The 66545-nt window shown below is 42.1% G+C and overlaps 1 protein-coding gene across 1 annotated transcript; it reads left to right on the forward strand.

Moving 5' to 3' along the window:
* Positions 1-24025: 24025 nt before the first annotated feature.
* On the forward strand, positions 24026-60074 carry Ccdc80 (coiled-coil domain containing 80). Its single transcript, XM_075963536.1, has 8 exons — positions 24026-24860; positions 25268-27153; positions 35189-35345; positions 48609-48745; positions 50190-50338; positions 55209-55312; positions 57675-57755; positions 58697-60074. The coding sequence occupies exons 2-8, from the start codon at positions 25279-25281 to the stop codon at positions 59041-59043; spliced, it is 2850 nt and encodes a 949-aa protein (XP_075819651.1). The 5' UTR covers positions 24026-24860; positions 25268-25278; the 3' UTR covers positions 59044-60074.
* Positions 60075-66545: the final 6471 nt, after the last annotated feature.

A 66545-nucleotide genomic window follows, 5' to 3' on the forward strand; every position in this document is an offset into this window, starting at 1 on the left:
ATAGGAAGCTATTGAGCAGGCTCCACATCTCCACCCACTTGGGACCCCAGCGAGCATGGGGATTGGCCAGTGAAGCATGACCACTACCCATGCCTGGCTCTGACCATGGCAGAAGGAGGGAGAACCCAGAAACAGAATGGAGGAAAGGGGTCAGTTCTGAGACCAAATTTAGTATTTGTGAATTTTTAAAATTAAAATAGATGTTCACACACAAATTTCAAAGCTACAACCACAAATTTCAGATAACATGTCATCTGTACATTTTCACAATTGAAAAATCATATTATAATTGAAATGGATGATCACCCCTGTGCCACTTTCTTGTTTCCCATTAAATCCAGTTCAGCTGTGTCTCATTTTGGGTTTCTGTTGCTATGAAGAGACACTATGACCACAGGGACTCTTGTAAAAAGGAAAAGAGCTTCAGAGGTTTAGTTCGTTATCATCATGGTGGGGAGCATGATAGCGTTCAGCCAGACATGGTGTTGAAGAAGGAGCTGAGGGCTTTATTTCTTGATCCAAAGGCAACAGGAAGTGAACGGAGTTACTGGGTGTTGCTTGAACATATATGAGACCTCAAAGCCCACCACCACAGTGACACACCTCCTCCAACAAGGCCTCTTAATAGTGCTACTCCTTTGTGGGCCATTTTCTTTCAAGCTACCACAAGCTGCAACCTATGACAGCAAGACTGCATTGTTTGAAATTTGATGTTTACAAACATGTATGTCTGTAAACAGAAACTTGTCTTTTATACAAAATTGGGAGAGGTAGAGGATACAGATTGGATCTAGGATAAGTTAGGGGAAGAATGGGGAATGATCAAAATACATTGTATGCATGTGTGAAATTATAAAGGATGTAATAAAATATTGTATATTTTAAGAAAATGAAGATAAATTGTCTTAAAACTCATAGGTAAATGCCCTCCAAGTTAATACCTGCACTGAGAACACCAGGGTCTGGGGACATCTCTGTGTGTGTTTCTTCCCTTCCATTTTCACCTTCTGCCCATGTACATCCATGCCTGTCTCTGCTCTGTGCTGCTGCCCCTGCAGGAAGCCTTCCAGTTGTTCATGTGTTCTGAGATATTGAGAATTGAAGAGTTAACACCAACCACACACTGGTGGCAGAATTCTTGAGACTGTCATGGCTGTTCCTTATCTGTGTGGCTCTGGTTAAGTTTCTTACTCCAACATAAGGGATAATTAATACTCAAAAGAATATTGCAAAGAATGAAATAAATTAAGATGTACAACTTGCCTGGCTATGCTGACTACAGCTAGGTATCCTTATTTTCTAATGTTAGGGTTTGCACTACTCTTCTGGGGGCCTCTTCAGGGTTGTTCCTTGTGGTTCAGATGTGGCTTCAATGTGTCCCTCAAATGTGTTTTGAAAGTTTGTTCCCCAGTGGGACAGTTTTGATAGGTGGTGTTAAGCTTTTCAAGGTGGGACCTGTGGGGGGTGGTTAAGTCATTGAGGTTTCTGCTTTTCAAAGGAATCGAGGCAGCTTCCATGGGAACCTGGTTAGTTCTCACAAAAAAGGCTTCCTATGAAAGATTGATCATGACCTTTGAATTATTCCTTGACTTCCACTCTTAGTATATAAACTCTACGTCTCACTAATACTCCTAGACAATGCCATCTGTCACCAGGCATTCACCCGAGCTGAGGCAATGCCCTTGAGCCTTCAGAACTAACAGTCAAATTGACCTTTTGTCTTTATAAGAGATCTAGTTTCATTATAACAGAAAACAAGCTTATACATTCCTTTCTCTGATAATTTAATCTTTCCCTGTCCTTTCAATATCAGATAAATATCCTCTTTCCTATAAAACTGTTCTATACCACACACTCAACAGACAGTATATTCTAGTTTATTGTATTATCTCTTTCCCCTGCTTGCCCTTTATGTGTTTCTATCAGACTGACCTGTCAAAGACAGGATGTTCTTCTGCAGTTTATGAATAATATGGGCTCACAGAAACTAAAATGGCAATCATGGAGCTTGCATGGTTCTGTGCTGGGTCCTCTGCATATGTGCTTTGCTTGTTTAGTTTAAGGTTTTTAAGGCACTCCTAACAGCGAGGAATGGGGATGTCTTTGACTCTTTTGCCTTCTCTTGGGACCCTTTTCCTCCTACTGAGTTACCTCATCCAGCCTTAATATGAAGGTTTGTGTCAAGTTTTAGTGCATCTTGTTATCTATGTTCAATTGATATCGTGGGAGACCTGATTTTTTTCCTGAAGGGAAATGGAGAAGCAGGGGATCTGGGGAAGAGGGGAGGTGTGGGGCAGGACTTGAGGAGAGAAGGGAGGGGAAACTATGGTTGGGATGTAATCCAAGAAGGGATGCTGAAGTTGGAATGTATTACATGAGAGAATGATAAATAAAGGAAAAAAGAGGAAAAATAAAAATAAAACAAAAATCTACTACTCCAATTTAAAAATAAGTAAGTAAAAAAGAAAAGGGGGAAGAAAAAAGAATACATGTGTTGTGCAGTGCTTTGGCAACAATAATTCAGCAGGCATGGTTTTGCCATTCAGGATAATAAAGACAGAGGAAGAAATTTGAAAAGAACTTGGGAAAAAATAGGGAAGCCCTTTAGGAATAGAGAAGATGACTTAGCAAGTAAAAGGTGCTTATGAATAAGTGTGATGATCCAGGATCAATGCCCAGAACCCACATGGTAGAAGGACAAAGCCAACTCAAACAAGGTGTCCTCAGACCTACACATACATACAGTGGCACGTGTATCACACACACACACACACACACACACACACACACACACACACACACAAACACGATCAATGAATGTTTTAAAAAAAACTTTTAAGCTATGTTTATTCCTTTTCTGACATTGAGTTCCAGTCACTCTACATAAGCAGGAAGAAGAAATTTTACCCTCTAAGTTAGTGAGACCATATGTATTATGTGGATATTCTTTGAAATGTTACTACAAACCACAATGGAATTTTCATTTATCCTCAAATTTAACTGATAAGAAAAAAATTACATCCTTCAGCCAGTGGAATTCTGGCTGTACAGTTTGTACTTCTTCCAAAATAGTGGTGGTTTGAATGAGAATGGCCGTTTATAGGGCCATATATTTGAATGTTTGTTTCCTAAGTGATGGATTGTTTAGGAAGGATTAGGAGGTGTAGCCTTGTCAGAGGAAGTGTGTCACTGGGGGGCAGGCTTTGAGGTTTCAAAAGCCCACAACAAACTGGGCATTGCGGTACACACCTTTAATTATAAAGAAAAAATAAGACGAATATAGAAGCATGGATAGTAGGGGCAGAAAGATTGAAATAGGGTGAAATGGGAGGGTGAAGAGGAGAGTGTCTGAGCTTCATTCTGTTGATGTGATAAAGCTGTCTGAACAGAATCAATTTAGGGAAGAAAAGGGTTAATTTGGCTTGCAGGTCCAGGTCACAGCCCATCTTGAGGGAAATCAGGCATGAACTCAAGCAGGAACTGAAGCAGAAACCGTGGAGGAACAGCCACTGAGACCACAGCCAGTGAGTATTAACCATGCCCAGCTGATGGTGAGAACTAAAGGAAGATTAAAGTTATAAATATAAATAAAATGGTGCTAGAAACCATGCTGATGGAGAGACGGCTCCGTGTGTAAGAATGTTTGCTGTGCAAGCATGAAGACCTGACTTCAAATCATTAATATCCATACAAAAAGCTGGGTAGCAGTGCTTCCTATATCTCCAGCACTGGGGACAAAAGAGGCAGGAGTGTCAGTGGGGCTTACTGGCCACCAGCTCTGGGTTCAATACGAGACACAAAAAAAGAAAACAGAGAGAGATAGAGCAGGATATCCAGTGTCTTCTTTTGACCTGCTCATGGGCACTCCCACGTAAACACACACACATGCTCAGAAGGGAAAACCAAAAAGAAAAAGAAGTCATGTTCAGACCTGCTACCCCTCAAAAGCAGGACTTTTAGACTTGGTTTTCTAAGTTCAAGATGTGAAGTCAAAGACATATGTACATATACACTATACATGTTGTGCTTTACTTACTCGTGTGTGTTATGTTCGTGGGAATAAGTGTAGTGTGGTATGAGTGTGAAATTCAGAGAGCAACTTGTCAGTGGTGGGAGTTGGTTCTCTCCTGTCATCGTGTAGATCCTAAGGATCCAAACCTAGCAGTGAGCATCTTTACCCATTGAGCCATCCTGACAGCCTTCAAAAAAATACACTGTTAGCATGACCATAGAAAACAAGCACATTTAATTAAAATAACAAGTAGAAAATAGATGTTTAATTCTTGGGGTTTGGGGAATTCATGTTGGTTTGGTTTGGTTTGGTTTTTTGAGACTGGGTTTCTCTGTAGTTTTGGAGCCTGCCCTGGAACTAACTCTTGTAGACCAGGCTGACCTCAAACTCACAGAGATCCGCCTGTCTCTGCCTCCGGAGTGCTAGGATTAAAGGCGTGCGCCACCACCGCCTGACTTAATTCTTGGCTTTTGATTGGTTTATTAACCAAACACAAAATGTAAAGAATATAGATCTGCTATGTATATCTACAGCTCTCTACAAACTTCTATCACTGTCTTTATAAAAAAGCTTACCAAATGCATACTCTTTCGATGGGTCTAGGCAAAGTAGAAAGATGAACTAGACAGGCCCTGCCTGCCCATGATGGAAAGACAGGAAAAGGGGAAACTGTAAGTTGTTCTTCCGGGTGAAAACACCAGCGAGAGCTTTGAGAGAGTGGTGAGGAATGAATCTGAAATTTGGAGGAGGCCAGGAGTTCAAGGTGCTCAGGGAGGACTATTATGTAGCAGACACCTTGGCCTGGCTCTGGACAACCCGGGTGCATTTGGAATGAAACCAGTGAAGAGGAAGGTGATAGCGACAGTAAGAGAGTGTACTCTTGGCTTCTCCGCACCCGCTCACTCATAAACCGTAAACACAGAGCTCAGAGAACAAACAGCAGTGGCAAGCCACAAGTAGCTGCACTTGAGTCAGACCACAGGAGGCACTGACAGCCGAGCTGGCTAGCAAAGTCTGAGGACAAACTACAGAGGCTCCTCAGTGCTGGATAGTGGATGAGCTGCTTCCAGCAGCTGTGAGCTTTAGTGGTGACAGAGGATGACAAGGGTATAACAGAAACTGGAGGTCAGGAAAGGGACTCTACCGTGGTGTTGGAGGGCTGCTGTGCCTTTCCTACAACTCTTAGTGTTGTGCCCCACCCCCGTGCCTGTGCCAAGCCAGGGTCATAAACCGCCAGGATTGTGGTGGGCTTGGGATCTTGAAGGAGTTTTGAATTCAGGATGGCTGAGACTCGCAGAAGATAAAGGCCTTCTTCCAAATAGTATGGAACTCCTAAACTGGATCCACAGTTTATTTTCCTTGGTGAAAAGAAAGCATTTCATGGCTCTAGCACAGTCCAATTTATCTGTAGTTTCAGATCGCAGAAATGGGGAAGAAAGAAAAACAGTTTCTACCAGCACTAATCTGCCATGACTCAAAAGCCCAGGACGTGCAAGCCAGACCTTCTAACTGCTTCTCACCCACTCAGGGCTGGGCCTTTTGCATTTGGTAACAGCCGATCAGGACAAATTCATGTAACATTGTCACTCCGGGGACTCCCAAGGGCTGGATGGAACAAGCTGATCCAGACCCCTTCCCCATTCAGGAGCTCTGAGAACCGAAAAAGCTGAGTGGCAGCTGGTGAGCCAATGGTCAAGTAGCTGATGGATTGCAGCCGTCCTCAATGACTCACAGAGCTCTGAAGAAAGCCAAGTTGCCCTGCCCAGATGTTCTAGAGCTTCTAAACTAAAAGAGAGAAAACAGATGTTCATTTAAAAAAAATCAAAAAACAAACTACAAATGCAAAACATAATTTACTGCACAAGTGCATCCCAGGAGGACTTCAGAATCAGAACTGATGTCTGCTAGCCCTCACAAGGTGTCAGAATGACAAGTATGGAGAAGAGGGGTGCGTATTTCTCATCTCCCAGGCTCCACTCCAGGGAGTAGGAGACGTTGTCTCGCTATGTCACATGGGGCAGCTCTTAGACCTTGTGCTTTCATTTCTTTAGAGCCAGGAGCAAACATAGGAACAGTCCATATCTTCCCAGTGCAAAGAGAACTAATTAAATAATAGCAAGAGAGGTAGCTAAAGACTGTGCCCTATTACCTCATAGAAGAGTCATCGCATAAAAACAGACAAAACAAGCAAAAACCAACCAGGCATGGATTTACCAACATAGAGAAAAATGCTGGGAAGCCATTTAAAGATAAACTTTAGAAATATTCCTTTTTTTTTTTTTTTGGTGTTTTTTTTCTTTTTTTTTTATTGAGAAAAGGAAAAAAAAAGTATCCCCCTCCTCCCAGCCTCCCATTTCCCTCCCCCTCCTCCCACCCTTCTCCCCCTTTCCCCACTCCTCTCCCCCTCCCTCTCCAGTCCAAAGAGCAGTCAGGGTTCCCTGCCCTGTGGAAAGACCAAGGTCCTCCCCCCTCCGTCCATGTCTAGGAAGGTGAACATCCAAACTGGCTAGGCTCCCACAAAGCCAGAATATTCCAACCACGGGGTTTTAAATCATCTTCATCCAAATAAGCAAACAGTTCCTGGGGCTGGGCCTTTAAGTATGGCTGCAGTAAGTGAAGATAGCCAGAGCTTAGGCCCTTTCTCCCACTGATGAACAAGTAAGTGAGAATAATGTACCTCGGGGCTTTTCTTCCAAAGCTTTGCTCTGTTGCCTCCTTCTAAATGCAGGTGGTCAATGTCTGAGGTCATGAATTCTATAAAGGACAAGGAAGGTGCTAGAAAAGTCCAGAGGGGCTCTTCGACATCTCAGATTGCCTTTAGGTTCTGTGCTACACCCCGGCTGGCACTGTCTTACATAAAATGCCTCCAAAGTCTTCAGCTCAATTATGAATGACTATTACCTGCTCAGTCCAAGATTTCAGGACCCAGTTCTTTCCTGAGATATCATTCCATGGTTAGCGAAAAAGTAAAGGGAGTTTTGAAAAGTTCAGTGTACCTTTTCTTGGCACTCTTAAAATAGTCAGGTGAGATTTACCTTAAGACAACCCTAGATGAAAACTCTGAAAATTTAAAGGGTGGACTTAAACTCAGATAAGCCCTCGGGCTAGAGTTCGAGACTCCAGAACACTGAAAGATGATCAAGAGGCCAAGGTGGGATTCATGAAGCCATCGTCACTCTCAAAGCTGGAACTCTGGAAGCTCCGGAAAAAATACCATAGTCATGGTATACCAGATCTCCTAAAACTCTGACCCATAGTCATCCAAAATTATAGCCAATACCCAGCTTCCCATGAATGCCTATGAATCTGCATAAATCATTTTTGTTTAATTAAACAATAAAATTGTCTTAGATTTCTAAGATACAAGAAACATAACCCTTCTCTTTTCAGTTGGTTTGTGCTTCCTTTTTTCTGCTGTATTTTTACAATTTAAATTTCTTTGAAATTATTGATATAATTGAATGAAAAAAGAAATATAAAGGGTAAGGCCATGGCTGCTCCTAGATATGGTGGAGGTAAAGGCTTATTATAGATATGAGAGAGAGCATAGCCAGAGGCAGGAACATCTGGGAGAGTGCAGAGTGAGCATGACTAGACTGATCATGTGAGGAGATGGGGAGGAGGTGGGGAGAGGGGCCAGCCAGACCAAGAGGCCAGGAGAGTAAAGGCAGACCTGAAGAGAGGCCAGGTTAAAAACATGGTTGGGTTATACAGGGAAGGGCAGCCCAGTCTCTGGGCTGGAAAAGTTTGGGGGAGGGGAAAGGGTATGTCAGCCCGGTGGGCCCCTATAACAGGTAGGGACTGAAGGATGCTGGGAGAACCTGGTAGTCAGCAAATGATTTGATATGTTAAGAAGGCACCTCAGCCATCTGTCTCAGGTTTGAGATCTAACAATAATGTTTACCACTCTAGAGGCGGTGGGACCTGGAAGAGTGGAGCCTATGAGCTAGGTGGACTAAAGTCTCCTGTAATCATCAGCTTTATTCAGAGCATCAGACAATTTATACTTTACGGGTTAAGAGGAGTCACATGAGAAAATGTGCAATCCTAACGGCAAGCCGAACGTGGCAGACAAGCCACATGTGGCAAAAAAAAAAATGTTTTCCCATTGAGGCATTTAAACAAATACACAACAGCTAGTTGTAATGAGTAATCTGAAGTAAACTCGCTAGCACCCACTATGCTGGGAGGGACATGGGAACACATTCCAAGAACAATTCTGTGTGTTTGAAGAAACTGAGGTCACAAGACTTATGTCTTTGTTTCTTAGAGTTTTCTCACAAGCACTGAGAATTCTCCTCCCATGACTCCACTTTTGGACTATGTTCCAACACTATACTGCCTACCATTTTGAGTATTTACTTTCAGATGGTTTTGAGGAAACAATCTGTTTCTTTGGAATACACAAAAAGCTTTATCCACTCAATAGAAATTTATTACTGAAGAAAGGACCTTATAATGAATGCATCACGACAGACACAGACTGACATAGAAAATGAAATTTGTTTAAAACCACAGAGAAAGAATGTGAATTTTTTAAAGTTAAGATTTATTTTATGTATACAAATGTTTTGCCTGCACGCACACACACACACACACACACACACGTTTGTGTGTGTGTACCATGTGTCATGCAAACCAGAAAGTGTCAGCTGTCCTGCAATGGAATCACAGATGGTTGTGAGCCACCATGTAGGTGCTGAGAATTGAACTCAAGTCCTCTGCAAGAACAAGCAGTGCTGTTAACCACTGAGCCATCTCTCCAGTCCCTATGAAAATTTTATATTCAACAAATTGAGTTGTAACTAAAATGCAGACTAGCTTCTTAGGACTTTGAAGAGTAATTCAGGTGTTCATTTAGGGGACTGTAATGTTTACCCAGCAAAACTGCTTAATATAATGACATAGTTTTCTATTGGTTAGAAGTGGGACTTTTCTAGAAGAATCCACATGTGGGTCATGTTGGCCATGTTTTTAAATCTATCCAATAGCTTTTCAATGCCTTCTGTGCTTTTCTGAAAGTCTTGCTTCAATTTAATTGTCATATGAAGTACTAATCATTATTTTATTATTGTATTTTCTCTCCCCATTATTCAGCATAATTGCACATGATTTTCATGACTTCTGACGTCTACTTCCTAGATAAGGATTCCCCAGTGGCCCAATTTATGAACAAAAGATGTTATGTGGAAAATATTTAAACATTAATTTTGTAAGTGGTCACTTACAAGGTTGACCCTAAGCAGTAGCAGAGAGGGTGCCAGAATTGGCCTTGCCTTGTAGTCAGATTGATGGCTATCTTAAATGTCACCATAGAACCTTTATCCAGGTACTGATGGAAACAGAGGCAGTGGAGCACTGGCCTGAGCTCCCAAAGTCCAGTTGAAGAGCAGTGAGAATATGAGCAAAGAGGTCAAGACCAGGATTAGGACACCCACTAAAACAGTTTATCTGAACTAATGGGGGCCTTCCAACTCTGGCTGGACAGGGAAGGAGCCAGCATAGGACCAAACCACATCCTCTGAATGTGGGTGACAGTTGTATGTCTGTGGCAGACTGCTAAGAGCTGATTTAATGGAAATCCAGAGCAAGTAAGGTTGGTTGCTTCATTGTTCTCTTAAGGTTGTGGTTCTCAACCTGGGGGGGGGTCAACTGATCCTTTCACAGAGGTCGCCTAAGAAATTAGAAAACACAGATATTTATACCACAATTCATAATAATAGCAAAATTACAGTCATGAAGTAGTAATGAAAATAATTTTATGTTTGGAGTCACCATAACATGAGGAACTGTATTAAAAGGTCACAGCATTAGGAAGGTTGAGAAACACTGTCCTAAAAGAAGGTTAAGCAAATAGCCTGAGTATTTAGTAGGATATCTGGTTAATTATAGTCTTAAGTGACCTCCAAGTGTATTATTATCTATGATGTTCAGCAAAAGTTCCAGTCTCTTAGAATGTAAATGTATTTTCACAAAAATAGTATCAGTATACCACATCACCATGAATAGATACCCATGTACTATGCCTTGATTAATCATCTATTTTGAGAAACCATCAAGTTAAAAATAAAATTGAAACCACAGTATTTTCTAAATAAGACTTTTTTGTTTTTAAAAATAGAAATTCAAACCATAACCTTCTTCTTGATTGACAAAATAAATTATTCATTCTTAAAAGGTAAGATTTGAACCAGAATCTTCTTCCTGCCACAGACAGACAAACAAAGCAACAGGAAAAGAAGCTTTATGTTTAACTTGGGACCACCATGGCAGCAACAAATTCTTTTCACCTTATTGCAAGTTTAGATTCATGTGAAGTTTTTTACAATCATGCTAAAAATTCTTTATCAATGGAATCTCTGCTACTCAGCTTCCATATGATCCTATTTAGCTCTGTAGTGTGCTTTCCCTTCATATGTGTGGATAGTCACTAGTCTGTATTTTATATATTCTTTATATATATTTCTACATATAAAACAGGTATATATCATATACAACATATGTTCTCTATATATTCTCTATAAGACCCATTATATAATTATATGCAGTATACTTTAATATTTTAATACAGTTCATAAGTAACTTTAGTTTTTCATGTCTTATGCAATTGCTCACTGTGGACAATCTGCAAGGGGGCTAAAGAGATGGGTCAGAGGTAAAGAGGGCCTGGGTCTGATTCTCAGCACCTATCAAGTCACAGCTTCTGTGACTCCAGTTCCAGGGGGTCCATGCTATCCTCTGGCCTCTGAGGGCACCAGGCATACACATGGTATCCATATCCATAAAGAGAGGTTCTGCAATTCCCATGAGGAGACCATGGAAAATGCATAATTGGATTCAACTTGTGAATCTCACTTGCACAAATTTTTAGACAAGTTATCTTGGCCACTTGAATGTTCTAAATCCTTACAGAATATGTGAAGCATACATAATAAAATCTGTAACAAAATAAATAATATATACCAAGCACATAGACTTTTATAAAACCGATTATACCGTCTGATAGATATATGCTAATAAACATTTGCGTTTAGATACATAATTACTTTGACCATATTTATCCAATAATGCCCTCTCTTATTTTTTGTCCCCTTTGTCATTCCCTTTACTAATAGTCCTCTCACCTCATCTTTTTAATTTTAATTTTTGCATATGAGAGAAAATAAGTGAAATTTATTGGTTATGAATTAATATAATTATGATTCTTGTCAGTCTAATCCATTTTCTTGCAAATATGTGCCTTTCTTTGTATTAAAAATGAACATACATATGCATATATTCTACATTTTTGGCCATATTAAATGTTGATGGGCACTACTCTAAAACTATAGCTCCATAGTTACAAACTGCACCTCAATAACCACCTGGTTGCAGAGCAGCAGCTGAGTAGTGCAGCCTGAAATCGCAGCTACTGGGGAAGCTGAGGTGGGAGGACCACAGATTCAATGCTTTCCTGGCCTGCAAAGTAAGTTTGGAGGAGGCTTTAGCAAAATCCAGGACAACTAAGAAAGATCTGTTCTTAGATTGATTAATAAATGAAGAAAATGGTTGTGAGTGTGTGGTTCAGTGTCACGGTTCTTGCCTAGCTGCAAAAAAATAAAATAAAATAAAATGTTATTGGAATTAGAAACAAGTGAGGATGGAGCTAGAGAATATGATGTCAAAGTGGCCCACTCACTTGGAAGACGGGCTATTGCTGTATCTGGAAGGGAAGCCTCATTTCTCTAGCCTGGGAAACTCACCTTGGGGCTGCCTGTTTTCCTGAAATGTTGGGCAGTTGGCTTCTTTTGCAGAAAATTATTTAAGAGAAGGAAAAGCGAAGTTGCAATGTCTTGTATTATATTGCCTCTCTCAGGAAACCAAACCTCCATTTCACACCTAGTTAGTTACATGATGAAGGTTTGAAAGGCCTGGAAAGATGATCATAGAACATCCTGTTGTAGGTATGCATTGAGGAGGAAAACTAATTCTTGAAAGTCTGAGAAAACCATTTAAGTATCACTCTGTGTCTATACACACAGTTAAGTATTTTAGACTGTATGTGTATTTAAAATGTGAGTTACAATAGACATAAAATATATTTAAATGAGATTCACTTTGGAAGAAGTTACCATATTTAAAGACTTAGATATAATCAGGGATTCTTACACATATATTGGATGATAGTTAATTATTTTTTAACCATTTATTTTCATTTTCTGATTAAAATAAAAAATAAATCTTGATTTATTCTGTAATATTGTTCTGAATAAGAAGCTTATAGATTTTTATGTTTTTGTTATATGACTCATTCATTCAACAGATTTTAATAGATCCTTACTGACCTGGGTCTTAAGGACATAGTATTTGCTTTGTGTAATTGCTAAGTGTTTATGGTAAGGGGACAGACTAAAAATGGTGTGTACCAAAAAGTAGATACTGTGGATTTTCAGACAGATATAGAGAAAAGTTCCAACGTCAGTCTGTCTGGAGATGGATCAAACATTATGATATTACATTTGAGCAGAGTCTGGAGTGAGTAAATTACACAAGGAGGTGTAGAGAGAAGAGGGGGAGTCCTTTCCAGAGGAAAGAATTTAGCAGCCACAGACATGGGAGAGGATGATGCTATATGCTGTGAATGGTCAGAGCTCTGCTCAGCGGAGTCGGCATGCAAAGGCTGAGGAAGCTAAGGCTATGTGTGTAGACCAGACCGTGGAAGGTGAGCCTCATTTATAGGCTGAAATTTAACTTGTGGCCAATGAAGACACTGCTAAGAAATTTATGGTGAGAGTGTAATGCGGACACTACTGAAGAATTTATGGTAAGAATGTAATACTGACATTCCAGGGAAGGTATAATATAGGCCATTTGGAGGAAGGATGGGTCTGGTGACCCAGAGAGAAACCACAAGACAGCTAAAGTCATGAAACTGAGAGCTAACACAAGACAATGTTTGTGATCCACTCTGCTTATGACTTCCATGACAAACAGGAGCTGCAGTACTTCATAGGAGAATTTGTTTCCTATATTTATCTTTGTGTTTGGTACGTAGCCCCCTGCCTGTCTCCCTCCTCACTGTCTTTCGCTTGAGGCTGCTGGTGAGTAAAGTCTTATGTGGCTATTTTCCAAGGGGCTGAGTTTTAGCATTATTGTGAGTCTGTTTTTTCAAACATTAAGTATAACCACTCCTAGTCTCACTGAAAGATACACAAAGCAGTATAGTACTTCTTGGACACTAAGGGAAGAGGAGAAGCAGAGAGCTAGTGTTTGATAGGCACAGACTCTCAGTTTGTGATAATGGAAAACTCTGGAGACAAGCAGCCATGGTGACTTCACAGAGAAGCCAGGGCACAGCATGACACTGAACTGTGTGTGTAAATGACTAAATGGTAGAGTTTATAATGTATCTATGTTACCATGTTAAGAACAAATTCGCAATAGAGCTTCTAGGACAAATCTATGAAGAAAGCTACCCAACAGTGAGACATTTGAGTCTGGTGAACTAACAAATTCCCAATTGCTTACTCCAGCTAGATGTGTTTTTTCTTCTTTTCAAACAATGAGGTACTTTAACCAAGCATCTTTTTTTTTTTTTTTTGGTTTTTTGAGACAGAGACAGTGTTTCTCTGTGGTTTTGGAGCCTGTCCTGGAACTAGCTCTTGTAGACCAGGCTGGTCTCGAACTCATGGAGATCTGCCTGCCTCTGCCTCCCAAGTGCTGGGATTAAAGGCGTGCGCCACCACCACCCGGCTTTAACCAAGCATCTTTAGTGATAAAAAATAGTTCTTCTGCATATGTAAAACTTTCTTATTCTTTTTCCCTTCTTTGAGACACAGGCTCACCATGCAACCCTGGCTGGCCTTAAACATGTGATGATCTTAATTCCTGGACTTCCCAAGTGCTGGGATTACAGATGTGCACCACCAGATCTGGTTAAAACATAATTTTAGAGATGGATAAACTGGAAGTTAGGGATGTTGACAAACCATATACTCTGCTTTCTCATGGACAACACACATCCCAATAAAAGAATGGATTCTCTAAACAGGATAGGGATCTTCAACATGGGGGCAGGAGTTCTCTAGCTAGTGCTTGTGTTTTTCTGTATAATTTGTTTCTCCTGTCTTTGGTGAAGTTCCTTATGTTTATTGGCACCAACTCCAGATTTTTCCAATAGTTTATGCATTCTGATGAACATATTATATCTGACCTTTAGTCTCAAATTTTTGCAATAGACTTTTTGCTGAAAGCATTTTCAGTTAGAATATAATGTGGTTTTTCTAGTAGAACTCTATTCGATGTGATTATTAGCCAGTGTGACCTTAAGAAAATAGCAAAGCCTGACTTCAAAGGAGCCATTTCCAGAGACTGGATGGAGATGGCGACGTTCAAAGTATTCACTTATTTGGACACTTATCCTGTGGCAGAACCTCAAAGCATATTTGAAATTCCTTCCAAGCATTTTCTCCAATGCTAGTTAATGAACTATGTAGGAACTTATTACTGTATAATCATATGTTGACCCCAAACAGAACTAAATAATTTGATCATTTACTTCATTTGTAAGATTTGGCTTCCAGAAGTTTCAGTCAATGACTGAAATGCAATTCAAACTAACAAGTAACTTAACAGAAGCTGCCCAAAGATAATCTTGCAAACCAGATGTAAGTTGGCTTCCCACCACGGGGTGAACTACCCAAGATGATCAACCTATAAAAAGGAAAGATTTAGTTCAGTTTACAGTCTTAGATGTTTCAATGGGGGGCCCCTTAGCCCCATTGCTTTGTGCTTGTGGCCTGCAAACATCATGTCTGGAAGTGTGGTAGAACAAAGATGTTCCCTTCATCATGGCAAGCAAAGAAACAGAACTAAAACCTGAGGTCCCCATATACTCTTCCAGGCAAACCTCTATTGACCTACCTCCTCAAACTAGGTCCCATAGCCTAAAGTTTTTACTACTTCCCAAAGAGTAATGTCAGCTGGGGATTGAGCCTTTAACACGGGAACATTTGGGAAACATTGGATCTGAGGTGTAACAGGGTGCATGTGCATTGACAGCCCTCAACAGTATCTGATCCTGACCCTTTCTCCTTTTTTATTTCCCTAAGTTGTACTTGCTTGGCTTCAGAGTGCTTATCAGTATCTGCCACCCACTGGTCTCTCTCATTAAGGAATGAACTTAAACCAGAGTGCAGCCTCCAGCCACTTGTCTGTGTCTATATTCACAACCCTAAAATAAAGTCCAATGCATAACTAGTCTTTGAATGCATAATGCATGGGTAAAGTCCAAACTTACACCACTTTCCTGAAGTGTTTTGTCTCACTTTAGTAGTTCCAGCATTGAAAATACTCACCTTGGGGGTTGATGAATTAGTTCAGTTGTAAATTACTGCCTGGTAATTCAGAGGACCAGGGTTCCATTACTAGCACCCAACATTGCTGTTCACAACTGTATGTGACTGCAGTTAGGGGATCTAACACCCTCTCTGTCCTCTGCGGACAAGAGGCATGAGCATGACGCACACACACACACACACACACACACACACACACACACACACACATAAAAACTAAACAAAACCTTCTTTAGAGTCTGGGTAACAAGGAAGGCCCAAAGATGGATACGTGGATTTCCCTGCGAAGGAAAAATAAATGAGATCTCCTAGGTAAGCTAAGAAAGAGTGGGGATGGGAACTCAAGGGCTAGGGTTGGGGGTGGGATAGAGGGGAGAGTAATGAGACATCTTGATAGGAGGCATTTTGGGGTCAGATAGAAACCTGGTGCAAGAGAAACTCTCACAAATCTAGAAGGATGACCCCAGTTAAGACTCCTAGCAATAATGGATATGTATCCTGAACTGGTCATCTCCTGTGACCAGATAGGTGACTACCCCAGTTGTCTTCAGAGCACCTTCCTCTCTGATGTAACTGATGGAAGCAGATGCAGAGATCCACACCCAAGCACTGCACCAAGCTCTGGGGATCCTGTTGAGAGTGAGGAGGAGTTATATGAGCCAGGAGGTCAAGGTCATCACAAGGGAACCCACAGAGACAACTAGCCTGGATTCATAGGAGCTCATAGACACTGGATGGACAGGTAAGGAGCTTGCATGAGACTGACCTAAGTCCTCTACATACATGCGAGAGTTGTATAGCTTGGTCTACTTGTGGTTTTCCTAGCAGTAGGAGCAGTGTTTGTTCCCGACTCTTTGGCAGTCTCTTAGGAACCTGTTACTCATACTGGATTGATTGTCTTACCAAGCCTTAACACAAGGGAAGGAGCTTAGTCCTACCTCAACTTGATATGTCATGATCTTTTGACACCCATGGGAGGCCTACCCCTTTCTGAACAGAAACAGAGAAGAAGTGGGTGGGGGATAGAGGGGAGGTGCGGAGAGGTAATGGGAGGAGAGGAGGGAGGGGAAACTATGATTAGGATGTAAAAAAATAATAAATTTAATTAATAAAAAGAAATAAGTTGTATAAAGCAATAAATAAATAAATAAATAAATAAATAAAATGTTCTTTAAAAGAAAATATTCACTTTAATGTTGATGATTGGCAGGGTTGCATCTTCTGTTTTTGTCTCCGTTGTTTAAAATATATAGCGGTAAAGAGACTCTGTTTCAACAGTAGTATAAATGTTTTTCTTCAGTTTTTCTTTAAACTGACCATTCACAGCTCATTTCCTGGGGCTTTCCATCTTCCTCCAACAGTAGTTGATTGTCAGAGACTTACGATGTTAGTACAGAGCTCTATGTATGAATGAGACAAACGGTGCACATCAATCAGAGGGTACTTCATGCCATCAGAGGTTAAATACTTGCTTTGGAAGGACAGGTGAATGCAAAAACTGCATTTCAGTGGTACAGTGCAAGTTTAGCATTCTTGAAACTCTAGGTTCAATCACCAGGAGGCAGGGAGAGAGAGAGAGACAGACAGACAGACAGACAGACAGAGAACTAGGTGAGTGAGGAGCCTTAGAAGCACTCTTAGCATAGGAAGAACACAGAGAGAAGCTTCTGGGAAATGCTGAGGAAAGTTGATCCAAGGCCTAGACACATGCTCAGATAAAGGGGGGCACATCTGAAAAAAAAGAGCCCAAGAGGTGATGTGTCTACACTGTGGGCCTCTGAGAGCATCACATGCTCCTGCCTTTCTCCTGCCACATTTGACACTCTATGCATCTCCTCATCATGTAAGTTGTGTATGACAGAGGCCTGTCTTCATGTCTACCTGCACTCGACCCTCAAGTGATGATTTCCTGGTTTTGTGATTGAATAGCAATTGAACCTAGAGTTTCAAGAATGCTAAACTTGCACTGTACCACTGAAATGCAGATATTGCATTCACCTGTCCTTCCAAAGCAAGTATTTAACCTCTGAGGGCATTGATTGCAATGCCTGGCCCAGTCGTCCTTGAAGGGCAGGCTCCTGCTTCCAGCTGTTTACTTAATATCTGTACAAGGCTCTGACTAGAAATTCAAATATAACATTTGTTTTTCTCTGTGCCTTAGAGTGCTCTTGTCAACCCTGTCTTCAACTATATCACAGTAGGATAATTTTCCATAATTGCCTGTTGTGAGCACCCTAGTTTAAGCAATTATACCTTTCGCTTGTGCCAATACTGCACCCTGCTAATGGCTTCCCAGATGCCATTTTTGGCCTCCATATTCATCACTAGGAAGCCTTCATAATTGTTCCTAGAAATCCCACACCGGGGGTTTTTATGTCTTCGCTGAAAAGCCTTCACTATCAATTTTCTATGACACACTTGTGAAATAAATGTCCCCTGTCTTAGTGTCTGTGCAATTCTACTTCTCCACCTAGAATGTTCTTTTCCTTCCCACTACAGGAGTGACTTGTTTCTACTGTCTCTAGGTCCATTATTCATCTCCTCATCCAAAATGGCCTCCTTCCCTTCATCCCTTTTTATTTCCTTCCCTCTTCAAGTCTCTTTCAAGCACACATAGAGGTATAAAATATCCAACTCTCATCCTTGGGGAATATGTTAGATATTCCCAGTGTATGCTTTTATTCAAAGACAGTAGTGAACCCTGAATATTACATTTTTCATATACATGCACAGATTTAATGCCTTTTCCACAACTAAATGAGCATTTGCTCATAGTGCCCAGACTTTTGCTAGTTTGACATGGGACAACAATGCTAGCATGAAGCTTTCCTCCTTATGATTTCAACAGAACCCTTCTTCTGTAGTCTTGTCCATCTCCACATACATGATTTTTGTTCTTTATTGTCCTAGTTTGCTTCTCTTTTGATGTGATAAAACATTGACCAAAAGCAACTTGAGAAAGAAAGGGTTTATTTGGCTTAAAGGTCTATCATTGAGGGAAGTCATGACAAGAATCTAACAGCAGGAACTGAAGCAGAGGTCATGGAGTAACACTACTTACTGGCTTGCTACTTCTGGGTTACTCAGCTTGCTCTTTATATAACCCAGGATCACCCACTCAGGATTGGCACTGCCCATAGTGGAATGGGCACATCAACCCTTAATCAAGCAAATGTCCTGATTAATAGACTTGTCTACAAGCCAATTTGTGTAGGCATTTTCTCAGTTGAGACTCTCTGCTGCTTTCTATTAAAGGGGGCACACTTTCTATTAAAGTGACATCTCTTTGTGTGTCTCAATAGCCAGTATAACCACTTTGCATTAGGTAAAATGTAAACTCTGCATTAGGCAAAATGTGAATTACTTGAATGCAAGTACTGTAAGACCAAGAACATCAAACTGATCACCACCATGACACCAAGGAGGCTAGTGTTGAGCATGGGGGATACACTGGATAAAGAGATGATTCATCCTCAGGAAGAAAGGAGCAGGGGAGTGTAAGACTTAATCCCATTCCTCAGAATTGCATGGGATGTAAACCTTGTATGTGCTTTGTTTTCAAACTTTGCTTGCCCACAGGTAAGCAAGACTTCATGTAAGACAGAACTACTACACTTACTTTCATTGTGATGAGCCATTTGTCTCCCCCAATGTGTAAGCTCGCCTTTTTCCTACCAGCGATGACAACAATGACAAGCACTGCGAAAATAAATATAGAGGAAATGAACTATCTGATGAGGTAATAATCTGAGGTCTTTTGATCAAAACTTTGAAAATGTGATCAATACAGCAATGTGACCAAAGAAAGATGGGTTCAGTTCTGCCTAGAAAAGCAGGTGCTAGAGGCAAAGCCCAGATGATGAAGATGGGAGGAACGAGACACAAGGCCAGCAGGCAGTGCAGCATAGTCAGCCAGAGTAGCTAGAGCTCTCGTCTATTCTCAGGCCAATAGAACACGCCAAGCAAGATGGACCAGATGCTGTGCGGATGTTCCCTGAGCTCTCTGTGGGAAGCCTGTTCCAGGAAACAGAGAAGCAATGCCTGCCACAGGAGTGGACTGCAGCTGGCTTCAGCCTTCATTGGCATGGAATTTCACATGGGGAGAAAGCTGGCAGTAGTGCTGTGGAGACTATAGTGTTGCCTGTCTTCTCTGACAGGCTGTCGGCTTCTGTGGAAAGATGCTGCCTGGTTGACTGTTAGCTCGGGTGCAAAATCTGCACTTTTGGAAAAAACAAAAGAAAGATAAAAAAAAAAACAAACCAACCATCCCAAAACAAACACAAACAAACAAGTAAACAAAACCAAACCCAATAAAAAAAAACTGAGAAAGAATTTAGATCTTTTCCATCTTGAATATACCCATGAGGCTACAAAAAGAGCAACTAGAATGTTCCCCCTTCAAATGTGACAGATAGAAATCTTTTGCATGGTGGGTAAGGGTTTTGAAACCACATCTCCAAGCGGCAGATTCATACTCAGATAGGTTCATTCCTCTCACACAGAACAGTAAGATTTGAACTTTAAATCACTGGCTGTGGGGATTTAAAAAGAGTCATTAGGGGCTGGCGAGATGACTCAGTGCTTATGAGCATGTGCTATTCTTGCAGAAGATGCAGGATTTGATTCCCAAGACCAGGATAGCAGCTCACAAATGCCTGTAACTCCAATTCCAGCAGATCCAGCTCCCCCTTCCGGCCTCTGAAGTCACTCAGCACACATGTGGAGCATATTCATACATGCAGACAAACATACACATTGAACAAAAATAAATAAGCCCAAATAAATAAATAGAAGGAGCCAATCACTTTAATTTCTGCTAGGGTAAGATCCTTCAACATTCTCTAGATCAATATATTTCTAATTCAAAAACCTTCTAAAGTGCCTTTAAAATTCCCCTAAAGTGCTCTTAAGTACTTATGTCAACCTTAAAAAGAGAAAATCAGTAACACCTCTTGAGAGTTTTGGCCATTAGCTCATCAGGCAACTTTACATATACATAAATAAATAGGTAGCCATTTGTATTTTTGAAAAACAAAACAAATAAACAAACAAACATTTTCCAATTTAAATTAGGCATGTGTCATTCGGTTGGTAGTTTGAGACCAATTTCAAGTATTTATTTGCTTCAGGGTTGTCTTTTCTCAGAACCTTTCTGGGTCTCCTCAGCATTCTGGGTTCTTGTCACGATGGGGTTTCCCCTTGACCTTTTATCTAGTTTTTTAATTTCCACTGTAGTTCCTCCCATACTTGAATAACAAGAAAGGGGAGTTCATTTACATGCTGAAGAACATAAATGTGATCAAAGTAGAATTTAATTAAGGTCTGAGGGTGGAAATAAAATCCACAGCAACATCCACTGTGCTAATATTCAGTGTCTACCTCAGGGTGTGATCAGATGGCTCTGCTAGGCTTCCTGCTGGAGAGAATGGACTCCTAGAGCCAAGGAGGTGGCTCCCCTGTCCTGTGACACTGAAATGCTGGCTTGCTTTTTTCCCTTTACTCCCTGTTCCATGACATTGAAATGTTGAGTTGTTTTCTTTCCCCCCTGTTTTCATGTTTCCTTCTCAGCTGGTGATTTTCTAGGCAATAGAAGCGTGTTTTGACTTCAGTCCAGTGACATCTACTGACTGTTTGTGCAAGGGGATGGGCAGCCTGGGTTCGCTGGGGTACCTGGGACGGGACATGTCTATGAATATGGGTACAGCCAGTTGGTGGTCACCTTTCTGGATGGCTGTCTCTTTATATCCACTTTGACTTTCACCAGATAGCTACTTCCCCCACTCATTTCTTTAAAGCAATCCTGATAACCTTTTCCTCCCCCGCCCCCGCTCAATTACTATGCAATCAGAACCAGGTAGTTTCCTGCGACATAATCTCCAAGTTAGCATTTATAACATCTTCTCTTGACTGGGATGTGGGGTGCACACCTTTTATCTCTGCACTCAGGAGGCAGAGGAATAGGTATCTAGTGAATTCCAGGACACCTAGGACTATGTGGAGAGACCCTGTCTCAAACAAAACAAAATAATCCTCCCAAATTAATTCACATACCCTTTTACCTTTGACTGAGTACCCATCAGCTCAGCTCCAGTCTCTTCTCCAGCTCCGCCTCATCCCTATACTAAATTATTTCTTTCCCAGCTTGCTGCAAAATAGACTGTCTATCTAAATGGGGAATTTTTTAAAAAGTAGACATGCAGATTCGTGCAAGCCACCAAGTCTCCCTTTAAAGGGGTGGATGGGAACTTGTCCCTTACATTACTGCTGCTCATGTGTTTAGTGCGCCATCTACTGACCCAGTAAATGACTCCTTTCTGTCATAGAAGAAAGGGGAGCCTGAGATTCTAGAAAGAGAAAAGCAGCTCCAGGCTGAGGTGGCTCCCTCTTAGGACACCACCAGCTTGTTAATGTAACTGTATCTCAACTTTACTATCGCCCAGGGTAGGCACAGGATTCGGATGTTGTGCACATGGCTGGGATCTCGTGGAATACATGAGAATTCAGGAAAAAGGGTGAGATCTTAAAAGACCTGGTGGGAAGGGTAAAAGGTAAGCTGCACAATTACTCTGGAAAGTAGAAACATCAAAGGATAAGTGTTCCAGTTGAACAAACCAATGAGAGTCTTTTAGGAACAAGGGAAACCATATAGAAAGTGAGAGTATATGTTAAGAAAGGAAAGGCGCAGGCAGAAAATGAAAGATGAAGGCAGGACACCTTGGTCCCCTGTGCACTCTAAACAATGTGAACACCAGGTCCAAACTTCAGCTCCACCACCCTAATTATTTGTGTCATGACAAGAAACCTGCCTCTGTCCAGCTATAAGGTGAGGAGATCACCCTCCTCCCAGCTGTGTTAAGTAACAGACTGTGTATGAAAGCACCAAAGACCTTGAAAATGTCTAGCAAACAGGCAACTTGTCAGTAAGAGAAAAGAGAAGAAAAACAGCAGCAACAAATAAGAGAAGGGAGAAAGCATAGGGATGGCAGCGTAGATCTGAAAAGAATGAAAACAACTCCTAGACTCTACTCCTGGGCACGAGGCATTGATCCACTTTACCGTTCGAGCTGAAATTGGCTCTGACTTTCATGTATTCACAGCAGTGCCTGCCTGGTCCCCTGTGGTGCCCAGTGGAGAGGGCACCTACCTGCCTGGTCCTCTGTGCACTCTAAACAATGAGGTAAGAGTGCTATATCCAAAGCCCCTGACAGGAATTTCCTCAACTCTCTGCTCAGAGCTTGGAATGCAGAAACAGGCACATGGAACTGAGAAAGATGGATCTGACTGAGGGCTGTAACTGGAGATGAGGCTTTTACCCATTGAGAGAAACTTTTTGCAGGGCTTAGTTCACAAGGCTTTGGTGAGCCCTGGGTTGCCACTGTTGGTCAGTTAATAATAGAAAGAGAGGTTGGGAGAAATGCCCACAGGACCTGAGTAGACACTTGGGTCCCTTCTCACTCAAAGTTGAGTCCACACAGGAGATTCAGGATGTGGAAGTTGCCACTGTCTCTCCTGTAGAGCCTGGTCTGATTATTTCTTTGTGTGGGTGCACATGTGTGTGTGTGTTATGTGTACACATGCATATTCACATGTGTGCACACAGTAGCAGGGAGTGGAGGCTCGGAGGCTAACATCAGTCACGTTCGTTAGTCCCTCTCCACTGTCTTTTCTTTAATGTGTCTGAATGTTTTCCTGCGTTTATCCATGTGTACCATGTGCATGCCTGGTGACTGCAGAAATCAGCAAGCTCAGATCTCCTGGAGCTGTAGTTGTGGATGGTTGTGAGCCTCCATGTCGGTGCTGGGAGTGGAATCCACATCCTCTGCATGGGCAACTAAAGCTCTTAACCAGTGAGTCTATCCAGCCCCTCTACCTTTTTTTGTCCGAGACAAATCTCTCAGTGAACCTGGAGCTTGCTGATTCACCTAGACAGTGATCACCAGGGATCCGAGTGCCCTGATCCTTCTCCCCAGTGGTGGGGTTACAGCCTCGGTGCCCACTTTTTATGTGAGTCCTGGGAATCCCAACTTGGGTCCTCATGGTTGAGAAACAAATATTTTATTGACTGAGCCATCTTCCTAGTCCCTCACATAACTACTTCTAGGGACTGTAAAAGATTCTAGATTCCTAGAACATCTGAAGAGCTGAATATTGTAAAACACACACACACACACACTGTGTTCACCATCTCTACAGAAGGGTTGGGAGCCAGAATGCCCATTCCCTGATGTAATGTCCAACTACAGTCTCAGGAGACAGCAGCCTTTGCCTGCGTCGCTAACCTTTTACCAGTTTCCAGCCATCCCAAGAAATGAGGACCAAGAACACAGTAATACAGTAATGTGAGCCCCAATTAGCATAACATAAAAACAACTTAGTCATGTTTTCCATGGGCTTTTCCAACCTCAAACTCAAAGCATAACCCAGGCAGAAAGAGATAAAAATACAGGCGTGGAACTATAAATAGACGCGTGCTGTCTGGATATGCACTGCCGAGTTCTGTGGCCCAAGTGAGCAGATGTCTCCAAGAAAATCAGCCAGGTGGAGAAACCTGAGGATTTCCCCCTTTCAGACCCTAGTGTGAGAATCGACAGGAAGGGACCCATCCCTGATGGCTCGGTACGGCAAGGAAGGGGTTAAGTCCCCAGTCCTCCCATTCTGAAGTGATTTACAATGATGTGTAGTGTTTCAAAACTTTCCCCAGCCCAAGCACAACTCTCTCCCTTCTCACCAGGTTCACTGACTCTCCCTGTACTGAAATGGAAAGGAGGCGTGTTTTGCTGATCTGGTAAATTCTTAGTGAAGTTTTCTTGATTTCCAGCGGCTGCTGTTGTTTGAGTTTGGTTTGGAGCAAACCTGAGGTAGTCCTGACATTTCTGGAATGGAATCCAGATGAGGAAGAAGAAATCAGAGGAGACGGAAGAAAGAGGAGAAAAAAAAGGGGGGGAGAAATAAAGGGAGGAGAGACGGAAGGAAAGGGGGAAAACTCCCTTTCCCCACATTCGCAGTCCCGTTTCCCCACAGCCTGGAAAACATATTAATCCCAGTGCCTTGTCGCGGAAACAAAGGGACTCGGCCAGACTGTGTGAGGAAAGGGAGATAAGAAAGATCTTGGAACTCCACAGAGAGCAAGAGTGAGATTCAGAAATCCCTAGGACTTCACTTTACGGAAAACCCCGGTGGCAGCAAAGGACCAGCTCCCACAGACCCAGGAGAAACTACAGACCAATGGAGATGCGAACAGTCCCCTGGAGAAACGCAACTTTCACCTCCTCTCACTGGACCAGAAGGTAAAAAGACACAGCCAGGCAGGAAAAGGATCGGTCCAGCTCCACAGGCTGAGCTTCCTGGAGCTGCTTTCTCCAACAGGAGCTGCAGCACACCCCTTTTGTATTGCTCACCCTCCACGAGACGGAGGGCTGGAAGGAAAAGGAGTTCATCTAGGAAACTGTCCTGGGGACCAACCTTTCCATTTCTCTGGAAAGCCTGCGCATTCCACCTCCATGAACCAAGACGTAAGTGCACAATCTTTGCTTTTTTTTGCTGTTTGCTTCCCTGTTGCTTTTTTGAAGACATGAAGTGTGAATGCTGTCATAATTACAGCGCTCGGTTTACAGGGTCTCTGGTGTATTCAGAGCACAGCTGAGGCAGTGCAAGCGTGCCTGCCGCCCCGCCAGTGAAGCAGGGTTGGATTTCCTGCTTAAGGACTGCCTCTTCTAAGCCCTGACACTCACAGAAGCGTGAATGCAACAGGCTCTCACCCTGCTTTGTCTCCTCTGCCCTCCCTCCCCTTTCTTCTCTAGCTACCCCTTCCCCTTGGCCAAGATAGAGAAATAGATGATGCCCAGCTCTGTTTGCAATTAATGATTATTTTTCTCCCTTCTCTCTCTCTCTCGAATTATGACTCCTCTGCATTCCCAAGTGGATAACACAATGATGTGGAAAATGGGACCGCATTTCACCATACTGTTGACCATGTGGCTGGTGTGTGGATCAGAATCGCATTCTCCTATCTTGGATAGAGACAGTCACCCAGTGAGCAAAGTCTCTTTGGCCTCTCCAATCAGCACTAGGTCTGCCCGGTATCTGAGGCACGCAGGGAGGTCCGGTGGAACTGAGAAATCCACTCAGGAAGAACCAAATCTTCAGCCTTCTCCAAGGAGGAAGAGTGTACCAGTGTTGAGATTAGCTCACCCGACCATGAGGCCAACCCCCTTAGGTGTCAATGGAGTCCCAGTCAGACCTGAGTTAAGACCAATCGCTAGGAGCTCTCCGCGTGAGATGGTCCGTGATGAGGGGTCTTCTGCTCGGTCAAGAATGTTGCGTTTCCCTTCTGGGTCCAGTTCTCCCAATATCCTGGCCAGCTTTGCCGGGAAGAACCGGGTGTGGGTCATCTCAGCCCCTCACGCCTCAGAGGGCTACTACCGACTCATGATGAGCCTCCTGAAGGATGATGTGTACTGTGAGCTGGCTGAGAGGCACATTCAACAGATTGTGCTCTTCCACCAGGCCGGTGAGGAAGGGGGCAAGGTACGAAGGATCACCAGTGAAGGCCAGATCCTCGAGCAGCCCCTGGACCCCAGTCTCATCCCAAAGCTGATGAGCTTCTTAAAACTGGAGAAGGGCAAGTTTAGCATGGTGCTGTTAAAGAAGACTCTGCAGGTGGAGGAGCGCTACCCTTATCCCGTCAGGCTGGAGGCCATGTATGAGGTCATTGATCAAGGCCCCATCCGTCGGATCGAAAAGATCAGACAGAAGGGTTTCGTCCAAAAGTGTAAGGCCTCGGGCATAGAGGGCCATGTGGTCCAGGAAGGGAACAATGGTGGTGGAGGAGCTGGAAGCACGGGCCTGGCCAGTGAGAAGAGGAAAGAGGACCCAAGGAGAGTACAAGTCCATCCTACTAGAGAGCCTCAGAGAAAACTGGCCACCACCAAGGCAGCCACTCCCCAACCTCCCCCAACCCCAAGGGCCACCACTCTTCTCCCTACTCCAGTGACAATGGTCACTCGTGCCACATCCCGGGTGGTGACAGTAGCCGCAAGACCTACAACCACGACTGCCTTTCCAACCACCCAGAGGCCCTGGACATCCCGGCTGCATCCTTTCTCAGTCTCCCACGGGCCTCCTGCAACAACTGAAGTGACCACGGCCAGGGGCACTTCCGTTTCAGAGCAGCTCTACCCTCTGTCTCGGAAGGAGCAACAAAGGGAGAAGCCACAGGCCACCAGGAGGCCCAGCAAAGCCACCAACTATGGGGGCTTCACAGCAGCCCCACCCACCACCCTCTGGGAGGGCAGCACAAGAGCTGTGGGCACAAGTCGTTTCCGCGACAACCGGACAGACAGACGAGAACATGGCCATCAGGACCCAAATGTGGGGCCGGGTCCTCACAAGCCCACAAAGGGGAAGCCGCCCAAAAAGAAGGACAAAATTCTCAGCAATGAGTATGAAGCGAAGTACGACCTCAGCCGGCCCACGGCCTCTCAAGGGGAGGAGGAACTGCAGGTGGATAATATTCCCTCTCAGAATGCAAAGGAGTCGAAAAAGCCCGAAAAGCTCGGGAAACCTGAGAAGGAGAAGAAAAAAAAGGGGAAGGGTGTGAAACCAGACAAGCTACTCAAGAATGAAAAGCAAGCGAAGAAAGCCGAGAAAAAGAGCAAGCAGGAGAAAGAAAAGAACAAGAAGAAGAAGGCCGGTAAACCAGAAGAGGATGCCTATCGGAAGCCCACACCAAAGCAACTCACACCAAGCCCCAAGAAGTCAGTGAGCGACCTGCTGGGCTCTTTCGAAGGCAAACGAAGACTCCTCGTAAGTAATCTCTTTGGCGTTTTTTCCCATGTGCTGAGGTGGGACATTGACGGGTTTGTCGAATTGTATATGTTATAAAATCACATTTTGGATGATAGAGTGGGTCTGAGCCTGCCTCGTGTTCAGGAAGGTTGGGGGCAGGATGCGGTGGCTCATGCCTTTGACAGTAGCACTTGGGAGACAGATGAATTTCTGTGAGTTCTAGGTCAGTCTGGTCTACATGCGAGATGGTTGCTGTGATTGTCAGAGAAACATTTTAAGCTGGTGGGCAGGTATTCTCTCTCTTCGGGAAGGCTGCTTCCTCCATTGCTGTCCCAAATTACTAGGAAGAGCAGAAAGAATCCCAGGATGGCATGTGGACTGAGCTATTTGCTCTGGTTTCTAGAGCCTCGGAGGTGTGTATGAATTTGGAGTCAGCTGTCAGTTTCTCCCGAGGCTGTATTGGAAATGGGTATGTGTGCCCATGTTGGGGGAAAGGAGATAAGCCATCCACACTTCTGTTTACCCTGCTGTTCTGGGTACCCCTAGTGTGCAGTGTGCACATACACATCAGGAACCTTCTCTTTGAGCATTACTTGCCACTGTCTGTAAAATGGTTAAAAAAAAAAGGATTTAGATAAATTGGAAGAAGGCTTTGGGCAGGAGCAAGCCAAGGCTAAATGGAAGGTCTTTTCTCATCAAGGACAGGACATGACTCCTCTTGTTTATGACTCCTTCTGCATGCCTCCTTGTTTCAGATCCTACCCACCCCCCACCCCCCGCGCCCAAGATTTCTACTGTAACTTTGACTTTGTAACACCACAGTGTTAGCCTGGGCTGCCAAGGGGGAGTTTAATATGTTACACATAATATATAGTAAGAGACCAGCAAGTTGATATTGGGTGAGGCAAATCATGAATGCTGTTCTTAGATATTGGTGGATGGAGCCATGTAAGGTCATTGTGACCACCACACCCATCCTCCTGAGCACAGGATCTGACTCCTTGCCTACATTCATCTTGCACACTAGACAGGCACCCTTCTCTAAGGCATTCCTCAAGAATTCATTTTGCTCAGCATGGCCTAAATTTGGATTAATGATCTGAGCAGAGAGACTCTTGACGGCCATGTATCTTTAGTGGTTTCAAAATGTTTAAATGCACATTTGAAGTGTTAACCGGAGCAGAGGTTTTTGTGGTATTTGCTCTGGGTGGAGCATGTCCTGAGTTTTCTTTTCATCTCCATCAATGGAGGTGTCAGGGAATAGAACAAAACCTAAGGTCTGGCTGATTTTGAGAGACAGAAAGAGAGAGGCCGAGAGAGAGAGAGAGAGAGAGAGAGAGAGAGAGAGAGAGAGAGAGAGAGAGAGAGAGAGAGTCCCACTAGTACTTTCTGCAAGTTCATGGCATTTTAAACCACATTTCTCAAGTGACTGTACAAATTTAGGCAATCAAGTGATAGTCTATTTGTTTAAGTAGTTTAACAGCTACTTGTATAATCCCAGGATGCACAAACTGTCCCAATTAGAGCCATGAGAATCACTGATTTAAAGCAGAACTCTATCCAGTACCTGGATATTTGTCCAGGATCTGTGGAGCCAAGCTGCTCTCTTGGGGGCGTGGGAAAGCCTTACCACTTGAGTTTCTTAGCTGGCTGAGTACCTGGGACTTTGCCCAGCCCACTAAAGCAGCCTCTCACCCAATTCTGTCCATTTAGACAACAAGGCAAGCAGAGCACTCCTCATGGCTAGAGTTTAAGCACAGAAAGAAGTAATCAAGGGTAAAATGTCAGGATTGTAATTGTGCACCCGCCTGACAAATACTCTCATTGCCCCAAGCGGGTAAGTCAAAAGAAAGAGGTTTTCATATGCGATCCCTGGTGTTAGCTGTGCCTTCAATTTCTCTTGCCTACACCGTGTTCTCTGTGTTAGGGATCAGGGTGCCCAAGTGGGGCTTCTCCACTTTTAACAGTATCCCTGGTCATAAATTGTTATCAAATGAAACTCAAAGAATAGCTTCTGCTGATGCCATGTGAGGCGAGGCAGAAACCAGCCGGAATTGCTTCTGCCTATGTTGGCTCTTTGGAGCTAGCCAGAGAATCAGGTTTGTTATTAGAAAGAAAATCCCAACAGGGCACAGTGCAGTCTGTCAATCCTGAGTGGGGCCAGCTGATCATATCACACATGTGTCTTCTGAAGTGCTAATGCTGTATGAAGGGAGAATGGGGTAGAGAAGATGAGATGGAGCTGCCATGATACCAAAACAATGCTTCCGGGTAGAAGGCATTACTCATGTATGAATCCCTTCCCACTCACTTTTCCCATCAGTCTCTGCTGATGTTATTCAGGAAGTGTGGCGATTCAAAGAGCATTCAGGAAAGCTGAGCAGTTTTGAGCTGTTAAAGTATGGTGGAGAGCATGGGCTTCTAGCCTTGACTTAACCTGGAGTGCTCAACCTAAGAGTGGCTTTGCATTCCAGGAAATGATGTGGGCTTTCTGGCTCATTTCTCCAGCTTTTCAGTAACCAGATCCCTGACTCTAATCTATTGTAAACCCCTGGAGCTTTGTATTCATTCATGCCATTCTTTGGATGTGAAAACATCCCATAACTGCTGTTTAACCGATTACTCAGGGGTACTCTAGCAGCAACTGTGTAAGTTGTGGTTGAGCAAATGGCTTCTTCGAAGCCTTCAAGCGCATTGCAGATAGATCCAAGGTGCTGTGCTTTTAAGTCAGAGCGCAATCCTTTAAGCCCTTTGCCTCTCGGTTTCTTAAAAAGTGCAGATTCTACCTGTGAGGCGCTTTGTTGAAGCTTCATGGTTCTGTTCTCACAGTTCCTACAAGGAATGGGTTATTTACATTCTTTCCCAGATGAGAAACTACAAGTTTAGATTTCTTGAGACGTACACCCAAGGCATGTAGCTATTATGTAGGAAAGACCTTGTCTCTGTTCAACTTCAAAGTCAATCCACACTCAACCTCCCTTCCACTGGGCCTTGGGAAGTATATGCCCCCCCCAAAAAATTGGAAATTGGAGAATAAAACTGTCCATTAATAAAGTATGAACACTTAAAACTTCATTTTGGGGTTAGTGAGATGGCTGAGCAGGTAAAAGTGCCTTCTACCAAGCTTAGAAACATGAGTTCAATCCCCAGGTCCCACATGGTAGGAAGAACCTTCCCCCACAAGCTGTCCTCTGGCCTCCACATGCATCGCAACCCCCCACAGCCCACATGTAATAAATAAACAATATAAATAATAAACAATAGTTTTTAAAAACTTCATTTTGAATTTTGAGTTATCAAGACAAGTGAAGAAACAGTTCCATTTTTATAGGAATTGCAAAGGTGGAGTCACTGCCTTTCCTACGCAGCTCAACTCTGGCTCTCCAGGCAGTGGGTGGGGAACAGTGGACTGGATCCATTTTTCTCTTCCTTCGATCTGTTTACTACCCATTTGGGGGCTACAGAGATGGACAGCTGTTTAGCACTAGACTGCTGGTCCTTATGGACGGTAGCTAACAGACAATCATTTGGTGGCTCTTAGATGCTCCCAGTGACAGCTCACAGGGACCTTCCATATGTTGAACTGCACAAATGCAGGCTCAAGTCTTAGCTCTCTTTGCCGATGGAATCTCCTACAGTCCAAGTGGGCTAATATCGTCAACTCTGCGACAGAGACCTGGGAACTGAGATAGCAATCTACTTACTGGGTTTAGTTTTATAAAAGGGTTTAAAGTTCTGTTTTACAAGGCAGTCTCCAAGACTGAAAGCTGGTTTATGGAATCCTTTAAAAACCTTGCATTTCAAGCCTCACACAGTACTCAGACTAAGCGAAGACTGAAAATATGTCAAATCTTCTGACTCCTGTTTGCTCCCTTTACTTATACAACCGGGTTTCATTCTCCTCTAGGACTCATTGACCCAACACACCATTGGAACAGAAACACAAATCAGATCACAGGACAACTATAAATTCAGGACACATGCACCGAGTTATTGCCATTGAGCTGGCAAGAGACCAAGTGACAGGACCTACACTGAGGAGTACTGTGGTGTTCCTTCTAGGAAGAGAAAACTTGGAACAGTTTCCATGTTAAGCAGTATTAGAACTGCTGCCAAGCTGAAAATGATAGATGTGACAGAGATGTCAACACACAGGGAAAGACTCTGACATGTCAGGTGACCAGCTGCTCCTGTTTCCCTGTGCAAACTCCATCAGCAGATGAAGTGTTAGGAAAAGGCTTTCCATCTGGCTTAGGGGCTTTGTCTAGATGCGTGCATAGTCAGGGATCTTCATGCTTCTGAGTTCTCCCTGCCCTGATATGAAAGGACTGATTTCTAGCTTGTAGAATGTGGACCAGACAGCATGGAACATAGGATAGCTTCATGGTCTGAGATCTTAGTGCCTTAAGGAACTTGATGTCAACATAAAATATATGTAAAGGAGATACAAAATTTTCATGCGTGCTGTGCAGACCAGTAGAACTGTACTTAAAAGGAGTGAGTCTTTGAGATAGGGTAGTGGAGGAGGATGTGGGAGGCTAGAAGACATGGGCAAGCACAGATGGTAGGAGAATCAGTGAACTAGTCAGAAGCAACAGACATGCATGTGTTGAAATAAGAGCGGTGGGGCTGCGTCCCCGGCACCCCGGCCCCTGCATGGCTAGCTTATGCCCCAAAATAACAACACACAAACTGTATTCATTTAAACACTGCTTGGCCCATTCTCTTCTAGGCTAATTCTCACATATTAATTTAGCCCATTTCTAATCATCTGTGTGTAGCACCCCAAGGTGCGCTTACCGGGAAGATTCTAGCCTACGTCCATCCTGGGTCGGAGCTTCATCGCGTGTGTCTGCCCAGGAGCGGGGCATGGCGTCTCTGAGCTCACTTCCTCTTCCTCCCAGCATTCTGTTCTGTTTACTCCACCCACCTATGTTCTAAGCTATGAGCCCAAGCAGTTTGTTTATTACTTAGCCAATGAAATCAACAGATTGATATATGACACTCCCACATCATGCATGTGTTTGGATGCATAGCCCCGGACAAATATGCATGTATATTGTTCAGTTCCTGAGACTTATGAAGTTTGCAGAGAAGTTGCTCCGTGGTAAAGATGACAAAGGTGAGAGGCCACAGGCTGTCCAGGGGTTGAAGTAAGACAAAAATGTCAGGCCTCCTTCTCTGATGGTAGACATCACCCTTTCCTCTGTGCCACATTGCCCAAAAGTTGCTTTTATTTCATGGTTGGAATTGGTCTGATAACAAGTGTAAAGAGAATGCATAAGCCTGGGGAGAGAGCCTGCAAAGCCAGAAGCCAGGAATTGAATCATGCAACATGAACATCACCTGCCTGGTGACTTAAAGCATCCCTGGGCAAAAGCTCCAGGTTAAAATAAAGCTGCGAGGATGTCCTTTCTCTCAGGTTCCTACAGGGCATCCGTGGCCTGACATTGTTGTATACCTATGTGGAAGAAGCTGGCATGCAAGGGAGGAAGGGCATCTCTGAGATTGCATATTGTCTGAAATTCTTAATTATACATGCCCGGGAGGAGAAGACTGGAGGAAGCTTTGAGAATTCTTAAAATATGACTGTGGACCACAGGGCTCCATGACAAAGGATGAGGCAAAGAAATGAAGCCTGGGTGTGGATACAAAGTGAGAGGACAGTAATTATCATCATTCTAGTGTCTGGGAAGCGGTGCCATGGAACTTCCTAGATTATATTCCAAATATGGGCCAGGAGTTCAAAATCTTGAATGGTCGATCTTTTCATCTTTGTTTTCACTGTTTTATATTCTCACTTTAACAACATTTTGCTCATTCCAAAATGGTCTGTTTATGAACAAAGACATGCCAAGAAAGAAAAAGAAAAATCTGGAATATGTCAAGTTAAAATAAAATTTCTTCCTTCCCTTTCAAAACACATATAGCTAATTAAAAACAAACTAACAACCAAAAATATGATCAATGTATCTTTTTAGAACCACCCTATTTTTTTTCCTTCGGGCTAAATCTGAATCAATGAATGAATTTTAAGCAGTATGAGGAATTTTAATACTTTCCCTCATGGAAAAGTATCTCTTAACACATATTTCCTGCCATTATGTCCATATGAACAGGCATGAAACACAAAATCAAAAATGAGCTGAAACATGTCTACTTAAAATGATGAACTAAGAAATTTCTTAAAAAGCAAACCAAAAACCTTAGCTACTATTCCACTCAAAGTCTTCCAGAAGCATTTAACTTCCTGGAGGGAGTATTTAGTCAAGCACAGAGATTTCAGCAAGGAAAGCTTGTAGGTATCAATAAACAACTCTGAGGGAGAAAAAACATAAATAGCAAGATCAATTTGGAGCCAAATTTACTGGCCATTTTTGATAAAAAAAAATATTTGACAGAAGTTACCAGCATAGTAACGTCTCCCACCAAAAAATGCTAAACTGCTAGACACAGACTTTAGAAAGAGTTTATAAGTTTTGGGTGCATAAATAGAAAATGGAATGTTAAATTTAAACATGGCTGAATGCAGGAAAATGTTTACAGGAACAAAAAATATAGGGACTTGCTTCCAAGCCCTGTCTATGGTGAGCCAACAAAGGATGCCTGGACAGGGCTCACTGTAGACACCTGCCATGTGAGTTCTCTTGGTTCCAGGAATCAACAAGGCCTGGCCATGATCAGAATGCATCTTCATGTCTTTTCTCTTTTAGGACAAGCAAAGTGATGCTGCCCATTCTTGGCATGTGGGAAACAGGCTTAGTCTCAGCTTGGAAAATCTGTGACATTGGAGAAAGTTTCAAAAAAGGCAACTAAAATGATCAAATTAGGGGCTGGAGAGATGGCTCAGCGGTTAAGAGCACTGCCTGCTCTTCCAAAGGTCATGAGTTCAATTCCCAGCAACCACATGGTGGCTCACAACCACCTGTAATGAGATCTGGTGCCCTCTTCTGGCCTGCAGGCATACATGCAGACAGAATACTGAGAATACTGTACAAATAATAAATAAATAAATCTTTTAAAAATTAAATAAAATGATGAAAGTATCGGAGAAGTTTTCCTGTTAGGGTAGATTCAAAACATTGTGACATTCTAGAGGATACAAGACAGCCTAGATAATTAACAAAATACATACACATATACATGCATATACACAAGCACACATGTACACCCCATACAAACATGCATAATTCATACATAGAATAACCAAAGCATACTCGTTTTAACCAAAGCAAAATAAAATACAGTGCCCCAGATGGCTACAGATCAAAAATACCTCAGCTGTATCTTTCCTTCAAAAGTCAGGAGTCATAAAATAGGGATGAAAATCCCAGATCTACTTTAGAGGCAAGGTTAAAGTGAGACAGTTAAAGCCATCCTGATGGGGTAGGGTTGAGCTCTAGTATCAGAATTCCCACCTTGGGCCCAGTATGACAATGAATACCATCTGTGTGGCAAAATATAGCCCCCAAAGCCACCATAAATACTGTCTTCCAGGTTGCCTAATAAAAATTCTGTTCCACAGTGTGCAGGCCTGGCTCTGAAACTCTTTAACATTGTGGAAGTGAAAAAAACAGTATTGAACTAGTTAGTTAGGATAATGGAGATCAAAATAGAGGAAGGCAGATAATTATTGTATGTCAGAAATTCATGGAATGTGACAGACTTGAAGAAGAAATGTTTCTGTGTGCCCACAAATGGGAAAGCCACAGTACAGATAAAATGAAGGCGAATTAGAGAACTGAGGAGTGGCATCAGAACTATTCGGACTAGCTTCTATTTTACTTTAAAAGAAAAGATTATTTTTAAAAAAGAGAGAAAAGAAAGGAATGAAGGAAGGAAGAAAGGAAGGGAGGGAGGAAGGAAGGAAGAAAGGAAGGCAGGAAGGAACGAAGGGAGGAAGTTAGACAGTCTAAATGGTCATTTTTGTCTCGATTATGCAACTGTCTAAGAAAGCAGTTTACAGTTTAATGCTCTCAGTTGTCTCTGGGCTCGGCCTCCTCGTGACCTGAGCACTATGAACTAATGGTTGCTTATCCTCCCTTGCCTCCAGCTGATCACCACTCCCAAGGCTGAGAACAGCATGTACGTGCAGCAGCGGGATGAGTATCTGGAGAGCTTCTGCAAGATGGCTACCAGGAGGATCTCTGTGATCACTATCTTTGGTCCTGTCAACAACAGCACCTTGAAGATTGACCACTTCCAGCTAGGTGCATTAATCATTTATAATTTTGTTTTTTGTTTGTTTTTGCCTCTTATCTGTGGTGGGCCTGTTGTTATGGGAGAGGTCTTGGGTGGGGGTTGGAGGAGATCAAAAGAAACATTGGAATGTCTGAAGTGTCCTCTGGCTGTAATGACAGAGATGATGTCTGTCTGGCTATCTATCTATCTATCTATCTATCTATCTATCTATCTATCTATCTATCATCTATCTCTCATCTATCTATTAACTATCATCTAACTAGCTATCTATCATTTATCTATATCTATCAGTTATCTATCATCTATCTATCATCTATTTATCTATCTATCTATCTATCTATCTATCTATCTATCTATCTGTCATCTATCTGTCATCTATTATCTATCATCTATCTAGCTATCTATCATTTATCTGTATCTATCAGTTACCTATCATCTATCTATCTATCTATCTATCTATCTATCTATCTATCTATCATCTATCTATATCTATGCAGCCAGGAACACTCTGGCTTAAAGTGTTAGCATTTTGAAACAAAAATATGTAATACCCTCTCCCTTCTTTTTCAAGTCAGAAAGATGGTGGGAAATGAGAAAAGTATAACATGATTGGGGAGAATGAGAGAGCATGCATCCCCTTTCTCTTGGGTCCTGAGTCCTCTTCCCTGTGAGCAGCACCAGTCAATATGCCTACATGCTCTACGCTACAAGTGATTCATCCCATCATACATGGGGACCTGCCAGACCCCTAGACTCTGGCAAGCCTGGGGAGGTAATTAGCTAGAGTTAGAAACGTTAGCCTAAATGAAAAGTCACTGAAAATATGGGTTGAACTTTACCCAAATCCTTTTGGAGAGCGGAAGAATTTGGCTGAACTTTAGTGTTTTCACAATTTTCATGTTGATGGTGTGTATGAGACTCATGAGGCACTGCTGGCCTCAGGCAGCTGAGTACTTCACAGCTGTTCCCATGGGCTTGCTGAAGAGTCGCCAGTGAGCTAAGCCTTGCGTTCAGAAGGCTGGAACCAGAGGCAATGGCTTCTTTTATTTTCTCTTATGCATAAAACATTTTATGTAACAATTTTGTGTGTGTGTATGTGCGTGTGTGTGATTTTGGTAATCTTTTTTTATCCCCAATTACCCTCTCTCATACCTCCTCCCTTTCCCACTGAAACATTTTTCCTCACAAAAGTTTTATCTTTTAAAAAATCTTTTTTTAAAACATTAGTTCACTACTTTTGATGTTTAGCTATAATTAAAGTTCCTTGAATTAATTTTTTATATTTCATTATCCTCTATATTTTCATAGAATATATATTCTATATTCTATACTTCTACAAGTATATGAAAAGATTAACATTTACACAAAATAATATAACATAGCTCAGATTTTTCTGATGCGAGATGTTGGTACAAATGACACATCTGTCCTAATGATGGTGTCAACTTGATTTGCATATGGACTGGTTTTCTGAACTATGAATTTTAATTATGACAACATTAAAATAAGATCTATTGTCTTAACAAGTGTTTTGCTGTAAAGTATAGTAGTCTAAGTATAGGCACAATGCTACCCAATAGTTCTCTGGAATGTGGCTGTCCATTTTCAGCTATGCGTTCTCTTTCTTTAGCTCATTATCCCCTGAGGTGGCTCAAACTACAAATAAATAACACTCTTCTTGGTGCCCCATCATAAATCACCGTAAATAAGTAGCTGATTTGTGAACTCTATCCCTCTGCAATGTGGATGTTTAGAGACAGGAATACTGTCCTTAATCAACAATACCCAGTTATGGTGACACACACCTTTAATCCCAGCACTTGGGAGGCAGATGCAGAGGTATCTTTTTGACTCTGAGGGTAGCCTGGTTTACATGGTGAGACTCTGCCTCAAAATATGAAAAACAACCATCAACTAAAACCAACAAACAAAAGAAGTCACTCTGGAGGTCAGTAGATCCACATCCAAAGTACAATTTATTTGTTATGTGATCTCGGGCAAGTTAGCTCTTAAGTCTTTAAAGAAATCAAGCCTCCTTCATAGGCTGTGGTGAGGATGAAATAAGATTGTGTGGACACACCCCTGCTGATAACAGGCACTATTTTTGTGGCGTCCTTATCACCACTGTTGAATCAGGTAGCAGTTTGGAGATCCAATGAGCTGTCACAGTTGTCACCAGGAAAACAATTGCTATAGCTCTCTGCTAATGATAGAATGCTGACTTGCAACTGCTCTTTCGGGTCAGATTGCATTAGCCCTCCTGATGATGAACAGAGAAGCCCAAGAGAATAACAACAGAAAGGCATATTTAGTGGTTAACAGGGATTCAAACTATTTGCTTCCCGGAGTTTCACACAGTCTTGAGCCAGCAGGATCCATGACACTCCAGATGTCTGGAGAGGAAATGGGCCTTCAGTCCAGCACAGACTGGTGCTGGCAGATGATGAAGGTCCTCCCCAGCCAGGTGTTCTCCGTGTCAAATGCGCTACCTACAAATTCTTCCACAGCGTTCCCATTCCTTCCTTAGTTCAGAGGAGTTTGGAAAAGTCATCAATCCTGGTAGAGTCATATTCTAAGCATCTGGTACCGCCTTGGAAAATTTTTAGCATTATTCTGGTGTTTTCTAGAAATCTGGATTGAATGTGAGCTGTAGGGGGATGAGGTGTTGCTGCTGTTGTTGTTTTTCTGACTTATTGCAAGTCAGGTCTTGTAGTTTACAACTCGATCCGCAAGAGTGACAGCACTGGGCTGATTTAGAGGCAGGGGAGGATCTCTCACCTAATTCCTGGAAGGCCCTTCCCTCCCTGTGCTGTGACCCAGGTTACCCTTGTGAGAAAGGCTCGCAGCTCTTTCAGCCAAAGCTGGGAGTCAGTTATGGGAAAATAAAACTTGGCGTGAGCCGCGGTCTCAGTGAACCAAATCCCAGCTTTGTCTGATTTTCAGCTGGACGTCTGTTCCATGGCTTTGCTTCTCCTTAAATATGAAGCAACTGCTGTGTTTTACTAGGCCTTGAAAGCAGACGCTGATAACCAGACACAGTGTAGGCTGCCCTCACCCACTGGTCCTCTTGTTAAATGTCGTTGTAACATCTGGTGTGGACCTAAAACACTAGGAAACTTAACTTAAGGATTCAGACATTAGTCTAAAGAAAGTCATGAGGCTTGTGCAAATTCCAATGCCCTCTGGGTTTTGACAATACAGATGTATGAGATGCTAAAATAGATCCACACCTAAAGGCATTCTTTACTGTTATGTAAAATGTCACTGTAGCATAAGAGTATTGGTGTTGAGTGGAAAGGTCATAGACAGAACTGATCAATATAGGAAGAAGTTGCTTGGTAATAGTTCTTTATTAAACGATGAAATGAGGAAGAAGAATATAGCGGGTGAGGCTTTTTTTTCCTAGAAAAATATAAAGTTGAAAATTACTTTTACATTGGTATTAGATCCCCAAATATTAAGGTCTAAAACACAAGGAGTACTTTAAACTCCCTCTCTCTCTTCTTCCCCACTTCCATCTCTCCCTCCCCTTACCCTGCCATGAGTGTATATTTGTGTGTGTGTTTATATGTGTGTTCTGTGCAGATGCCTCACCTTCCCTGAGTGTGACTACATTCAGAGGCCATAGGAAGACATCTGATGTCTTCTATTACCCTCTACCTTATTCCTCTGAGACAGGGTCTCTCGTGGAATGTGAGCATATTGTTTCCACTAGGGCTCCCAGTATCTGCCCGTTCCACCCACTAATGCTGGAGTTATGGGTTTTTATGTGGTTAAGGAATTTTAACTTAGGTCTTCCTGCTTGCATAACAAGTGCTCTTGCTTGCTGGTCTTACCTCCCCAGCACTGATAGCTTCTTTTGAAGGAATGACTGTTTAAGGGTAATTAACAAAAGGGTGGAATACACCAACAAGAAGAGACAAAGTACAAAGTGTTTATATGAATAAGGAATACACACTGATAATTTTTATTTTGTTTTATTTTTTCAAATCAGGGTTTCTCTGTAGCTTTGGAGCCTGTCCTGAAACTAGTTCTTGCAGACTAGGCTGGCCTCGAACTCACAGAGATCTGACTGCCTCTGCCTCCAGAGTGCTGGGATTAAAGGTGTGAGCCATCACTGTCTGACAATACACACTGATGAATTTAAACTAACATTTATAAAGAATGACAGAATACATTCTAGCCTAAAATATTTTTCCTTCGATTTTATTGAAGAGCATTATGCTATATGGTGAAGCTCACCATCATCAGTATCCATAGTGATCCCCAAATCCTACTTTCCCTCTGAGGCAATCCAGCTGATCCTCTGACTCCAACTGTTGTTTTCATCTGTGGTTACAAAGTCTGGCAACTGCCTTTTTCTAGACCTCACCACCCTTAGTAAGGCAGAGAGTCTGGGTGAGTGGATTTCCACAGTGTCTAGGTGTTTCCTGTGTGTGCATACAGTCTCTGATTACCAATAATATCCAGATAGGCTACAAAGCCTCGCACCCATTCATTCGTCCTATTCCACCACTCTTGGCCTTTAAGATTAAGTGGAGCAGCGTTAGTATCAACCCCTGATAATCAAGGGGGAGAAAAAGTATGTAAGTCAAATGTGCAAAACAAGTCATCAGAGAATGTGGTGGAAAGGGAAGTGATTCCCTGTCAAAAGATAAGCAGATGAAGAAAATGTGGTATATAAACCTGAAGGAATTTTAATAACCATTAAGAAAAACAAAATTTGTAGAAAAATGGGTGCAACCAGAAATCATGCTGAGCAAAATGAGACAGACTCAGAAAGACAACCAAAGTTTTTCTCTCAGATGCAGAAGTTAAATTTAAACTTTATGTGTATGTGTGTATGCACAACTGCCACAATCAAGGATAATACCATAGATGGCAGAATAAATTTAAGTAGTGGGTGTATTAGTGAAGAAGCCCTGGAGAATCAAATTTATATTGTTCTAATTTTGGGAACTGAAACATTTTACCTTTAACTTTTGAAGGAGATGGTACATTTTCCACCATTTATATAAGAAGTTATACATAGATGGTTCTTGAATCTTTGCCTGATCCTTTCACCCTATTACTCCGTGTCCTCTGCAGGCCACCATATGTACAATTCCTACTTTACTCACTGTGCTTCTTTATGCAATTACAGATAAGTACAACCATCTCCTTTCTATTGGTTATATATAAATATACATTGGATATATATAACACATATATAGATATAGATATATACATGCACATACATATATATGGAAAGTGAGAGAGCATCACTAAGTTGCCCAGGGGAGTCTGGAACTCACTCTCTAGTCCAGATTGGCCCTGAACTTTCCATCTTCCTCCCTAAGCCTCCGAGATTACAGATGGGCATCATCAGTGTGTTGAGAAAGGTCGTAGTTCTGACATTGAAAATAGAAGCTGGAGCATAGTGTATGGAGGGAGTTTTTTTTTTTTTTTTTTTTTAATTTATTTATTTATTAAAGATTTCTGTCTCTTCCCCGCCACCGCCTCCCATTTCCCTCCCCCTCCCCCAATTAAGTCTCCCCCCCAGCCCGAAAAGCAATCAGGGTTCCCTGTCCTGTGGGAAGTCCAAGGAACCCCCACCTCCATCCAGGTCTAGTAAGTTGAGCATCCAAACTGCCTAGGCTCCCACAAAGCCAGTGCGTGCAGTAGGATCAGAAACCCATTGCCATTGTTCTTGAGTTCTCAGTAGTCCTCATTGTCCGCTATGTTCAGAGAGTCCGGTTTTATCCCAGGCTTTTCCAGACCCAGGCCAGCTGGCCTTGATGAGTTCTTAATAGAACATCCCCATTGTCTCAATGTGTGGGTGCACCCCTCGCGGTCCTGAGTTCCATGCTCGTGCTCTCTCTCTTTCTGCTCCTGATTTGGACCTTGAGATTTCAGTCCTGTGCTCCAATTTAGGTCTCTGTCTCTGTCTCCTTTCATCGCTTGCTGAAGGTTAATATTCAGGAGGATGCCTATATGTTTTTCTTTGGGTTCTCCTTATTTAGCTTCTCTAGGATCACTAATTATAAGCTCAATGTCCTTGGTTTATGGCTAGAAACCAAATATGAGTGAGTACATCCCATGTTCCTCTTTTTGGGTCTGGCTTACCTCACTCAGGATAGTGTTTTCTATTTCCATCCATTTGTATGCAAAATTCATGAAGTCCTTGTTTTTTATTGCTGAGTAGTACTCTAATATGTATAAATTCCATACTTTCTTCATCCATTCTTCCATTGAAGGGCATCTAGGTTGTTTCCAGGTTCTGGCTATCACAAACAATGCTGCTATGAACATTGTAGAGCATATACTTTTGTTGTATGATAAGGCCTCTCTTGGGTATATTCCCAAGAGTGGTATTGCTGGGTCCAGGGGTAAGTTGATCCCGAATTTCCTGAGAAACCGCCATACTGCCTTCCAAAGTGGTTGCACAAGTTTGCATTCCCACCAGCAATGGATGAAATGGACATTGAAAATAGAAGCTGGAGCATAGTGTATGGAGGGAGTTTTAATAGATATATTAGTTGAGATACACTGGGTCCACAATTTTAATGGTCTGACATGCCATGGTAAGAATTCAGGTTTTCTTCTGTGAGCTAGCTTTCCATCCTTTGAGTTCATTACAGTTCGGTAGGTAACCTGTTACTTGGCCTTATTATGAGGGATTCTGATTTGATTGGTCTGGATCCAAAGATTGTAATGGTAAGCTTTCAGGAACCACAATGGAGTAGGCGATGCATTCCACATATTTAAAAAACAGCTAGCAAGGAGAGGAAGTGCTGAAGCCACAGTAGAAGAGGAAATGGTCCTGGCATTATGACTTTATAGATGCCAAGTGCAGCTCCTGTCTCCAAGGAAGTAATCATGGTATAAATAGGAGAGATCATTGTCTGCTGACATAGATTCAGGTCACCTTGAATGACATGCTTTAATGCGGAAGAGGATAACCTCTTTTATATGGCAGACCAAAAGAAAACTCCTAAATCAATGTCTTTATCAAATACACTGGTGATGAGATCTCGTTAGCAGTTACAGCAGATCAGACACTCTTAGACAGGTTACAGGTGTGTGTGTGTGTGTGTGTGTGTGTGTGTGTGTGTGTGTTCTAATGTGTGCCATTATGTGTAGCAATCAGAGGCTGATGTCAGATTTCTTCTCTACTCTTCACCCTGTTTGCTTTTTTTCTTTTTAAGACAGGGTCTCACTGTGTAGCCCTGGCTGTCCTTGAACTCTGTTCATAGACCAGGCTGGTCTCAAACTTACAGAAATCTGCCCATCTTTGTCTCCAGAGTGCTTGGATTAAAGGTATGCACCTCCATGCCTGGCCTCCCCACCTCATTTTTGAGACAGGCTCCCTCACTGAACCTTGCTTGCCGATTGTTTAGACTGGTAGCTAGTACAGCCTCATGCTCAGCTTTTTATGTGTGGTCTAGAGGTCCAAACCCAAGCTCTTCTGCTTGCGTGGCAAGCTCTGTACCAGATGAGTCATCGTCTCAGCGCCAGATGTTATCTTTTAACATCCTTAGCTTCAAGATTGGTGGAAGCCGGAGATCTGCTGACTAACACATTCCAGGGGTTTTACTAATGGTCAGAAAGATGCCGGGTCAAACAAATTGGGGAGTAAGTAGATACGAAGGAAACTAAAGATAGCCCGAGATAGTTCTGTCTCTTAATCTGCGACATTCCATCTCTCCACAACTACATCATTCTAGTCAGTCATTGGTCAGTCATCAATCAGCCGGAGCCTGCACACTCTGAGCACAGAAATAAGGTTTCCTTAGAAAATATCAGTTCACTACTTGAACTTAAGGGAAGGCGAGAAAAAAAAAAACGTGGATGCCACAGGGAGGAGGCAATCAGAGGTAGGGGTTTTGACCATAATGCCAAGCATACAATTGCTTAATAGCTTATAATTCAAAGTTTTATTTTTTTTAAGTTCCACTGTACTGACTACAGTCACTCAAAATACACGAAGAAATTTACTGTATCGGGCCACAGGCTTTGGGAATTGGGATTGAATTTATTTATTTATTTATTTATTTATTTATTTATTTATTTATTTGGAGACAGGGTTTCTCTCTAGCTTTAGAGCCTGTCCTGGAACTAGCTCTTGTAGACCAGGTTGGCCTCAAACTCACAGAGATCCGCCTGCCTCTGCCTCCCTAGTAACGGGATTAAAGGCGTGCACCAGCACTGCCTGGTTTGGGATTCTTAAAGGACGAAGAACCAGGCAAACATTCCACTTCTAGGCTAATGGTAATAGCGAGAAACAGTGTTCATCTTCTCTAGCTGGCCTTTCCCTGGATAATCCTAGTCCAAACATCACAAAATGGATATGGATATCTGAGCCATTTTTGCTGGACGAGGAGAATGGTCTACAGGACTCCCTTAAAGAGGGTCTACTTGTAGGCCTCACAGCACTTCCCAAGGACTAGACAGAAGCGGGTACACTTACGAAGCTGCACTCTCTAGGTTGCTTCCCCATCTGAAGAGCAATATTAACCCAGCTCTGATTTGCCCAAGATGCGGAGGAAAGCAGAGCCTTGTAGCTACGGCAGGCAGCAGCAGGCAGGAGGTGGCCTGGTATGCACCTTCCTCAGAATTTGGCCTGGATCGCGCCCCGCCCTCCACCCTCCTTCGATCCAGTGGGTTGATCAGGACCCTCATTGTTTTCCTTGGGCAGATTTTTCTCCTCAGGCAAAACACGTATATATTTCAGTAGCCTGAGAGTGCAAAATGTTTAATTTCTAATGTTTGGCTGGATTATTTCTGCAAACATTTTGCTGGAGCGGAGAAACCGGATTGTGAAATCAGCCTCTCGCCAGTTAGAACAAAGTTTGCCTGAGATTTTGAACCGGGGCCCTGGTGGCTAACAGTCATGAGGTGTTTGTGTGGCACCGAGAGGGTTGCCTAGAAATAAGTCGTGTCGTTGAGTCCTGCCCTCATTTCACTTCTAGTTAACAGTGTGGACTTGAGTAAATCGGTCCTCTTTTCTTTCTCCGAGTCTGTTAAAGACTGTGGTCCGGAGACAGAGAGCCTTGATTCTCTGTGTTTTGCATGTAAGGAAGTTAATGGAAAGTCGGTTCCTTTTCTCCATTCCTATGAGGGAAAAGGGTGAATTTGAGTTTGCTTGTCGTTTGTTTGCTTTTAGAAACAGAGTTTCTCTGTGTCCTGTCCTGTCTGTGGCTATCCTGGAACTCACTGTGTAGATCAGACTGGCCCAGAACTCACAGAGATCCACCTGCCTCTGCCTCCCTAAATGCCAGGATTAAAGGAGCGTGCCACCACTGCCCAACTCAAAGGTGGATTTTTGAGCTCTAAAATGGTTGACTCTGCAGGGCGGTCAGTTTGGGGGCAAGGGAGTACCTTTTATACCTACTCGCTTTGCCCAACCTCACACCCACCTTTGCATTTGTGCTGTGCCCTGGCAGGGGTGTGACAGGGTGAAAGTTGGCTGTGTTTTAAGCAGAACAACTCTCAGGGAGGAGAATCCAGCTACAGATACAGAAAACTCTGCTCTAAAAGCAGGTGGAACTGGACAGCATCCAACACCGTGCCTTGGATTCATCCTCAACGACATAATGGAGCCAAGACTCACAAACCTCAGCAGCATATGATGTAAAACCTCCTCTTGGTGACAAATGTTCAACTATAGGGTTCAGCTGGTCTAGGTTGGTTAGGTTTGTGTATGTGCCTGTACTCAGCTATGTGTCAGCTGGGTGAGTCTGTTGACCTCCTCTGGAATGCTTTTATCCTCGGGGCAAAGGAAGTGAGCCTTGGCTCAAATGGTACCAGGCTGAGTGGCTTGATTAAGCTTGGCTGGCTAGTGTGAACACGTCCTTGTGTCCCTGGTAGAGGCAAGAACCATAGAATACATCTGCCTTCGTGTCAGCTGTATTAACAATATACTGGTAGCCATGAGTTCAGAATCTCAAGACAAGGACAGTTCAAGCCTTTCACCATAAGGGATGGAGGGGTTGCAGTTTGGGCAAGGATAGAGATAGGTATAGAGAGGGTAAAGAATTGGAATCATTAAAAAAAAAAAAAAACTGTTGCATTCTCCACCTTTCTTTCTTTGCAGTGACTGACTTGTTTTGTGACTTTACCTGTTAGGTATTAATGTTCTGATTTTGGTTCTACTTGAAGTTTAGACTCTAAAACTCTACCCAAGTTACTGATCCCTGAGCCTAGCACCAGCACAGGTACAATTTAGAATGCATAGGTACTTGTCACTCAAAGTCTGGTGACCCGAGTTTAATCCCCTCGGCCCATGGAGAGGTAGAAATATAGAACAGATCGCACAAACTTGTCCTATGCCTTCCCAATGTGAACCACGGTATAAACATCCACTCACACACATCATACATAAAATAATAATAATAACAATAACAACAACACAACTTTTTAAAAGAGTTCAAAGCCATCTTTATCTATAGAAGAAATTCAAAACAAGCCTCAGCTGCCTGAGATCCTGTTGTGAAAACAAGCAAAACAAAATAGCAGCAAACATCCTCAAAATTATAATTCCTAGGTGAAGATAAAGCCTGTTTGTAAAGAGTTAGAATATTAACTGCAAAGGACAACTTTATTTTTCATAATCTTATTAACATATTAATTATGCACAATAATAGATATGTGTGTGTGTCCCAATTAGTTTCACTAGTGCCGCTTGGAGAAAAATAGGTGAGAGTTTGCTTATAGACACATGGGGGCCTTCACAGAGTCTACACCGAAGAAAATGGTCTCTCCTTCCCCCTCAACCTTTAACTATAATAAATCTTGATAGAGCAGCAGAGCTCTATCATCCTTTCAGTAGGTGACTAGGCATAGACGGCACCATCTTGCATAGGCAATGATGCTGGCATTTTCTTTTGCCTTAATTTTTTTAACCAAACATAATATCATACTACACATTTAATTCTGAAACTTACTTTCTATGCTGAAGAAGACATACTAAAAACTACTATATCAAAGTAACAATTTTAATATATTTTGCCAACAACAACAAACCGTATAACTGAAAACATAGATACATGACCTACGTAATATGTCTGTTCATACCTTTTTTTCATTTTTTCATACAGTGGTTGATCCTCATACAGCTCCTTAGATCCTGTGTCTATGGATCACTTCAGTGAAGCACTGTTTCAACTTTGGAATTGAAAACAGATTTCTTTCTGCTTGTACTTTGTTTTGGAGAAATCAAGCACTAGTTTATATTTTTTCAAGTAGCCTAATCAAATGAATCAGAGTAACAACTTAACTGTAATTGTCCTCTTACCAGGAAGACATTGTTCATTGTGTCCACAATGATAACCGAGACTCCTTGTGCTAATATGTATGTTGTCATATAATCACTAATTTTATTTTCCCAGGTTTATTCTTAATATGAGGGATTATTTTGAAGATACAATTTTAGGCAGAGTTGAGGGAAACGCTAATCTGTTTTGAAGAGGAAGTAATATAGATGCCTTTTAATTTACCATGGGGTTGTATACTGATAAACCCGTGGTGACCTGAAATATTATGATACAGACACACATTTAGGGTGTGCCTGCAAAATGGCACAGCAGATTGAGACTCTTGTATGAAGACTTCATGGCCTGAGTTGAATTCCTTGTTCCTACAGTTGGTCAGAGAAAACTGACTCTTGTGGGAACCAACTCCAGAGAGTTTTCTTCCACACCCATGCTGTGGCATGCACTCATGGCACCTGCACACACACATTCACTTAAAAATAAGAAATGCATGTAACCTTCTGATTTTCTAAGCTGTGATGCACAGCCTAGTAATGCTACCTTGGGCACAGATACAGTTGTTACCCATGATCAAATGAGCTCTGCAGCCTTGTCATCATGAAAGGATATTAGGGAAAGATCCCAATTCAACGCACAGCTTCCCTGGGCATCATTCTCACTCTCTATCACAAAGTTGGACAAGCTTTTTAAGTCAAACCGCAAGTTAGTGATGGTCTGCAAAGTTGTCCTGTCCTTAGAAATGTTTAGATACTTTCCAGATATGTAACTTGCATGTTGAGCCACAGATACCTTGGGTCTTGTGTTCTGGCTGGTTTTATGTCATCTTGACAACCTCAATTGAGAAGAAGCCCCCAACTGATTGCCTGTGGGCAACCCTGTGATACAGTTTTGTGATTGATGATTGGTGCTGTGGGTGGCATGACTGTGGTCTTGTAGTGCCATCCCTGGGCTGGTGGTTCTCGGTGCTATAAGAAAGCAGGCAGAACAAGCCAGGAAGAGCAAGCTAGTGAGCAGGATCCTTCCATGGCTTCTGCACCAGTGCCTGGTTGAGTTCCTGCCCTGACTTCTCTCAGGGATGTGCTGTGAAACTGTAAGCTGAAGTCAACCATTTCCTCCCCAAGTTGCTTTTGGTCACAGTGCTTTATATCAGCAATAAAATTCCTAACTAAGTAAGACCCTGAATTTCATGTTTCCCATTTACTCAAGAACAATTCTAGCCGGGTGGTGGTGGCACACGCTTTTAAGCTCAGCACTCAGGAGGCAGAGGCAGGCGGATCTCTGTGAGTTCGAGGCCAACCTGGTCTATAGAACTAGTGCCAGGACAGGCTCCAAAACTACATAGAGAAACTCTGTCTCAAAAAACAATCTCAAGAACAAATCTGAATTATAATGATTTTTTTAACTGAAAACTTGCATGATGCTTAGTCTTCCAAAACTCTTAAAGGCGAAACTTGAATAGTGAAGACTTTAACTTCTGGAGTCAAAAGGAACCTGGGTCTAGTTTTGAGCATAAACTCTTTATTTTTCTCTATGGTGCGTATTTACTGAACTCCAAAGTTAATTATATGCTAAACGAGGAACAGACACAGGCTTCAGACTCAGAATTATCTATAGTGGAAGTGAACTTTAACAAACATGTCTGGGCTAGATTTTAGCATTTAGGTGAAGACTCATACCCTGGGAGGATGGACAGTTCTCAAGGATTGCTAGACACTCTTAAGGCTAACACTTCCGATTCACATGACTGGAGTGGGCCAAGATGGTTTTGCCATCATTAGTGGAGTTTCAATACTATTTCCCGTATTCCTTCGGTTGCTTTATACTTATCAATTCACTATAGTGCTGTTTTTGTTTAATTTACTATAGTATTGTTCACACATATTGAGAGTAAAGTATGTATATAACTAGGGAGTATTAGCTAGCTTGGGCTGGATGGAAGTTACTCCTCTCCACTCAGTCTCTTTTCAATGTTTCCTCTTTTGCCATACTCATTTTTATTCACATTTCATTTGCCTTAAGATAATGAGAAACCCATGCGTGTGGTAGATGATGAGGACTTGGGAGACCAACATCTCATTGGCGAGCTGAGGAAAGAGTACGGAATGACCTACAATGACTTCTTCATGGTGCTGACAGATGTGGACCTGAGAGTCAAGGTAAAGGTTCTTGCTGGGGGTGGCAAAACTATGGTGCCCTCTGGTCAATGGATTCATTAGATGTATAGTTCAGCACATACTATGCCATAGCAGGTTGGGTTCTTAAATGACCCTAGTATTTGAGTTGTCTTACAACATTCAGAAATGATGTATCCAGGAATGACTGGGTTGAGCTGCGCTTTAGGCAGCCCAGCCGCATGACTCAAACTGAATCAATCTTCCCGCCACACAAATGCTGTGAATTTGTCAGTTGTTAGTTAAATGACTGTGGTGCTCCAAGCCCTGAGAATAAAAGAGAAGGAGGAATTCCTTCCTTCATGAAACCTGCACTTATATCCCAGGACCTATTGTGGAAAGTCCTCATTTAAGATAAGAAAGACTGCAAGGATTTTTCATCGACTTTCTTCCCAGAAGGACAAAATTTCTAACCCATCAAAAACTGGGTTACGCAGTCATACTAATACAAAATATCTAGCTTTAATTGACACTTTCCTTTCACCAAGCACCTTGCTCAAAACTATGTAATTCTTGTTGTAAAGATGTAAAATGAATACCAGTATCTTTCTTGTTTGGCAGAGAGAAAAAGTATAACCCCTGAATGGATAAGTGACTTGTTCAAGTTGATCCAGCTAGAATTAGATTTCATTCCCACAGTGGCTAGCTACAGATCTCATTGCCTTCATCATTCTGGGATGCTGACACTACAGTAAGATCTCTGGGGAGGGGTGCCATCTGCAACATCATAACAGTTGACTCCCCCCCCCCCGCAGTATTTCTGTGGTTTGGGGGAGAGATCTCTCCATTAATGTGTTGTGTACAAGTGTTGCCTTATCTCCAACAGGAGAAGTTGGACTAGATCATCTTTAAAATGAAACCCCAGTGGGGCAAAGTTGTGAGCCACACTCAGATGGTCCCTCATATTGGTTCTGCTCAGCAGGGCCCATTTCCACATTAGGTGACTTTTAAAAGGATGGGTAGCTGGGATCCAAGGAAATGAATTTTGATGTCTTTAAGTTGGATCCCAACCTGTTTTCCAGAATAGGTGAGCAAAGAGGACCTGATGTTAAATGACTCAATAAAACAGGATTTTATGGAAAAGTCAAGTTAAAAATTCTACCATCCAATTCCATGTAGTTCTCTATGTTAGTATACTGTTCTTCGCTTCTCTGATTGTGTCAAAAACAGGAACCAGATTAGTCCTAGGCATATGGGTGTGAATGTAGGGTTTATATGGTATGGAAGATATAAATTGTTTTTATTAAAAGAAGGCAAGAATAATTCTTTATAAACATATCAATCACTTCCAGAAGTACTAATTTCAAGCAATTGGAAGAGGGTACTCTTGCAAAAGAACATCTATAAACCATCAAACCCTATAGACTCCAAATCAAAGATTTCCCTAGACCTCACTGGAATTACATGTACCCTGTGCTTTCTTAAACAGCAATACTATGAAGTTCCAATAGCAATGAAGTCTGTGTTCGATCTGATTGATACTTTCCAGTCCCGAATCAAAGACATGGAGAAGCAGAAGAAGGAGGGCATAACCTGCAAGGAGGACAAGAAACAGTCCCTGGAGAATTTCCTATCCAGGTACATGATCTTTGCGTTCCCAGGAAAGGCTAGTGCAATTTTGCCTGGAGTGAGGCCAGAACCAAACAAACACAGCGCTTCGTGTGTGCTTCTGGGAGGGTGCTTGTCTGTTTCTGAGCACTCTGCCTGCTGGGTTTAGTCGTGTGTGTGTGTGTGTGTGTGTGTGTGTGTGTGTGTGTGTCTGAAAATGGTTCTGGTTGCAAGGTTTCAACTATGAAGGTTGATTTGGTGATGCTGGATGGGTGTCTTCAGTTCCTTTTTTTTTTTGGTACAAAGCATAGAATTCAGAACTTCTGCAGGGATTGCTTCATGCAGACAGTGAATCTAAGAAGCTGTGTTCATAACATTCTGTTTTACGTGAGTGTACTTTCATTTCTAAATGGGATTTGGTACACTGTTTGAGTTCCACTTCCTTACAACAAAACAAAAAGAGTCTTACTAAAACCCGAAAATTAGGAATCCCTTTGACTGAGCTTCAGGATTCTCTGGGGAGTATTGTGTACTCAAAGCCCTTTGATAGGAAGGAAGAGGGCATACCCCAGAAAAGGGAGTTTAAAAAAAATGACAATCTCTTCCTTGGTCCATGCCTTTCTCAATGTTGGGTGAAAATTTCACAGGGACTTTGAGGCTCTAAGAGGGACAAAATTGAAAAACACACACACAACAGAAAAAAATCATAGAGACCTCAATACAAGTTCCACCCCGACTGTATACCCTTCACGGTTCATGTCAGTCAGTGTCTCAAGAATTCAGGGATTAATAAGTAAATAACTTGACTTCCTGCAGGCTCAGGGGACTCGGGACTCTTAGAGTATAGTATCTCATCTAAATGAGGTCTGATTTATCATTCGTATGGGGATTCAATCTGCAACACAATCATGATGCTTCTCAACTAAATTGCCTTAAAAATCTTTCCACTCTAAAATGAAAATAATGCTAGCAGGAGCCCTGCCTCCATCCAGAGTTGGTGTATACTCATTATATTGGTACCAAGAGCTTTCCCTGCTATACATTCAGATATAAAATGTTGCTCATAGATTCTTGTCCTTGAATATTTTCAAATCCATCCCCCCCACAATTGTGTTCACTTAGACTTTAACTTGCTCTGTACTTCCTAATCATTCAATTTCACAACCTCATTTGTTGTTGCAAGTTTGTCATTAGATCAAATTTTTTTAAAGTTCACAAGAACATGTATGTATGTATGTATGCATGCATGCATGCATGTGTACATATGCACCCATAGGTCTTGTACATGGTTTTATAATTTTTGTAAGTCTGTATTACAATTGCTCTGTCATGTCCAGAAAACACTTTCCTTGAAGTTAATCACCTCCTCTGAACTTAAAATCTCCCTGACCCCCTTTCACGGTAGACACCAAATCCCACTAACTAGCTGAAGAGAAACTGACACTTGATGGCCACTGGGAGACTGAGAGTCGGTGTTTTTTAATGGTGACCCTTGGTGGGTCCACCACACTCCAGGGCAGGGCTTGCTCCTAAAGCAGCTGGACAATGCAAGTTCCACTTAATAGCTTTTTTTTGGGGGGGGGTTCAAGACAGGATTACTCTGTGGCTTTGGAGCCTGTCTTGGAACTAGCTCTTGTAGACCAGGCTGCTGGCCTTGAAATCACAGAGATCTGCCTGCCTCTGCCTCCCGAATGATGGTATTAAAGGCATGCACTACCACTGCCCGGCTAATACTTAATAGCTTTTTAAAAGAAGAAAAAAACTGGAAGCTGAGTGGGTAGGAAGTTATGGGTGGGAAGGTAAATCTGGGTGTGTTGGAGGGTAGAGGATATGATCAAAATATACTATATAAAATATTCAAGGAAGTATCTTAAAAATTTAAACAGAGTAGTGTATTACTCAGAGGCAGGAAGAAAATAGCCCCATGTTGGAATTCTGCCTTTATCTTTTTCTCACTCGTCAATTGTGAGATATTGGGCTGATTTTTTAACCACCTCAGGATTCAGTTTTCTAATTTGCGCAATGATAATAAGTGTTCTTGTTCTTAAGATCATTGTGAAAGGGCAATTGGATATTAAAGGTAACAAAGGCCCAGGACTTAGCACAAAGAAAGTAACCAATAAATGGTTATTTACTGTAACCTATAACTGTTATTTATTAATGGCTATTACTGTATTCCAGCATATTGTTCAGGCCCTATACAACTCTGTGTTGGTGAGGGAAACTCAGAATTGAAATCCAAGCAGAGAGAAAAAGGAAAAACAAAAAACCCCTGGGAGAAAAATATCCAATGACTAAGTTAATCCCTAAATGGGAATTTTCCTTAAATTTGCTGACTTGGTGAGACAGCACAGCCTGTTTTCAACTGATCAGACCCTGAAGGCAGTCTGGTCTTTAGCACTGTATTTTACACTGTAATTACCCATCCCCGAAACAGAAGCCCCAAAGAGTGGCCAAATGCACACTAATTTGGTATGCCAGTGAAAAGAAAGCAAACACAAGCAGACTTTGTAGGGTTTCATTGACTGAGAAACTGAAGCGACAGAAGAACAATTTGCTCTTGACCAAAACAGGGTCACAAGTCTTGTCATATACTGGCCTTGGATGCTATTTCCTTTAGTGTCTTGAGCTGGGGGATCTTGAAACCCTTGTATTGGAAGTATTGGAAGTCCAGTCACTCCTTATGGGAAGCACTGTTGTGTCTGAGACAGGGCGTCTCATCCCTGTCCCATCAAAACCTCATTCAGTGGCACAGGTAAATAAGTTGAAACAGACTTCACTAAAATAACTCAATGGCTCCATGTAGGCCAGAGAGGCTGGCCTGGTTAGATCCTGGCTGGGGGCCAGTTCTGGTCTGGCACTTCTCCTAAGGAAGCAGGGAAATCCAGAGACCAACCGAGCTTGTGACCCAGCAGCCGCCACTGTTCCCTTTCCCAGGAACCTCTGGACTGTCTCATATGCTCCTTTCCCTTGGTCTGTGCCAAAACATTCATCTCCGTATCCTCAGTGGAGACTTGTTTTTCTTTCCCTTTGGAGAAAAACAAGCAGAGGAAGCAAATGTAATGTCACAGCAAGCCATTCCTGGCAAGGCTTGGGAGATAGACGTCCATTCAGAGCTTGTATTTCATTCCACTATTATTGTGCCCCATCCCAAACCACTGTTCTCTCCAAGAGGCCATTTTCTTGAGCTCTCGTGTTCACTCTGAAGCAAGATAGGGCATAGGGAGAGAAACCATGCACTCAGCAATTGTTAATCACTGCTGCTTGCCTGCACCTGAGGCAGAAAGCAACACCCCCATTCCATTTTTGAGACAACTCTATTCAGCTTTTCCTTGGAAGCACACTGTATGTGCTTCATACCACATTGGGGGAAGCACACTGTATGTGCTTCATACCACATTGGGGGAAGCACACTGTATGTGCTTCATACCACATTGGGGGAAGCACACTGTATGTGCTTCATACCACATTGGGGGAAGCACACTGTATGTGCTTCATACCACATTGGGGGAAGCACACTGTATGTGCTTCATACCACATTGGGGGAAGCACACTGTATGTGCTTCATACCACATTGGGGGAAGCACACTGTATGTGCTTCATACCACATTGGGGGAAGCACACTGTATGTGCTTCATACCACATTGGGGGAAGCACACTGTATGTGCTTCATACCACATTGGGGGAAGCACACTGTATGTGCTTCATACCACATTGGGGGAAGCACACTGTATGTGCTTCATACCACATTGGGGGAAGCACACTGTATGTGCTTCATACCACATCGGGGACCTGAGAGCATGACCACAGCATCAGCATCCTTAAGCCTAAATTTGGGTACCACTTTAGATTTACTAGTTGTGCAGATCACCCACTTCTTTATGTCTCTCTCATCATTCATAAACTGGGGAAAATAAAGCTCTAGTGAGGAACACTTACTGTGTCATGAAAGTGACACAAGAATCACATCGTTGTCATGCGGCATGGTGATGACTGATAACTAGGGTATGGTAATGACAGGTTTGGAAACAGGGAGCCGAAAACAGAGACATGATTTCCTAGATCCATCATATGGACAGCATACTGATGGGTTTGGAATTCAATTTTGTAACATCCCTCTGAAGGAGACACTGATATTTTCAATTCCAGAAATAAGGGGAAAGTGAGACTTAGTGACATGCTCGAAGACATGCAAAAAGTAGTGATGACAAACTTGAATTCAAGCTTCCACATATAAGACAAAAGCTCTATTAGTGCACCATGACAGTCGTTCTAGCAGTAGAAGCTGGATTTGCCAAAATTCCCATGGCTTTTCCACTTCGTGGGGCAGTTGAAGTGACTTCTATTAATGATATTAAGATAAAGATCAGAATTTACATTTGCCTCTAGAATAACAACTAACGAAAGTGCACAGGCTTTTATTCTTTTGAAACCTCTTTAACTCTTAGTGACCTTCCACTTTCCTTCTTGCTGCCACAGTGATCCACGTCAAATTTAGCGGTCTTTTTCTAGCCTTTCTTGTTTGCATTCTCATTCCCCAATGCACACTGAACTCCACAGGGAACTCTGCTGGGGCTTCAATTCTGTAGTCTCGATTTGGCTGCCTCCCTTACAATTTTGACTAGTCTTTGCTACAACTGAGAGCTTCACTTTACCCCAAGTGACCTCATCATACATGGTGACCAGGACCCAACATATCCTGTGGGAATCCTGAAGTCTCAACAGAAAAAGGAGGAGTATGTGGCAATGCAGTTTAATGGTTTTCAGAACCCATGGGGGAGTTCTAAGGGCCAGGGATTTTTATTCTGGGAATGGAAAAACCCAACAGCCGACGTTGCTCTTTCTTACACTGGCCTCTGTTGTATGAAGCAGTCACAGCAGCCTTGGGCATCTTTTCCAGGTTCCGATGGAGGAGGCGGTTGTTGGTGATCTCTGCCCCTAATGATGAAGACTGGGCCTATTCACAACAGCTCTCTGCCCTCAGTGGCCAAGCATGCAATTTTGGTGAGTGGGAGGCACCTCATTTCTGCTTTCCCATACTGCTTTCTTTCTGGATGGTTCTAAAATGAAACATAGGGCCTTGCCTCACCCAAATGCACCCCAATCCAAATGTAGATTCCCAGGCACACATTCTATTTATTGAATATGAAGTTGCTTTTCAAGTAATGTTTTAGTAAACTATAGGTCCCCTCACCTTCCTCCTTTCATATGCTACACTGACAGGCTGGGAAGTATCCACCGTTTTACTTACAATTAGTTTTGATTTCTTTTTACACACGTCTCAAGATGATGAGATACAGGCACCATCGTTTATCTGATACTTGGGTACTGGCTGCTAACATTGGATGCTTCTCCATAAACTGATCTAGTTCTGGGAATTAATGAAACAGAGCCTTATGATTTTAGAGACAGAATGTCACTTTGGAACTACAGCTCCTCCTGATTTACCCTCCCGTGTGCTGGAATTATGGGCGTGTGTCACTGTGCCTGGTTCTGAACCTTATTAAGTCAAGTCAAAAAAGGAAACTAAAATATGTTTCTCTTCTCCTTGTTGCAAATCCCTCAATGTTTTGAAAAATAACACAGCACCTTACTTACTAAACATTAGGCTAACGGAAAGCAGAAAGTACTAGTATCATTTTAAATGTGACCGCAGAAACATATGCTCAGTCCAGAGAACTCATCACTAGGTTCGGTGTGAAATGGGATGGCGGTGAAGTCAGTGGTGTCCATGTCCCAGCTGACCCCCATGAGCTATGCCACTGTGGAGAGTACACCTTGAATCCATAGATTGATGGTGGACTGTGTTCTGGTCATTGCAAAATTCATTACAACGTTACAAATGAAGACCGTTTTGAGTCTTCCAATAGGAAGTAGCTCTAAAATTGTACTTGATTCTTGAAGGAAGGGTCTTCAAAAGTTTTGTGAAGCATTATCTAGACCATGCTCTGTGATATGGCTCAGTGTCTCTAAATTACAAGCACTTTTCAAGGGTAAGATGGGAAATGACTCAAAGGGAGGCAGCAAGCATGCTCCAAATGACAAGACCATTTAAGAACTTCTCACTCACCCTCCATTTATCAAGGCTAACAACAGTTTACAGCTTTCAATTTAGAGTCTTGGGTGTGTCAATATTCTGAACTGTATTTACACATTGGAGTCATCAATAGTGCTAATTATGGAAGATATTCTTAGAGCAACCAAGGATTCATCCTCATCACAGTGGCACATATTGATAATCTCAGCACAAAGAGGCTCAGCCCACGGGTTTGTGAGTTCCAGGCCAGCCTGGGCTGTGGAGTGCCACCCGTGTCAAAAAACAATGATGACAAATAAAGCCATGAATTGCTACCTTTTCAAAGATACCTTTGCAAGGGCTAAGAGGTGTTGTTTCGTTTTATCTTTTAGCACAGAAAGCCTGTGCCACAGGACTGTAAGCCAAGCCTTTTGTTACAGGCAGGAAATGTGAACAAACCATGCTTTCCAAGAATCACTAGACTCACGTTCTTCCCTTCTGGAAATATGACACACTGGGGTTAGGAATAGAACGCTTCACCTTTCTGGGAAAAGATAAAGGTGGAAAACCAAACAAAACAGTGGTTTGCCTTGATTCTAGCTCCTCCTTTCTAGGAGCCCTCCCACATAGAAAAGCTTTCAATTTTCTCCCCTGGGCAACATTACTCCACCGATCTTATCATTAACTCCAAGCTATTACCCAGTCCTGATGTTTTCTTTCTGAATCCTTCACACACTTTTCATCTTCAAAAGAATTCCAACCAGCTCTCAAGGCGTGACCTTCCCTCCTCTACGGAAACCTTAGCTGAAGATGGTGGGGAACAAGCTGTGCTTGCCTGTGGCTCCCCTGGGGACCCTCTGCAGGAGGAAGAACCTGCTAGTCAAGGGAAACACCTATGCTGACTCACCTGACTTGTGTGGTTTTTCTCTCTGAGGAGAAGTTATCCGTAGTGTGTGTGAGAACATCAGGCTTAAGTTGTTTTTGTAAAACAACCCATCACTGTGCTAAGCTCCTGTTAGGTAGTTTACTATTTGGCTACCAACAGCTTTGCATTTTTGGTATTTTACAGTGACAGTCATTTTAAGAGCAAATTCTTGGGTTTTTGTCCAACCCCTGACACATAAAGCCCCCTGATTCTTGCTAATCTTGAAATCTGTAACCCCTCCTTTCATTTTTGAGTGTTTCCTATCTTTTGGAAACATGGAAAACAGATTATTTTACTTGGCGTTTTATGTTCTATATTCTTTTCCAACTAAAATTGACTTGAAAAATCGTCAGATGTCAGATTTTTGGAATTAAAAGATATTTTCAGGGCTTCTCCTCTAATGTGACTTTTTTCTCCTGTGTCAGGTCTTCGTCACATAACCATTTTGAAGCTTTTGGGCGTCGGAGAGGAGGTTGGAGGCGTCTTAGAACTGTTCCCAATTAATGGTAATCTTTTATTATTTTAAAATATTATGAATTAGTATTAATTTTAATTAAGTTACATTAAGCTATATGCGAGGAGAAAGTATACCTTGAAGAACGATGTGTGTGTATAAACATGCTTGTGTGCCCATGATATGTCTGGGTCAGGGACTTCACTAAGAACTAATCTTGGTTTTGATATAAAATTATTCAAACAAACAGTAAAAAAAATATCCATTTTAATTAGCAAAAGCATGCTTTTTGTCGATAACAAGTTTGAAGGTTTTCCAAGTATTTTATGTTCTATCAATTAATTCCATGATTGTTTTATGAGGTTGTATCAACTCAATTTCCTTTCAAGAGATAAGGAAATGCAATAAAGGGCTCGGAAAAACTAAAGAAAATGACTACAGACTGAAGGCTGCAGAAGGCAACTCTGTCCTCCTATTGAAATAAGTGCCAGTGTGCGAAAGAGTTGGCAGAGAGCCAGAGCAGACTCCCCAGAAAGCTTCTGTTTCCCCTCTTTTTTCTTTTCACTCATACTACTAGTTTAAATCCAGTCATTGGTTTTCAATATAATTGGTATTTTTCACCCTTGATGTCAAAACAAGCTTTCTATTGTTCCTTGAAAAGAAGCAAGCTAATTTGAAACATGCCTAGAAATAGAAACATCATTGTTTGTCAGTGACAGATTGTAAAGATGTTGGTATTGCAGGATTAAAATAAGGCCTCGGTTCTGTATTTCACAACATTTTCAAAAGAGATGCCACCTGCCCCATAATTTGACACTAACAACCTTGAACAACATAGCGTATACTTTCTGGATGCTCCCAGCAGACAACTGGATTTTGAGCTAAAGAGAACAAGTTTGCGGGTCTTCTCTTACAGTGATTTCCTCTTGCATTGATATGTCTATGAACTCTTGACCCTTTAATCCACTAACAACCATTCCAACGCTCTTCCAGGGAGCTCCACTGTTGAGCGGGAAGATGTACCAGCCCACTTGGTGAAAGATATTCGCAACTATTTCCAAGTGAGCCCAGAATACTTCTCTATGCTTCTAGTTGGAAAAGATGGGAATGTCAAATCTTGGTATCCTTCTCCTATGTGGTCGATGGTCATTGTGTATGACTTAATTGATTCCATGCAACTTCGAAGACAGGAAATGGCCATTCAGCAGTCACTGGGAATGCGCTGCCCAGAAGATGAGTATGCAGGATATGGTTACCATAGCTACCACCAAGGCTACCAGGATGGTTACCAGGATGACTACCGTCATCATGAAAGTTACCACCACGGATATCCTTACTGAACCCTATTCTCATCAAGATTCCCCTTCATCTGCTAACGCTGTGTGTGGCGAGCTACACAAGGGAAGTCCTCCATACTCCACATCCCCTGCCCTTTTCTTTCAGTGTTCTTCCAAGATTAAAGGAATAGTAAACTTTCCCCTACTCATGAGTTGTTACTGAGACATTTAAAAGAATTCTCTAACTTGAGAACAGGATACCTGGTGCTAAATAATTGTACTGAAAAAATAGATAGTATCTTTCTTTTCTTATAATAGCTATAATTTGATATGGCAATTTTAATAAAGTGTTTATATATCTTTTCATCATTTTATATTAATTTGTAAGTGAAAACTATGTTAAAGATCACAGTACAGATGTTTTCAGAAAAACATCTGGATAGACACAGAAGACAACAGATGCCTTTTTCTCCTTTTATAGTTCTGACTGATCTAGAACTACACCGTGTAAACTGAGCTGGCTTCATACTCACAGGTCTCCACTCGACTCTGCCTCCCAAATGTTGAGACTGAAGGCATGAGTCACCCTGTCTGGCTACAGGTGGCTTCTAAATACTTTAAATATCAGCCTAAAATTATTTACAACAGTTCTTTACCATATGAAATTCTTTTCTGAAACCTGGTAACACTAGAGTTATATTGGCCTTCAACTATAAAACAATGTTCATTATAAAAACACAATTATCTAACTTGGTAGCATTTATGAAGCTAGTCTTTCTAGCTTTGAGGATAAAATATTACATACAGAGGTTCTGTACTGATGTTGATTTTTTTGAGAGTGACTAAAGCCTTTCTTGGCTCTCAGCAGCCTAGGGGACAAGGTGCCAGATGGCCATCAGAGTCACCTCTCAAATTTGCTGAAAGGAGTGAGTAAAATGAAATTAGATTTATTGAGCAAAAGTGAGAGAGATTCCCAAGAACTCCAGGGTGGGAGGGGGTTTTGAGAGACAGAAAACGGCTTTGGCTTTATAGAATATTGTTAATGACAACTCTGAAAATTCACTTTAAGAAATAAATGTTGTTATTAAAAAAGATTGAGCTGTGTGTAGGGCCTTTGTAAAGGTGTTGGGGCAGAAACTAGACTACACTGTTCCTGAGCTGATGGGAGCTCATATGCTCTGTTAACCTGAGATATGATCGTGTACTGTTTGCCCAATCAGGGCAGTGTCATGAGTTTCAGGCACCTCTATTCATTCTGTTTCAACATTTGCTTGGTTTGCCAGCCATCTGCCATGGCTGGGTCTGCCAGCTGCCAGTCGAACCATTCTCACTGTGCCTCCCAAGTTTTGTGATCAACTTGTGGTTTATCATGAACCCTTCAATGCCTATGGGAGCTTGTCACTACCACAGCTACAAAATGTGCTATAGTTTGTTTGTTTGTTGCAGAAACATGCCTGAATTTGAGAAGACCAAGTCAGGAATGACTGGAAGACTTGGTCTATACAAGTAATGATTTGACGTTACCATTCTTAATTAAAGGACCTTGAGCATTAGACTCCACTTAGTATAAGTGATTCAAATAGTTTGTGCTATTTTCTATACACTCTGCTAGAGTCCAAGCACAAAACTGGAGAAGACCTTTTTATACATAAACTCAGACAAATAGAGAACATATACAAAGATCGCTAATTGGAACAGTAGGTACAGCGAGGGACAGAAAGGGAAGAAGCAGCGAGTGAGAAACGCCCTTGAGTCCTTGATGGCTGTGTTATCCTTTCTTGCTGCACTCTGTCCTTTGACTTTAAATGAAAGTCTTATATGAGTATGTTCTATGAAGTCTGGGGAATAGTTTCAAATGCATGAACTTGGAGGACTTGAAATTTGGCTCCTTGGCTGTACACTTGCCCAGGATGTCTGAGGCTGTGGGTTTCTTTAATGCCCAGCAATATAAACAAAAATAGTATATGTACTTGGGAAATCTTTGCTGGGTAAAATCTTTTTGCACATAAAACATACAAAGTATTATGCCTAAATTCTGAAAGTACTTTGTATACTATCTTGAAAGTGCACACATAATAACTACTAAGAGCATAAGTCTAAAAGGAATGGAAGTCTAGTGGTTATCGTCACAGCTGTGAATAGAACTGTTTAGAGGCATTGCATTTCACCTGACCCATGTTTTCCTGAAGCAGGGGGCTTACTCCAAACCAGGTAAGCAAAGTAAAACCCAAGCGACATGCCACCTCCCTTGGAATTGCCAGCTCACATGCTTTTGCTGCCTCACTTGGTATTGCTTTTATCTTTGTGGAGCTGGCCCTTCAAGCTGAATGTAGCGATAAGGCAAGCAGGCCTGCTTTTTGTCCCGCCCATCTCCGGTACTGCTAGCTTAGCCCCAGAATAATTACATGGAAACTGTATTTATTTAAACACTGCCTGGCCTGTTAGGTTCTAACCTCTTATTGAATAACTCTAACATCTTGATTAACCCATTTCTATTAATGTGTGTAGCACTACGAGGTGGTGGATTAACGGAAAGATTCTAACCTGAGTCCATCTCGGAGAGGAGAGATATGGCATCTGCCTCATTGCCTTCTTCCTCCCAGCATTCTGTTCTGTCTTTTCCTGCCTACCTATGTTCTGACCTATCAGGCCAAGCAGTTTTCTTTATTAATTAACCAATGAAAGCAACAGATAGATAGAAGACACTCCTACATCAGCCAAAGTTTCTGCCAACACAGGGGGGAAAGATACAGCCACAGTCCCCTCAATATAAAGTTCTACAGGCTTGGCAGAACTTTTCTAGAGTTTCTCTTCCTCCTTGAGGCAGCTCCAAGACCATTAGACAGTATTCAAGCAAAGAGGGACAGACTGAGGAATATTCTTCCTACAGGAATTTATGGCAAATAACAGGCTGAGTTGGAACATGAAGCTCTGTTTACAGATGAGTACACAAAGCACATAAGGGAACTGTTAAGAAAGACATCTGAGAAGCAGGGCAAAATAGCCTACCTTCAGGGAAAAGTCATGCTTCTATCCTAACACAGCCATATGTTTATATATTTGCATGGTAGCAGAAAGTCTTTGCCTTTCTTCTTATTGATTATTTTCATTTTTAAATTGTCATAAACAATATTTGGTTTCATTATATATTTTTAAACAAAATTGTTAATTTTCTTCCCTACCCTTTCCCAACCACACTGGCCTCCCTCGTCCCCTTCCTCCCACCAACCCACCCACTCCAACACTTCCTTCTGTTCCTTTTTGTTATTTTGTATATTCTATATTGCCTCCACATCTCATTTTTCCTTCCTTTCTACTTTCATACCCTATATTCATAATCACTCCCTCATATAAACAGCTTAACATAATACTTTCTAGTTTGCTTCATTTTCCTGCAAATCTCATTTTTCTTTACAGTTGAATAAAATCCCATTTTGTGTCATTCACATTGCCATTGTGAACAACACAGCAGTAAGCATAGTGTTTAGGGATTTCTGTAATAGAGTAAGAGTCCTTCAGTGTGGCACAGATGGACCCAATGATAGTTTATTTTACAAGTTTGAAAGCTTTTGTGTTTGCTTTCATAGTGGTTATAATTGGCTATGTAGGAGGATCAAAGGTTTTTGTACTCTCAGAAAAGCATGACGAAAACCTGGAATGTTAAGCACACAGGGTTATTCCTTTGAAGGAAGGCATGTAATCCAGCAGTTCTCAACCTGTGGGTCATGACCCATTTGGTGACCATCACAAATCAGGTATTTACATTAAGATTCATAACAGTAGCAAAATTACAATTATGAAGTAGCAATGGAATAATTTTTTGGTTGGGGGGGAGTCACCACAGCATGAGGAGCAGTATAAAAGTGTTGTAGGAGCTGCGGGCTATGTTCCACCAGGCTCCCAACTACCTGGCTAGCTTATATCCCAAAATAACAACACACAAACTGTATTCATTTAAACACTGCCATTATATCTAGCCTCTTCTTGGCTAACTCTCACACCTGGACTAGCCCATTTCTAATAATGTGTGTAGCACCCCAAGGTGCGCTTACCGGGAAGATTCTAGCCTACGTCCATCCTGGGTTGGAGCTTCATTGCGTCTGCCTCAGAGAGCAGAGCTGCATTGCGTCTGAGCTCACTTCCTCTTCCTCCCAGCATTCTGTTCTGTTTACTCCACCCACCTAAAGGCTGGGCCAAGGCAGTTTCTTTATTAGCCAATGACCTTCCTCCATCATTTCCCCTTTTTCTGTTTAAACAAAAAAAAAGGAAGGCTTTAACTTTAACATAGCAAAATTACATATAACAAAACAGTTATCAAGTAAGAATTACAATATTTATATCTATTTTATCTTTATCATAACTAAGGAAAACTATAACTATCTATTTTTCAACTCCATCAAAAACCTAAGTAAATGAAAAGTAAGCAACTTACAAAACTCTAGAAATGACAGAGACATCTCGCTGCCTGGACAGCCACCCAAAGTTCCTTTGTACCATTGGGGCATCCATCTTCGGCCTACAGGCCCATAGTTTCCAGCAGACATTTCAATGAAGCAGGAAATTTCAAAGGCAGTACAGTCACTATCTGCTGTGTCCTGCAGAATGTCTCGCAGACTCTTTCATGAATCAGGAACCCCGAAAGATCATCTCACCTTTAGGCAAGTTCAGTAGTACTCTCTCTGCGGGTTCTCTGTGTCCAGTTTATGCATCAGTCCAGGCAAGAGCAGTTTCTTGCCCAAATGGCTATCAAACTCCATAAGGATCCTCTTCAATGCCCACCTTCTTCTTGAAGTAGATTGGTGTTTCTAGGAGCAGACATGTCTCATTGTCATGAAAAGTCCTAAGTTATTAAAACATTTAAAATGCCATATTCTGCAGTCTTTGAAAGATATGAAGAATGCCTATCTAACTGAAATATATCTCTATATATCTAGAAAATCTAACTAACATGACTACAAACTTGACTGTTATTAATGATTATCCATTAACAACCTATATACATTACATTTTTAAATGAACTACACAATCACAATACCTTAATCAAGATCAGAAACACATATACATATAACAAAATTGACCTTAAATTTAAATCACTAAAGTAAAATCCATATCAATGCAAATTATTCATACCTATATCATATCCCCCTTTAAATGTAAAAGAACATTTATAAACAATATTTGGGAATACGGGTGCAGTTATTTCTCTCCAAACTGCTTCCTGCTGAATGGGGGCGCTGTTATTCAGGTCTTTTATGGGATAACCTGTCTGCTAGGTTCATCTCAGTTGGAAGTTGAGCAAAGTAATTTTTTGAGGGTGTTCACAGCAACCTTTCAGGAGGGCATGGTCTATCATACCATATTGAGATAGAAGAAATCCACAGGGTTTCAGCCTCTGTGAAAACAAAAGAAGAACCTCTTTTCCAAAGTATCATATACTTAGATCCAAATTCTGAAGTCAAGCTATTTTCAAAATATCTATGTTGGATTAGTTCAGCAGCATTTATAAACAAATATCTTTTAGCAGCTGTTGCTCCTTCCTCAGCATTCAAACAATTCAAAGAGAGCATAATAGCATACTGTATCAAAATTCTCTGTTTATTTTCCATCTTTGTACAGCTTTATTTTAACTCTATTTTGTTTATTTTTACTTTTTGAGACAGGTTTTCTGTATATCTTTGTCCTGGAATAACTCTGTAGACCAGGCTGTCCTTGAACTCTCAGAGATCCTTCTGTCTCTGCCTCCCAGGCATTGGGATTAAAGGCGTGTGCTACCACACCTTGAAGTCACAGAGGTCAATCTCCCTCTGCCTCTCAAGTGTTGGGATTAAAGGTGTGTACTACCACACCCAACAACTCTCTCCCCCTTTTTTTTTGTTTTTTACTTTAAGAACTTCAACTTTTAGCCTGCACATATTTTTAACACACTGTAAATCATTTAAAAGCTTTCTTTCTTTGACTCTTTCTTTTACTGTATATGTCTCTTTTTGGACCACCTGAGTCTTTAATTTACCAAGCAACATTGGTAGGACTAAAGCTGTGTCTTTGGTGGCTGGATCCAGCCCATTCCTTAGCTTTCCAGCCTCATGGCAGAGATACAGGCTGCCGCCATGTTTATCACCACAACTCTATGGCATTTCAAGGTCCCTGCCAGCAAGCGAGCTTCAGCAGCCTGTGCTTGCAAACTGCACGAACCGCCTGCATAAAAGAGTCAGAGTTTGCCCTGGCAGGACAGCCCAGAATGCTGGCAATTTTAAACGGCGCAGCTTTTTTCCTGCTACGGCTGAAAACCGAAAAGCATGTGTTCAGCTTTTCGTCAACACCGTTTAAGTGTTTCTTGGCAGGACCTTTAAAGAGCTGCAGGGTTTTGCAGCTAAAGCTGAGTCAGGAAGCCTCTCTTAGATGAGAGCACTTGCCTGCCTCCAGCAAGCAGAGCAGACCTGAGAAATTGCTGCTACCAAGAAAACATGCTTTACTCTATTCTTTCCCAAGCTTTCTCAGGCTTTCTGTGGATTCAGTTGTCCACACGTTGGGCAGACATTTTGTTGTAGGAGCTACGGGCTGTGTTTTACCTGGCTCCCGGCTACCTGGCTAGCTTATATCCCAAAATAACAACACACAAATCGTATTCATTTAAACACTGCCTCGCCCATTATATCTAGCCTCTTCTTGGCTAACTCTTGCACCTGGACTAGCCCATTTCTAATAATGTGTGTAGCACCCCAAGGTGCGCTTACCGGGAAGATTCTAGCCTACGTCCATCCTGGGTCGGAGCTTCATCGCATCTGCCTCAGAGAGCAGAGCTGCATTGCATCTGAGCTCACTTCCTCTTCCTCCCAGCATTCTGTTCTGTTTACTCCACCCACCTAAAGGCTGGGCCAAGGCAGTTTCTTTATTAGCCAATGACCTTCCTCTATCATAAAAGGGTCTCAGCATTTGGGAAGTTTGAGAACCACTAATATAACCTGTTATCCACCCAGAAAGCTAGGAACCAACATATTTAATAGCCTGATGTCCTTTGTGCTGATTCTTCAGACATGGGATCCTCCCCTAGACCTTTATCATAAACTTGTTTTTCCCATCAATCTGTAGAAATTATCTTTGGGGAGTTTGCAAGCCATTTCTAGGTAGTCATGCCTAGGTAGTAATGTCTAGAGAGTCATGCCTAGGTAGTCATGTCTAGATAGTCATTTCTAGGTAGTCATGTCTGGATAGTCATGTCTAGGGAGTCATGCAAAGTATTTAGCACACTTTGTTCTCCAAAGAGATTTTTGTATACTTTGCTGTGCACATAGGATTGAATTAATTATCAACAAAATAAGTTTCCACCAAATAGTGCTGTGCTTAAATATACATAAAATAAACTACTCAGGGAGATTCAGACCCAAGAAGTTTAAACCAACACTGGCTACACAGTCATGTTCAGCAGAACTCTCTTCTTGTCTCCCTTTCTGTGCTATGTTTTAAGTCCCAGATAGAACAGTGAGACAAGAGAAAGAAATACAAGGGAGACAGATAGGAAAGGAAGATGTCATTGTATCCTAATTTGCAGGAGACATGAAATTTAC

This window comes from Microtus pennsylvanicus, chromosome 1 (genome assembly GCF_037038515.1).
Source record: "Microtus pennsylvanicus isolate mMicPen1 chromosome 1, mMicPen1.hap1, whole genome shotgun sequence".
NCBI classification, from domain to species: Eukaryota; Metazoa; Chordata; class Mammalia; order Rodentia; family Cricetidae; genus Microtus; species Microtus pennsylvanicus.

Coding starts and splice junctions, on each gene's coding strand:
- Ccdc80 (XM_075963536.1), top strand. CDS start 25,279: ATGATGTGGAAAATGGGACCGCATTTCACCATACTGTTGACCATGTGG. Junction 27,154..35,188: donor AAGGCAAACGAAGACTCCTC/GTAAGTAATCTC, acceptor CCTTGCCTCCAG/CTGATCACCACTCCCAAGGC. Junction 57,756..58,696: donor AGAACTGTTCCCAATTAATG/GTAATCTTTTAT, acceptor ACGCTCTTCCAG/GGAGCTCCACTGTTGAGCGG.